At 45.0% G+C, this 71,057-nt stretch overlaps 2 protein-coding genes across 5 annotated transcripts; both read left to right on the plus strand.

Moving 5' to 3' along the window:
• Window positions 1-3,037: 3,037 nt before the first annotated feature.
• Window positions 3,038-44,447, plus strand: EFCC1 (EF-hand and coiled-coil domain containing 1). Of its 2 annotated transcripts, none has more exons than XR_010028806.1 (8): window positions 3,038-3,705; window positions 4,985-5,391; window positions 30,305-30,486; window positions 32,553-32,688; window positions 34,436-34,595; window positions 37,039-37,202; window positions 38,581-38,650; window positions 40,718-40,772. XR_010028806.1 is itself a non-coding variant. In XM_063164376.1 (8 exons), the coding sequence occupies exons 1-8, from the start codon at window positions 3,070-3,072 to the stop codon at window positions 40,849-40,851; spliced, it is 1,884 nt and encodes a 627-aa protein (XP_063020446.1). In that variant the 5' UTR covers window positions 3,038-3,069; the 3' UTR covers window positions 40,852-44,447. The 2 variants fall into 2 exon arrangements, 1 of the variants encoding a protein (XP_063020446.1); XM_063164376.1 differs by having other exon boundaries at window positions 37,039-37,197; window positions 40,718-44,447.
• A 12,919-nt stretch (window positions 44,448-57,366) lies between these two features.
• GP9 (glycoprotein IX platelet) lies at window positions 57,367-63,265 on the plus strand. 3 transcript variants are annotated; one of them, XM_063164285.1, is made up of 3 exons: window positions 57,367-57,577; window positions 60,840-61,013; window positions 62,321-63,265. In XM_063164285.1, exon 3 carries the CDS (start codon window positions 62,327-62,329, stop codon window positions 62,921-62,923), a length of 597 nt encoding a protein of 198 aa, XP_063020355.1. In that variant the 5' UTR covers window positions 57,367-57,577; window positions 60,840-61,013; window positions 62,321-62,326; the 3' UTR covers window positions 62,924-63,265. The 3 variants fall into 3 exon arrangements, with proteins under 3 accessions (XP_063020355.1, XP_063020354.1, XP_063020356.1); XM_063164284.1 differs by lacking the exon at window positions 60,840-61,013; XM_063164286.1 differs by lacking the exon at window positions 57,367-57,577 and having other exon boundaries at window positions 60,688-61,013.
• The last annotated feature ends 7,792 nt before the right edge of the window (window positions 63,266-71,057 follow it).

Here is a 71,057-nt window from a genome sequence, read left to right on the forward strand (position 1 = left end):
CTGGCACGAGCCCAGGGCCAGAGCCAGCCTTGGCTCCCGACTGGGCAGGGGCTGCACTGGGTCCTGACAGGGCCTGACTCTGTGCCCTGGGGCTGGGGGAGCTGTCACGGGGCAGGGAGGGCCAGGGCTGGCAGTGGCTGCTCAGGGATGGCTTTGGCCCGTGTCCCTCCAAGCAGCCACTGCCCAAGCAGCTGCGCTGCCCCCGGGCTCTCCTCCCGGCCTGCTGGGCTTTGTTGGGTGGCACAGCTTGTGCCAAGGGGCGGCAAGGTGCCTGCAGGCCCCAGCTCTGGGGGAAACGGAGAACGTCCTGCCCGCATCCACCGTGCTGCCAGCTCAGCAGTGCAGCACAGCACGGGCTGACGCTCCCCATTGCTCCCACAGAAGTGCTTGGCAAGTCAGACACTGACGCCCAGAATCCACGGAAAAACCCAAGAATTATCTGCCCCCAGGACGTGCGCAGGTCCTGCATGATAGGCACGGTAGTGACACTGTTCACTGTGCCAATTTCCATTGTGCTGTGCTATGTTGGGTTCCGGTGGTGGAAGGGAAAGAAACGGTAAGTTGTTGCTCATCTCTACCCACCAGAATCTTTAAAGGTCGCACACAGTCAGAGAACATTCAGGTATCAGAGAAGTTGCAGTGTAGGTGTGGCCAGTCCATGGCTGTTCAAGGAACTCTGCTGAGGGTTCTGCTGCTGCCCAGAGCTTTCATTGCCCTCCTCATTGCTGGGCCTTGTCTTGGGGGGCCCGCTGGGGCTGCAGCCAGTGCTGGCTCCCACTGAGGCTGCCTGGCCAAGAGCAGCCCCAGGGGCACAGGGCAGAGGCAAAGCAGTGTGGGGAGGAGAAAGAGCAGGGATTAGATTGCCCTTGAAAGGCAGAGGCGCTCTGGGGCCCACTCCTGCCCAGGGAGCCTGCCCAGAGCCGTGCCCTGCTCGCCGGGGCCTTGAGGGGCAGCTGTGCAGCTGGGCCAAGCTGTGCCAGCAGCTCCAGCCGTGCTGGGGAGCCTTGCCAGCTCTGGGCCCTGCTGTGCAGGAGGCTCCCTGTGTGCCTCTGGCAGCTGGGGCCTCAGCCGCCTCCTCTCTCCACAGTCGCGCTGCCGCCGCTCCAGCATCTCGGCCGAGAAGGCGTGCCTCTCCCTCGCCCCCAGAGAGCCCAGAGACCGTCGCCTTTGACAGCTCTCACACGAGGCCTCGGCAGCAGCAGTTGCCCAGGAAAGCAGAGCACCAGCCCTTCGTGCCTCCCCCACGGCCCCCCAGCCCGGCCTTGAAGCGGAAGCCTCCCGAGATCCCCCCACCTCCTCCCCTCCCGAGCCCACCGCCCTGGTCCAACTAGGACTGCAACTGGGCCAGCCACGCAGGGCTTGCGCCACCAACAGCTTGGCCATCTGCCCTCCTCTACAATGAGCATGTGTTACCTACGGGCAACAGCCAGAGTCAGTTTTCACACTCTTGGACCTTCAACAGGAAGGGCTGAAGATTCTTCCCATGCCCTTTCTCATCCTTTACCTCTGATTTTTATACAGTTGGGAGCTAGTTGCATCTCTTGAAGACTTTATTAGCAATGCCTCTTTTACCTTACCTGTCAAGGGAAAAAAAATAAAAAAATTCTTCAGTTTTGATTTCATTTTTGGTGTGATTGGGCCACTCACATTTTGAGCAATTAATTTCTCATGGTACTTCTTCCCTTTTTCCTTACTATCCATAAAAAGTTCATCTGGACATAAAAATCACCGGCATTACTGAGATTTACCTCAAAGCCCAAATAGGGAATCTAGCACCAAATATTCTCCCTGTGTACTGCTCAACAAGAAATATTCAGAAGAATATTCACTGGCAGCTGAGGCTCATGGAACTCCCAGAATACTGAGCCTGCAGAGGAGGCAGACAGCCCTGGCAGTGGCTGAGGGGACTTCTCGTCACAGACTCCTCTGAAAGTGTGTCACTCCAGGAGGAGAAAGCATTTAAACCTGTGCCTTACCTTCCTCCTGTGCTAAAATGTAAGGTTCCTCCTGAGCTACAAACAATTCTCCATTCCTCAACAAAGCTACTCATGTTCTTGACTTATCTTAAAGAGCAAAAGCAAATGTGGTCAGAAATTTTGCATCAAAGCCTGTTTGCAGAGAAATGCCACCATATGTGAGAAAATAGTTCTTAGTATCAATTCACTCAAAAGAAAGCCAACCCTGAATTGAGCAGTGCTTTAAATGAACTTGAATTCTCTTTCTTCACCTATCAGCCGGATTGGTTTGCTCCTTTTTTGTCCTAGAGAGAACATTAGAACAATTTGCTCTTGACAAGACTCCTTGTATGGCTCCCAAACTGGTGGCTGCTCACCACGCCTTGCCTGGGCTCTTAATGCAGCCTGTTAGGAGCACCTGACTTTGCCACCCTGTTCAGCCCTTGGGCACAGCTGGTGCCACAGTCCCCTCTGGTGCCACGGTCCCCTCCTGGCTCATGGCATGTCTCTGCTGCTGGAGGAGCTCTGCTGGTGCTGCTGCCTGCGTTCAACAACGCCGATCCTACCCCCCAGCCAAAGACAGACTAAAGTCACTGCTTTGGTCAGCTCGTGTGAACGAGTTTAACACTTACTCACCTCTATCCCAGACCTCTTAAAACCCACCCAGCAAGATCACAAAGTCACCTCACCTACAGAGATGAGCAGGTCTGAGCGAACAGAAGGTCGGCTTTCACGCACATTGGGGTTTTAATTTAGTGGAAGCACTCACTCGGTTCACAAGCCTGACTTGTCAAAGCGGATTGTGCGATGCTATTGCGTTGCTTGTGTTAAAGAGAAACCGGAAGGGAGAAATGAGTTATGAAATGAGAAACACTCTTGGGGCGCAGGCTTGGCAGATAATCGGGTAGCACCCGGCCGCTTTGCCGGAATCCCTGTTCGTGCGGGACAAAGGCGGACACGGCTCCGCTGCGGGGCGAGGCGGGCGCTCGGCGAGCGGCGCTGGAGCGGCGGCGGCCCCGCCCCGCCCGTCCCGCCCCGCCGCGGGCCGGGGCCGAGCGCTCGGCCGGGGGGGAGCTCAGGATGCTCGGGCAGCGCCGCGGGCCGGGCGGGCGCGATGGAGCCGCCTGAGGGCTGGGACCCCTACGGGCGGCCGGCCCGGCGCACGCAGTGGCTGGTCAGCGCCCTCGCCTACCACTACGGGCTGGACCGCGGCGTGGAGAACGAGATCGTCGTGCTGGCCACCGGCCTGGACCAGTACCTGCAGGAGATTTTCCACCACTTGGACTGCGACGGTTCGGGCCGCATCCCCGGCGAGGACTTCCGCACGCTGTGCCAGGTGCTGGGGCTGGAGGAGGCGGCGGAGCCCGAGGAGTGCGCGGGGCTGTGGGACGGGCTCTCGGCCGAGCTCACCTTCCGCCAGTTCCACGCGCGGCTCTGCGGCCACTTCAGCACCCGCGCGGGGCCGCGGCTGCCGCTGGGCCGGGAGAGCGAGCACATCGAGACCCAGATCCGCCTGCGCAGCCCCCGCCGCCGCCGCCGCACCGACCCCGCCGGGCGCGGAGCCGCGGGCAGCGCCGAGCGGCGGCCGCCGGGGCCCTGCTCCCGAGAGGGCTGCGAGGAGATCGCGGCGCTGGAGCAGGCCGAGGACCGCATCGCCAGGCTGGAGGAGGAGAACGGCAGCCTGCGGGAGCTGGTGGAGGACATGCGCGCCGCCCTGCAGAGCAGCGATGCGCGGTGCCTGGCGCTGCAGGTGAGTCCGGGCCGGCCTCTGCACCGGCCTCCCGGGGGCGGCTCGGCTGCCCCGAGTGCTTCAGGAGAGATGCCGCTCCCGGAGAGTCAGTTTATAACCCCTCCACTGCCGCACTGAGACCGAAGCTGCTCCTTCGTCCTCGGCATTACCTTTTTAGCAAAGTTCAGTTACAGAGAGGCCTTAAGGAGAAATATATGGCACCGGTGTACCATTAAATATAGCTGTGAGGAGCACTCTTGTTAAAAGTGTAGCGGAGTTCAGCTTAACAAACCCACGCGTACAATGCTGCTGCTTCTTCTACTGCACGTGCAGTCAGGATGTGCTGATACCATATGCTGGATGTGCACTAGTGCAGGGTTTTCCCTGAAGTGAGAAAGAACTTTTGGATTCCCCCTTGCACAAGCACAAGCAGTGTCTCGGTCAGAAGTGCCTGTAAGAAATATTAGAAGGATGTTTTCCTCAGAGTGTGGTCACGAGGGTTCAGAGTTTGAGCCAGTGCTGCAGGCAGGCTGATGAATAGTCTGGGGCTCCTCTGCACAGCCCCATTAATTCCAGGGCTGGATTCTGCTGGTTCTGCTGGACTGGCTTGAGTGACACACATACATGCTTAACAGCAGTTAAATTCCTCTGGCATGAAATAGCTTGGAACAGGCAGAGCAGGGAAGGGCAGCAGGGACCCATTGTTCTGGCAGGTCTCACCAGGTGTGATTTGATACTAACACAGCACTCCCAGAACTCTGCTCCACCTGTGACACTTCCACTTGCAGTAGATGACTGTTGTCTTCACAATGTCCAGCAAGGCAGGTCAGGGACACTTTTACCATTTTCATCTAAAAAAGGGAAAGGAAATCAGCAGCAAACACGAAGTCACCAGTCAGTAGTCCCAGGAAGAATGAAAATGACAAAGAGGAGAGCTCCAGAACACCCCCAGCTTCTCCCTGCTCTCTTCTTCTGCACAAAACTTCATTGGAAATATCTTTTTCAGCAGACTGCCTCACTCCTGAGTATAGACATAGTAACGACATGAAAGCTACACAGAAACTTGTGCAATAACATGATAAGTGTGTAGTTTGAAAATTAAATGCATAGCTAGGTATTAAAAATTACTTTCCAGAGATTGTTTCCTTGTCTCTGTATTTGGCAAAGGTCAAGTAGCTTTAGCTGCTGATCGACTCTGTGTGATTGAAAAAAACCAAACCAACAAAGCACAATCCAGCCACTTTCAGTCTTCATTAAAACACATCAATTTCTCCCTGCTTTGTGCTCCTGGTCATTACAGGTGGGACTGCGGAAGAGCCATGCCAGCCATACAGGAGGAGGACCCTGCTTCATAGGGAGGAAGAGACCATTAACACAGAAGCACTCCCAGACCAAGTGCCTCCAAAATGTCCTGGAGGAAATGGAGCTCATGCGGAGCTCCAGGGATGGGCAGATTGAAGAAGCCATCAGGTTCAGTCAGGAGCTGGAGAAGGAGCTGAAGAGCTCTCAGGAAGCTCTGGTCAGCCTGGAAGATTGCAACCGTAACCTGAGGAGGGAGCAGGCAGAGATGAGGAGGAAGGTGGAAGAGGCCAGACACGCTGTCCTCAACAGTCTTGGCAAAGTGAAGGAGCTGGAAGTGAGAGCTAAGGAGGTGCCACATCTGCAAATACACGTCCAGCAGCTGGAATCACAACTGCAGCACTACAGGTAGGTTGGAGTCTGACAAAAAGTGCCTATAAAATCACAGTGTTGGGGCACAAGTGAGTTGGAGAATCTCTGGTGAGGGCTTATTAGATGTCTCCAAAACACCTTGTAAAATCTGGCCAGAGGGAAATTAAAAGCTGCTCATCCATTTTCCTTCTGGGGGTCTTTAGGAGATCTGGGAGTCTTCCAGGCCAAAGTCAGGGTGCGGATCTACAGAGAGCTGAAGTTACTCCCCAGACACACAACAACAGAACTCAGCATGGTAGTGCTTCAGGAAAGCCCCAGCACAAACTGCTGACAGTCCTTCAGAAACCATTTCCAACACACTTACTTTTCTTGCTGCCTTTCCTGGTCCTTAGGTGCCATCCCAAGCCAGCTGTAATCAGATGGCTGACTCTACATTCTGTATAAAAGCTCTTCAGCCTGTCCTAGGAACTGGGGAAAAGCACACCAGGACAACTTCTGGCCAGTAGTTTGAAACTTGCTGTGACTTCATTGCTTCTCCACTGAGAGAACAGGTAATAGAGGAGAGAAGCTGAAACGTTCCTAAACCCACAAAGTAACAGAGTGGGAGTCTCAAACAAAAAACACCAGCCAACTGAACCCCACTTTTGTAATAGCATAAACAAACCCTTCCAGAAGTCAGAAAGTTGGTCACAAATTTAATAGTCCACTGCTTCTGTTGCTTTTTATCTCAGACCAAACTTGGGTGGGTATTAAGTGTTAGTCATTTCTGCCCAAGTTTCAGATTGACCTATGGAATAAAATCTAGTTTATATTTTCACTGACCCAAAGCAAAACCAGTATTTCTAGACATATTTTTGCTTACACTACTAAATCTAGTATTTTAATAAATTGCATCTTGTGAAGTCCTTGCCTCTTCCTAAACTCACACTTCCTCTGTTTGCTTATAAGAAGAATTCATCGTGAGCTATTTGTGGCATCCTAGATATTGTAGTGTTTTATGAAGTGAGGAAATTCTAAAAATAACCATTTTTACCCAGTGTCTTTCTGCCAGCATTGTGTATAGTAATACAGGCATGGTTGCAGAAGATCAAAGAAAATAGAAGCATTTCTTTAAACATCTATAGGATTTAAAAACCACTGCAAGGGCACGTAACATTCAAGGTGACTGTCAGGGGTCTCTGGATGAATGACACAACTCCTGGTGCTAAAAGGGATCACACAGCTTGTCAGGGCTCTCACCTTCTCCTTGGCATGAGCACCAAAGTTTTAAGATGAGTTCTTGTCCTGTGGAATTGCTTTTCCAAAGTACAATGAAGAATAAAAAAGATCACCTTGAAACAGATGAAAGGCAATAAACAATGTCCACTGGCCTTGCAGAGCAGGAACTGCATGGGTTACATCAAAACAAAGACTGTGAGTTTAGAAATGTAAATTATATGTTCCTTGTAAGATAACCTTCATTTGTAATACTTATTTTTAAATTGCATGCTAATTTAAAGTGAGTGTCAAGCTCAGGAATGGTGCTGGACTGACCATTTGGGAACTACACCCCTTTTTTAGCCCTGTAGCACATCTAGCAGAGGCCCAGGCCAGCTTCCACCCTTTGAGATTCTCTGTTGGCCACAAAGCACCTGCACCTCCCCATCCAGTGAAACAGCTCTCAGTGTAAACAGTTTAACTTACAGGTGCATCATGATAATTGGGACTTGCATGCCTGGGCTCATATTCCATAACCCATGGAATCCCATCACTCCACGTGTTCCCAGAGTGGCACAGAGGTGGTGAATAAGCAGTGCAGAGCTGTGTGTTAGGCTGGGGAAAGGGTTCAGCAGCAGCTCTGCCCCACACAGCCTTGGCTGTCCCAGCTTGTCCCACTCCCTCTGCTCGCTCACACTGGTGCTCAGGCAGCCCAAACACCTCCTGCTCCGAGAGAATCACCTTCTCCTGACGTGCAGGAGTCCACATCCATGGGTGTGGCTCGGGTGAGCTGCTGGGAGTGCTTGGTGAGGGGAAGAGATGGGTTGGCTGAGGCGTGGAGAGGGAGGGACAGCTGGGAATCCACAGGGTTCTGTCTGTCACTTGGCAAGAGTGTCACTTGTCCCGTTGGTTTAAGTCAGGTTGTGTTTCAGTTTGTGTCACTCGTCCTGTTGGTTAAGTCAGGTTGTGTTTCATTTGCTGTTACCTGTGCTGTTAAAGTCTGCCTGTGTTTCAGTCACCTTTCCAGTGAGCAGTTTTCTCCCCTGCCAGCTGCCACAGAGTTTGTGAGCAGGGTCTGGATTTGGCAAGAGCTAATGCTACAGGGTAGGGCTGGAGAGGAATGGGGGGGATTTGGGTGTTCTGCAGAAGGCACTGACAATTGCAGATATCTCTCCTGAGAATTCACCATTACTGGCTTGCTGAGCCACAGGTTTCCTCCAGCTCAAGTCCCATTTCTTCCAGAGAGGATCATATTCAAGAATGAGTCCAATCTATGAGCTTTACACACTGCCCCTGTTTATAGATTCATATTGATCAAGGAAATGCTTTCTTCTTTTAGGTTCAGATTTTAAAAGCTCTTTTAGCATCTAAATCCCTCTTCTAGACCTTCATCTGAGACCTACTTGCAATCACTTAGATCTGAAATCCCAACCGTGACCTTAAGTTATAATCCCTAATGCAGGAAACAACAGTTTGCATTTAGTCAAGAAAGTGTTAAGTACCTGCAAGTGATTAAATGTTGTCCTAAACGGGAGTGTGTAATTCTAATCACCTATTCTTGATTTCATATTCCAGATTCATATTCCTGCGATCTGTATGACTTAAACATGAACTTTTTCTGAGTGCACAGGTTCCTGTGCCAGGGTTTGAACTGCCCCTGTCACATCACTGCCTTCCTAAACCAGCCTAGTTGGCCAAATTCTTTTCTTCAGGTGCCCATCCTGATCTTCCTCCTCTGATGAATGTCTCAGGTTTCTGTCTGGACTATCTTTCAGCTTTTCTTTTCAAAGCCCTGTCAAGTTAGTGTGTCAGCTCAACTTTAAAGGTAGATCTCAATAAATTCCTTCCTGAAGAGCTTGAGTTCAGTTCATTTCAGAGCAAAAAGACATCACAAGAAATTGTCTACTTACCATGGATATTGTATCAAAAGGGTGTAATTGCCAGTGCCTGATGACAGGAGAGTTTAGGAAGTCAGGCAACTCCCATTTTTATGCAGTGCCCAGGGAGTTATTCCCAGAGGACAAATCATTAACCACTATTGCCTAAACTCCCTTTTTGTCCCCCACTAAGTTCTGCTGCAGCACAAGGTGACACCATCCATGAATTGTAATAAAATCTCATTATTTCTAAGCATTATTTCTAAAAATACCACACATTAAAATATTACTACAGTAAAAAAAATCACATCTGCAGCTTCTTTCACTCATTGAGCCATTTGCCCTGTCAGAAAAGGAAATTGGATTGGTTTGACATGAATTGTTCCTGCCAAATATGAGTTGGCTTTGTTTTCTCTTCTAGATTGGAGGTGGCTTAGAAATTGATTACCTAATAAAGTGTTCATATTCTTTTTTCTCTTTAGGAGCACTGGAGGGAATAGAATGATTTAACAAACATTGTTTTGATCCCAGTGTAAGGAATAAAAGGAAAGGTCATTTAGAATTGAAATAAACTTCGTAATATAGATGTTGACAGATGGTTTATGTTGCTGCATTTGTCAGCAGCACAGTAATTACATAGGTCAGTGAAAGAGGTCATAAAATACCAAAAATGCTTCCCATATGCATGGTCTGTCTCCCAAATTACTTAATTATCCATCAGCATTTCTATGAGTGTTAATGAGTAGGAATCCTTTTGGCATGGAATGCAGAGAAGTTTGTTTCAGCCTTTCATATTTTCCTGTAAATATGATGACTGAGGCCTCTAGTATAATTTTCTCCATTTATTTCATCAGTGTCAATTTTTCAAAAAAGTTATGCTTTAGGTTATTTTATACTGGAAGCAGTTCAGTTTTTTTTCTCTTTCAGGAGGCAGTGCCTTGATCTTTTCAATAATTTCTCAGGTTATCATTCACTCTGTAAAATATAACAAGATGGACCAAACAAGTCCAAATCAATAATCCAAGAACAGGAGAGAAATAGGGACATATTCCATGCAGGATCAGCTCAATTAAGTGTAGGGGAAAAAGAAGCCATAGGAAGGAAACATTCATACACAATAAAAGCTGTCTATAGTAGGTTATTTCCAGTCAGAATGATAATGGTTTCTATTTAGGCAGCCTAGAACTGTTCTTCTATTAAAAAAATAGACAGTAAAGAAAATTAGGACAATTTTTGATTGACTATTGTCATCAATACCAGCTCCTTGCTGTTGGCATGTGAGGGACATCTTGGCAATTTGTTCCAGGTGGCACCAAATTTGAGAGGAGGCTGTGGTGTGCATGTGCTGGACAGATGTGCAGGTGAGAAAGAAATCCTTGGACAGGAGCAGGGAGCAGGGACTGATGGCACTCAGGAAGTGAGCTCAGAGAGTGAAATGAAATGTTAAATTTGCAGAGCCTCATCTGTGAAAACACTCAGATTCTTCTGGATGAACTGATGTAATTTTATTTTCTAACTTTGCCTGGAGCTGATATTGTTTTCTACTAAAGAGTGTAAGAAGTTTTGTATTTCAGAGAAGTCTGCCAAAAACCACAGAGCTTCAAGGTTTGGAAGAAGTTAGCTGTAGCAGGTGAATATATTCCCATCACACAAAGCTTAGACTACTTGTCATCGAAGAATCATAAGCTAAGTAAGCAAACCAGATTACTCTCATTGGGGACACTTTAAAGCAGCATTTTGATTTCACAAAAGAGGATAATGGAAGGTATTGTTATTTATGGTAGAGAGAACTGTGCAGAGCAATTTATATAGATTAATTTGGCAGTGTAGAAAATGTATAACATCTCTTTCTGTGGAAGGGCTACTTTTATTTCAAATGCAAGAGTCTTTCAAAGCTTTCCACAATAATAACAGCAAAGCCTTGACTTCAGATCCAGTCACATAATTGCAAGTTGATTTATCCCGAAGGAGCTGCAACATTTACCCTCAGTGTGCTGAAACACTGGAAGTGCAGCCACTTCCCTGCCTTTTTCCATGCTGGGTTCTTGTTTACAGTGTTTATTCTGGGGAGGCTTTCCCTGGCTTCTCCCTAAATCCTCCTTTTATCTGCCTGGCCGTGTTTCTGTGTGGCAGTGAATGGGTGGCAGCTCAGTGGCAGTGCCACACAGGGACACCCGCCTGTCCCCTTGTGATGGTGCTCACAGGGGTCCCAGGATGAGGGAAGAGATGAGGATCTGACTCCATGTTTCAGAAGGCTGATTTATTATTTTATGATATATATTATCTTAAAACTATACTAAAAGAATAGAAGAAAGGATTTCATCAGAAGGCTGGCTAAGAATAGAAAAAGAATGATAACAAAGGCTTCTGTCTCAGACTCTCTGTCCAAGCCATCTGACTGTGATTGGCCATTAATTAGAAACAACCATGAGACCAATCACAGATCCACCTGTTGCATTCCACAGCAGCAGATAATCATTGCTTACATTTTGTTCCTGAGGCCTCCCAGCTTCTCAGGAAAAAAAAAAAATCCTAAGGAAAGGATTTTTCATAAAATATGTCTGCAACATCCCCTCCTGGCTCTGTTTGCTGGCCCTGCTGGAGCTGGAGCTGTCCCCCAGCTCATCCCTTCCTGGGGATGGAGGGGTGGCAGTGCCCTGCCAGCCCTGCTGCAGCACAGGGACAGAGCCACAGCCCAGCTGATTTTGTCACCTGTCCCCAGCTGCCTTGCACAGCTGCCTCCCCCTCCCACCCTTCTGTGCGTGATTTGCATCATGCTCACCCCTCCCACACCAGAGGGATTTGTTTTTGCCAAGGGGATGAGCAGTCAGTGTTTCTGCAGCTTTTCTTCCCTGAATTAGTGCCTGGAAGTTCAGGCAGAGTTTGGTGACGGGTGTGCATATCCCTCCTTCACTTGCCACCCTGACTTTGTCCAGTCCCCCCAGTGCTCCGCTCACAGCACCAACTTTCTGGGTGGTCAACAGATTACCCATCTTGTCCCATCCCCTCCCAAAAAAAGGACTGATTTCACACAGAATCATCACTTTAAAGAAAAACCTTCCTCCCCTACCCCTTTCAAACCCAACCCCTGGAGTCCCCATGAGAGGCTGTGACCGTCAGAAAGCAGAGCTCCCAGTCCAGAGTCACTGGTTTGGGGTTACAGCAAGAACCAGCACCAGCCATGTCCTGGATCCTAACCAGCCCCGCTGTAAATCCCCTTGTGTTCCTCAGCACGCTGCCAGGAGCAGAGGCACCCAGGGGTGGCCTGTCAAGCAGCATTTAAACCTGCCTGGACTGCCAGGAGGCTGGGGCTGAGCTAATAAATGTCACTGATGTGAGGAAATACAGGGCAGGCAGCTCCTGCACTCCAGTGACACAAAGCAGTTACTCAGCAGCCCTGCAAATATTTGTTCTGTTTGGGACTCCTGCTCAATCACTGCCCATGTTTGCTGTGCTGTCCCCTTCCCTTCACCCTCCTGGGTGTCCTTTCAACTTTGTCAGTGTCTCATCTGCCTGCTTAGCAGCATGATTAAAATCCAGACTGATATTTGCCTCTCTCATGCCTCGCTGGGGTTATCCTCTTTGTGGTACTCAGCACGTTTCCCTGGACCTGCCTGAGAATCTGAACCTCAGCTATTCAGAACTGCAGCCCGTGAAAAAACCTAGGGAAAACTGCAGTCACATCCCAAGGAAAGTGAAAAAAAAAAAAAAAAAACCAAACCAGAAAAAAAAGATAGAAAAGGATGTCCTGCATTATAAGTAAAACTTGGGTTAAATGGATCTTACTGATTCGTGTCCTGAGATAATCCCAGACTGGCAATTCAAAGACTGAGGTTGCAGTGGGGAGAAGGAGCTGGTTAGTGTATCTGCTTCAGTCTTTTATTACAGAAAAGAGATATCCAGGTATACCTAATTCCACCGCCCCTCTGGCGGGGAATCTTTAAGACCACCTAAAGATCTAAAGATTAACTTTAAGGTCCCTTCCAACCCAAAGCACTCTCTAATTCTATGCTACTTTCACAATTCCAGATGTGAAACCTGATCTGTGTGCTCAAGTCAAGCAACCTGAAAGTTGTAAAATGCATCAAGAGGCTGGCTTTAGCTCAGAGACCATTCCTGGTCTCTGAAAAAAGGAATTTTTATACATTTTTATAACTTTTTAGAATACCATCTGAAAATTTGGCAAATTCTGATAAAAATGAATAGGTATGTGTGGCCTTAAGGGATCACAGAGATAATGCTCAGTGTCAGAGACTAAAAACATAAAGCATGGGCTGAAGCTCAAGCATTATTGCAGATATCTGTAATCCAGGATTTGCCTGTGTTCTCTGCACCATTCCACAGAGGAATGTACTTCATAAAAAAAGAAATGGTTGGCCAATAAATGCCAGATGTAATCTTTGAGCATGAGTGTTGTGGTGGTGTTGGGGGGTTCCCAGGACGAGGTGAGAGATGAGAATTTGACTCAAGGTTTTTAGAAGGTTTATATTATATTATATTATATTATATTATATTATATTATATTATATTATATTATATTATATTATATTATATTATATTATATTATATTATATTATATTATATTATATTATATTATATTATATTATATTATATTATATTATATTATATTATATTATATTATATTATATTATATATACTAAAACTATGCTAAAGAAAAAGAAAGGATACAGACAGAAGGCTGGAAAAGAAGGAATAATAAAAACCCATTATAGACTCAGAGACTCCAACACAGCTGGCTGTGATTGGCCATTAATTAAAAACAATTCACATGCTGGGTAAACAATTCTGCAAATCACATTCCAAAGCAACAGAACATGGAGAAGCTGAGGCTTCTCATCTTGCCAGGAGAAGAAATCCTGGCGAAGGGATTTTTCAGAAAATATCACAGTGACACATTAGGAAGTTACTTCTGTGGAACAACTTCACAGCATCGTTCCTAAACCACTTGAAAAAGGAGCTGCAGAGGCTGTGACTGACTGTGTGCTGCAGTCCCTCCTTGTTTGAGGAGAAGGCTATTCCCTGAAGGCTGCCTGAGCCTGGAGTGCTAATTGCCATCCCAGCCGCCATCACCCCTTGCAGGAGCCAAGTGTTGGGAGTCACATTTCAGTGGAAAGACCCCAAGCCTTTCAATAAATCTCCAGAATCAAAATCAGGGCCTGTGCTTAGTTCTGTGCAGAACGTTTCAGGGAGGGTTCATGGTGTCCCATTAATCACAGCACTGACAGATCTGGTGCTCCCTGCATGTCTGCTCTGCTTTCACTCCCTGTCCTGACCCCATGCCTGTCCCTCACCCAGCACCAGGCTCAGCACAGGCTCAGCTCAGCCAAGATTAAAGCACAGCTTTGGAGGTTCAAGCCAAGCTCTGAGTGCAGCATTTTCACTCTGCTGGAGCTGCTAGACCTAAGGAGCACTGCTTGGCACAAAGTTACACAAGGCAGAAATAGGAGCAGTCAGAGCAAAGCCAATGCTTGTGAAAATTGCAGAGGAGGTCGGTTTGCTACCCATTTCTGTGCCAGCAAACAGGCAAGGGTGGCATTTCCTACGAGGGTACACGTGTGGTTTGTGGGGCACCGCTGTTGTCACCCATGAGCAGCCCTGTCACTATGTGAATGACATTAATAAATCAAATTTCAAAGTACCACTTTAAGATACAAAGAAGGAATAAAATTAAATACTTCACTTTGGTTTCATGTTGAAGAGAGAATTTCCTTGGCTGCAAAATACTTTTTGCTCAGACTTCTAACTCAGCCAAATTAAAAAAAAAAAAGAAAATATTCAAACTGTTATAAGCAAAAGTTGCGAGAGAGGCTGGTCCTCAGTCTGAAAGGTCTGTGTTTCCATTAATGAATGTACATGGGTCTGCTTAACTTCCAGTGCTGCTGCCCAGGGACAGTTCCTTCAGCAGGGAAAAAAGAACAAGAAAACCAAGAATAAGGATGTTGTCTGTTTGTTTGGTCAGTAAAACTGTGTCTGTGCTTCTGGAGCCCTGGCTGGGATGTGACAGGTTTTTCAGAAACTTTCCAGCTGTGAAATATTCCCACCACTGGCAGGATGTTCCTGGGTAAATGCACTGACTTGGAACAAAAGACCTTTCAGTGTAGCCAGGGGTTTGGATCTCTCAGAAAAGCTGTGATTAATCTCTCTACAGTAGAATTATACACCAGGTTTATTCCTGTGCTGGCAATCTTACACTGTGCTGCTTTCCTCCCTCTCCCCTTGTTCCTGCCTGCTTTGCTCTCTTTGGCTTGGGGGTTTTTGTTCATCATAATTTACAGTTTCCAAAGGATGCTTCAAATGCATTTAAAAATAGGAAACTTGAAAATTAAATAAGTATAAAGCTTTTGAGGTAAATACTGTGCAGGATGTGAATGATCTAAGCTTTGATTTCACATCAAAACCCCATCATTAAGGATCTAAGATCCTTAGAGTTTAGACCTGTACTGTTTATAAAATTGAGGAACTGTCAATCCCTAAGGCTTGGCACTTGTTCTGAAGTATTCAAAGTCATTTATGCTTAAATTGCAGTTCTCCAGCCTTACCAGTTAAGGCCCTGCTTCTGCAAGCAGCAATATCTTGCATCAAACAAGTGTTTTCTCCTAGATAGGGTGCACCTTGCTTGACTACTTCACTTGGGTTTCATGTTGAAGAGGCAGTTTCGTTAGTTGCAAAATATTTTTTCCTCAGATTTCTAATCTAACCAAACAAAAAAATAAAGAAAAATATTCAAACTGTTACAAGGAAAAGTTGGGAGAGAAGCTGGTCCTTAGTTTGAAAGGTCTGTGTTTCCATTAATGAATGTACATGGCTCTGCTTAATATCCAGTGCTTGCTTATAATCCTTGTTTATAATCCAAATTACCTCTGTATCAAATGATGTTGTTTTTAGAGCAGAAAATTATTAATGCTGGAAAGGCAGCATTCATTGCTTCCCCTTCCAAGCAGAGGGAGCTTTCCTGTGGCAGGTTCCCATGGAGCAGCTAAATTAATGGATCTCTGTTTCCTGAGGGAATGTGACTCACAGAGCAGAAATCACCAGGAAGCAATTGATGCTTTGCTACCTCATGTCCTCCAGCCAAGCCTTTAATTCTATTAATCCACATTTACCTGTCATTATATGCAGGAAACAAACAGCAAATAACCCCTAAACAGAGCAGTGACTCCATGGGCAGAGCCCACAAAGCATCCTGAGCCCTCCAGTTTGTCTGCCCAGTGCCTGGAAGGCACAGCTGGATTCTTCCTTCTCTGCAGAAAGAAAAGAGAGCACAGGGGGGAGAAGGAGCAGCTCTGCTCGTTACCATGAGAAAGGGAGCTGTCAAAGCATCTCCTCCTTTCATCCTCCCTCCCTCCACAGCCTTTTTCTGACCCGAATGGAGCTGGATCAGAGCCTGGGGTGAGGGACTGAGCTGCAGGGACACAGTGGGCTGGGGTGTCATTGGCACCCTTAGATGTGAAGGGGTGGGACTATTTTCAAGCTAAGAAGGATTTATTGCTCAGTCAGACACCAGTCTCAGAGGCCAGGAGAGGAGCAAGCACTGGGCCATAGCTCAAGAGCAGTCACAAATTCTTTGTTCCAAGGCAATACAGGACTTTCTAACCCAATGACAGCTGCCACAGGGTTTATTTTGCTTTTCTAACCCATCACCTTTACTCACTTCTGCTGCACTCTGGATATTTTGTCCAATGGCTTCTGTCTCACATGCACACAAATGCTTCTGTTATAATTCTGAGCTCACAGCTCACTCCACACAACCCCAGCCCTACACTACAAACCCTTCACCATCTCAGCAGTACAGCTGCTCACTAACTTAAGGCACATTCTTACAACTAGAGAACCACAAGTTTACGATTTTTCTGTCTAATATCTGTGTATTGTATTTTTACATCAATCCAAGCTTCTCCCAAGGCTGCAGCTCAAACCCTTCAGTGTCTGTGGAAGTTTCTGTTTTTCCAATTCCCACAAGTAGGGATGGGCAGGGCAAGCAGCACAGCTCCTCTCTGGGCTCCTCCACTTCATGGGGCACAGGCTGCTGCACGGTGGGCAGAGAAATCCCCTTTTTCCAGGGGGGAAAAATCCCCTTTTTCCAGGAGGGGAGGCTCCTGTGTGGAGAGCACCACCAGCCAGGTGTGCATGTCACCTGTGCTCCAGCTGTCCTTGTCATGGGCACCTGAATCTCCTCAGACAGCCTGCAGAAAGGCTCAAAATAAAATTTAAATGGCTCGTTCGAATTGAGTTCTGTGTTATAACAGCTCACAATGGGCAAGATGAATGTGGGCTGGGAGAGCTGCTGAAGTACAGAAGAAAACCAGGAACTGCATTGTTTTTAGGGCAGGTTTATGAACCATCCATCAGCTCAACATGCCGAGACCCGAGTTCACTTTCAGTGGTTTATTATTTTTAGTGAAGTTAAGCAATCCAATGCTTTTGGATTTTGGTTTGCATTTTAACCAAGTTTAGAATGAAGGAACTTTTCAGTGACAAAAGTGCTCCCAGGACTCTGGGAACATATGCTGCCATGCCAAGCTTTACAAAAATGCTTTATTTTTTCCATTACTTTATAAGTGAAACTGTAAACCCATGATCTGGCCCAGATATAATATATAAAGTGCCAGGTCAGAGGTGAGTGCTATAAAACAGGTGTAAAAAACCTTATGTGGCTTAGATTGTGTATCCTTAAAATTAAAGGACTTCCCCTCCTTCCTTGACTAAACAAATTCATCTGCACACACTGGTAATGCACTTAGTGGATGAATTTGTGTACTGTAAATGCATTCCATATTTTATATTTTAGAAGATTATTTTGTGCTTAAAAAGGTGTATCCTGTCTGTTGTTAAACCACAGGATATTTCAGATTGCTTCTCTCTCATTAAACCCTGCAGAAGAGAGCATCCTTCAGAGATGAGTCTGCACCAATCTCTGCAGCTGAAAGCAGTGAAGTTCCAGCTCAGTAATTTGATTCAAGTCTCCACTAAAAGTGCATTTGAATGACAAAGCTTGGATTCAGATCAGAATATCCACTGGGAGGGAGATGGATACCTAACTTTGGCTTTATCCTAATTTCAACCACAGCTGGCAGCCTGGAAATGTGTTTAGTTTGGAGATTTCTGTATTTTAGTTGGAAAAATCTGCTTTATATCCCATGGTAAGGAAAGCTATAATATTGTGATTATCATTTGATTTTTAAGTGAAATAATACTGGAAATAAAGATTTTTAAATTGCTCAGTTAGTCAAGATATGAAAAACCAGGATCAACTCTGAAGAATTGCAGGATGATCCTGGGACACTGAGTGAGGGAGGGTGGCAGGTACCAAATAAATGAAATTAAATTCATTTGGGGGGCTAAAAAACAAAACCAACCCCAAACAATACTCTCAGCTTCAGTGAAACAGACACAGTAATGAGAGTTTATTACAGATGCTGAAAAATTACAGCTTTGAGCTTTATAACTCTAGGAATGTATCTGTTCGGTTATTAAGCTGCAGGAAGGAAAGCAAATAAGATATTAAAATATATTACAAAGGGAACAGAGAACAGTACAAAGAAAATAATTATGCACATTCACAGAACACCTGTATCAGAACAAGGAAATTCATGATCTTCCACCAAAACAAATTAAACTGGAAGAGGCCTAGAAAAGGCAAAGAGTGTGAAAAAAAGGCATGGAAATTATTTTAGCCACATGCAGATGTGGAAGAGAGATAGCTTTGGAGATTTGCATCCAGAAGATGAATAGGGAGAATTATTCAGTCTCTCAGCACAGGAGCTGTGAGTCAGCTCATGAAAGCAGAGGAAGGTTCAAAGCAGACAGAAAACAAAATTCTTCTCACCCAGTGGGTGCCACAAGCTTGGAGCACCTTCCTGCACAGTGCTGAGCTTGAGGAAATGTTACACAGATTAAACAAGCAACTAAAATATCAATTTAAAAAAACCCCAACTACTTAGCAGGTGTTAAATAGAAAGATGACTCCACCTGAGTCACTGTGGGAATGACTGAAATACTGCAGTGGAAGGCCAGGGGAGGACTAAGGATGCCCCAGATCCATGAAGAGCAGGGGAAGTGCATCTCTAGTATTGTCTTTGAGCCTTTAATGCACATGAAATGACAAAATAAGAGTTTGGGTTTCTGACATCACCTTGGCTTCATCTGCAGGAGTCCAAGGTCACAGCTCTGGGAGTGAAGCTCATCTCCATCTGTCACCTCCGAGCTCCCATGCTCTGAGCCCTGACTCACCCCAGACCACAGCTTTGGATGTTGTCCCTTCACATCAATTTCCCCTTCTAAAAAGTGATTTTAATCCACAGGAAAAGGCAGCTATTACCCACAGCAGCCCCTGCTCCCACCATCACCTTTAAGATGACCTCCAGCTTAGAGACGCTGTTTCATTCTTCTGTAACACCCTCCTCTCATTCGGGTGCACAAATATCTCTGATAGCAGGAGATTAGCAGGATTTAAAATGGATTAACCGTTCCTCTGGCGAGGAGAATTTCTGAGCTACAGTGATAAATATTAGCTCCAGTTTGGGAAAATCTCTGACTCGCAGCTTTAGCCCAAACTTCCCCATTAGCAATCTCTGTCAGATTTCTTGCACACCCCTCCCAAGCTTCTCCTTGTGGGACATAATGAGTAGGATACAGGATTAGGTGGCTGAAGAGCCCAGCGCAAATCTGGTGTGACAAAACCCTGCACAAGTCCCTGCCTTTAGGTCAGGCTTTCCCTTTCTGGCATTGTCCTGGCTGCAATCGCTGGTTTAATCTCCTTTCAGAGCCCAGGAGCTCCTGCTGGGCTGGGGACCAGCACGGGCCATTCAATGGAGATGTCAGCCTTTGTGTGACAGACTGCCACACCAATATTGCGAGGAGCCTTTTCAGCCCTTCGTGCCAACAGCAAAATCTCATCTGAAAAGCCAGGCTTAGTGTTTCTGACATGCTGGCACAGCAAATATTTCCCCACATAATTGAAAAACATCATTTGTAAGAGTGTTGGCCCAGGGGTTCTCAACACAGGCTGGGATCTGAGGGCAAGCAGAGCATTCTCAGAATACTGTGTTTATCAGAAATAGATAATATTAAAATTTTATATTTCATTTTAAATAAAAATTCTAAAATGTAAGAAAATTAAATAAATTTAAATAAAAATATTTTAATTTATATTTTAATATATATTTATATATTATAATTTTATATTTAAATATATATTTATGTATTATATAATAGAATAAATATATTAATATATTAATTAATTTCTATATTTATAATAAGTACATTAATAATTTATAATAACTATTTTATATTAACTATATTATATATTACAATTATTAATTTATAACTATTATATAATAGTTATAATTATACTATAACTATATTAATATTTGTATTATATATTGTAATGAATATTTTTATATTTACAATAAATATATTAATCAATATATTTATTGCTATCTTACAATATTTCTAATATTTCCATTCACCTGCCCTTAGTGCTGTTTGCAGCTGGCTGACACAGACATGCACTGGTACTTCTCTGTGCACATTTGCTCACTTCACTCCAAGCTGCTTGGTATGTGCGTGTATAACCAATATTAAAGCTTCTGTTCAATATTCTGTGTGATATCATTCACATCCAAGTGCCTCACCTCTCTCTGCCCATAAAGGCAGCTCTAACTTGATTTCTCACACCCTGTTGGGACTGTAAGGGAGAGAAAATGGTGTTTTATAACCCTGGAAAGAGGGATTTTTCTTATTTCCAGTCCAGGTAGTCCTGAGATAGAAATACAACATTTTATCTCATTGGAAAAAGGAGTGAAGGATTAACGGTGAGCCCTCTCTTCCTTTAAAACCCCTCTGAGGATGTAAGAATAACCTGACTCCACAAATGGGGAAGAACAGACAGGGCAGCTGTGCTGTAAAACACAAAGCTGAAGCAGATGGCACAGAAGGAGTTATCACTGCAGGGCACACTCTGCATTATTCACTTCAACAGGAGCAAATCATCCCAAACTCATCACTGCTGAGGAACACAAGCAGCTGGATTTTCAGCAGCATGGCTTTTATTGATACATATTGATCACCACTCAAACTACACTATCGGATTATTTCAGTTATTGTAACAGCTCATGTCACCAGAAAAATAACTGCTGGTTGAAGTGGCAAAATGAGAAAGTAACTTTGTGTAATAGATCTTATTACTTTGTATGTGTAATAGATCTTATTACTTTGTACTGTCCTACCCAGACCAGGGATTTAGGAATATTTTGAATCTGACATCCACATTTGTTATTTCAGAAATCTGTTTTTGTAGAGGTTACACTGTCCTTGCCAGAACTAGAGATATAAAATACATGCTGTATCCTGAATATTTTAGTGCTAGAGAAATTCCTGTATGATAAAGGAGCATGATGAAATTATCTGGTTAGATTATTCAGGAAAATCTCATTTAAAATCTCTTCGCATCAATGCATGACTTGGGGAAGGCTGAGTGCTATGAATTCTAGAGAACTCCACCATGAATATCAAATAGAGATAATTTAAAAAGCAAACACTGATTTAGAAGAGCTACACTTGGACTAGCTGATGGCTGTCCGTCCCTTCCCACTGAACTGTTCCATTCTACAAGAAGAATTCATCAGGTTTTTAAACATGGCATTGTAATTTTCCTCTTCAGGAAATTCATTTTATAAAAATAAACCACGTTCTATCAGATTTCAAAGTTGCAGGTCTAATCCTCACCAGGGGACAGGAGAATTTTTTTCTTTATGGGCTGTTTTGAGATATTAATTTAAGGACCTTTTTTCCATTGTTATTGATGCCATGCTGGCAAGTAAGTACAAATACATAACTGCACATGCTGCTCTAGTAAAATTTATGTGTTTTTTGTATCAATCCTTAGAGCACTTTCCAAGTGGTCACAGACCCACAGAGAATGAAAAATAATTTGATTAAGGCAGCCTAAATGTGGATTCCAGAGTGATTGCTCAGGAAATGACCCCCTGCACCAGCTGAGATGGGTCTGAAGGCAGGCTGGGGTCTGCACTGCAACATTTCATTTGGGTTTTATTCATCTTGTAGAGGGAAAGTCCAATGTGTTGCCTCAAAATGATGTTACTCTGATTTCAGCAGCTTTTATAGAGTTGAGGGAATCTCTGGGGAGCATCAGGGGTAGTTTGGAGAGGTGTCTGCCATCCTCAGTTCCTGCTGGCTCCTGCAGCCTTGGGCACAAGAACAAGGAGGTCTCAGATCTCCATCAGCCTTGGAAGGTGAAGAAATCCAGAGGGTCCATGGAAGATGCACCTGCCAGAGGCAATTAAATAATAATTACAATGATTACAATAATTGCAGTTATTATTTAAAACTAAACAGGCAAAACCTAACAACCATGAAGAGTTGCAGACCCTTGGAAGGCTTGCAGTGATTACCTAGTAAATGTCTTTGGAGCTGGCATCTCAGGGATGTTGAGATTTTTCTACATTTTCTTCTGCAGTAATGTAGGGACATGAGGAGTCAACGAGAGCAGCACCAGCACTGTGGACTCTCTTGCCTGGTTTTGGAAACAAAAGCAGTTCTTGCAGAAGTAACAGGCCCCAGATGTGACTGCTCTGCTGGGGTACCAAGGGAGGGAAGGCTCAGGGAACAATCCTGCAATTGTCTCCATCTGCAGCCATGGGTTAGCAGCACAGAGCAGACACAGGAGAGAAGCAGCTCTTGTTTAACAGCAATTGCATCAGGAAATTTAGAATATTCAACTGAATAAGAGCAGACCGTCCGTGGCAAATTGCATAAGGCCAGAAAAAAGAATTTCCTAGAATCATGCTCAGTGTTGGTGGGAAAGCACAGCCACTGAAAGATCTCCACAGAATCCCATTGTCTGGGGCTGACAAAGGGCTGGATACAAGGACCTCCTTTGGAATAAAGGCAGGCCTGGAAGCTCTGCTGCAGGCCAGGGTTTTGTTCAACCCTCTCCCAAACATCAGTGATACACTCCAGAGCCACCTTTGATCCTGCATGGCCTTTCCAGGAACTGAATAAACAGGAGTTTGAAGGGAACTGTTTTGGAATATTGGGAACTTACATTGTGTCTCTCCTGCTCTGCCGTGGATCCAAGGGCTGAATTCCCCTGATTCTGATGAATGTGTTTGAATGACAATTCCTGAAGCAGGTGCCAGCACTGTCACCACGAGGTGCTCACACCTGGAGGCTGCCTGGGCTGTGAGTGGTGAAAGTCATCTCAAACAGGCTGCATGTGGAATAGCCTTGATTTCTGTTCCTAATGATGTGTTTGGGTTTTAACTGGAGATCTGGGAATGATCTCACATGTTAAACAAATGTTTCTGCTAGAAAATCAAATTTATGCACCAGTTGGGTTTTTTCCCTGGCTTTGGCCCTTCATCAGATCTGGAGCCTGTTACTTCTCAAAGCAGCATTAATAGTGGCCCTCACATCTGAAAGTAAGGTTCTTTCTGCTCCCAGAGGGGTGAGAGCCCTGAAAACAAGCAGGATTTTTCCTGACTCGCCCAGCTCTGAGCAGGATCAATGCAGTTCAGTGGGCCTTTGCTAATGCAAAGCAGCCTCGTGCAGGCTCCAGGGATGCAGTCATTAATCCTTGGAGGACACAAACCTACAGCTGGCTGCCTTTACTGCCAGCAGCTTTCCTTAACAACCCTCCAGAAATACCATGTTTCATGTACTCTGCCCTGCTGGAGGAATGTCCAGCCCAAAAGGCAGGCAGGGCATGGTCAGTGCCACCTTCAGCTGTTCTTGCCAGGCTGGTTTGAAAATGCAGCTCTGAAAATGCTCTCCCAGGGCCCCTCTCAGATCCTGAACCCCAGGGCACATCACAGGGAGCAGCCATTCATTCCTGCAGTGAAAAACTGCACTGAGTGCACCCACAGCAATCAGGAGCACTTTGAAGAACCATCAGTGATGGTTTGGAGGGAGATTGGGTGCTCTGCTGATAAATCTCAGGCTGAACAATATTGCACTTTGCACGTACTATATTGATTTTTTTTTCCCCATTTAGGGGCATCTACAGAAACCAAAACCAAGAAATATCTACATTCCAAAGCCCTGCTGCTGTTTTTTTAAGTCTCTCTCATACGAAACAGCCTCTTGGCAAACACCAGTGCTTCCAGCAGTTCCAGCTGGAGCAGCAAAGCAAAGCCAGCAAGGCTTTCTTGTGGCACTGAGCTGAAAGGAGCCCAGAACTGAGCAGCACAATCCCTGCTGGTTGTGCTCTGGCCTCAAAGGGACCCTCTCACATCTCCAAAGCCTTCTGTGCTCGCTCTGATGCAAACTTCAAAAAGTACAATATGAAATGTTCCCCTGTTCTGGGGTGTTGCCTTTAAAAATCCAACCAGCAGCATTTGCCAGCTGAGTGGAGTGGATAAAACAGATTTTTGTTTCAGATGCTTTTGCATTGTGAGGATTTTGAGCTTTTATTTCATGTATCTCTTGAAATACAATGTGTCTAATTACTAAAGCCTAGCTGTGGAACTCAGAGACATCCTCTGCTTTCATTTTTTGCCATTTTCTGTATCAGAAATGAGCACAGAATGTATTATCCCTAAGTTCTCAAATGCAAACAACACACTGTGAAGGCCAAATCCATCTTCTCCTTTCTGATAGTTTGGCTTTATGAAATGAAGCAAGTAACAGTAAAAGCAAGTCAAATTTCCTTTGAAGGATTTACAAATGTAAGAGTTTCTCCCCTCAGAATTGTCATTGCACATGCTGTATCTCCATTTTTGATGGGCCTCTGTCACCTTCCTTACACTCCACAGCCCAAAATTCCCAATGCAGCCATGTTATGGTTTAGGGCAAATTTGGGAGAAACCTGGAACATTTTCCTCGTGTGACTAGAGTTGCTCTTAAGGTGGAGAGTTACAAATTCCCCCTCCCTTTTCAGTGCTCACAGTAAATTCTGTAACAATTCCATCACATCTAGAACTTTGTGGGAGTTTGAAGATGGATCAGAAAGGATCATTGCAAAACCTCTAGAAGGTTTTAATTAACAACTATTTCTGTATGTCAGATTTTATCCTGAGCTGTCTTCCCTTCTAATGCATAAATCTCAGGATTTGAAACTGAATTATAGAAGGTCAAAAAGCCAAGGGAAAAGATGAAGTCTTATACTGGGGGCAAGAGGAACAGAATCAGCATGAGAAAGTTTGGGATCCCATCCAAGACTAAGAGAGATGGGAAGTTTTCCAAAAGGGTTGCCCAGGGCAGTAAAGTGAAAATAGAAAATATGGTGTAATAGAAAATAGAAAATATCATGTAAAAAACAGGTTACAGAAGTTTCAAGTGCTGGTCACCTACTGTCAACTACAATGAAAAGCTAAATATATAAACACCTGAGGTTTTTAATCCTGCTGCAGCCCTGTGATGTTATTAATCACTGTTTTTACATAAGATAACACCACTGGTATCACCTACTGCTTCAAACAACCACATTTATTTTAAGTCTTCCTCCTAGTGCTGATCACAGAAAGCTTCTGAGGACTGCTTCCTGTTTTTCATACAGATTTCCCTCTCTTCCTGTGGAAATCTATTGAGGAAGCTCTCTGACAACAAGAGGAAGTATCTGTTTCTAAATACCTGTGAGAGTGTCCAAGGGAAGGGTCTTTGCCCTCTGTGGGGCTCCTGGGGCTGCTCGTGATGGGAAGCACGATGTGTCTCCCCAAAAAAGCTCCAACCCCTCACACACAGCTGGGATCCCCCATGGAGAGGCTCCAGTAATTAGGGGAAAACTGCAATTAAGCATTGGCTTAATTTTTAATTTTTTTTTTAAGAGGGAGAAGCAAAGAACCAAAGCCTTTTGTTAAAATATTACTGACTTTGAAAACAGGAATCCTGTTTGCCCAACTTCCCCATGAGGAATTTTCCTGTACTATGACCAACTCTCTCCTTCACCTCATTTCGGAGCTCCGCACTGCAGCCTGTGGTGGCCGCATAATTAGAGCTAAACTCTAATTAAACTGAGTTCATGTCAATGAGATGTCATAATTGGCTAAAATGATGCACCTAAGTGTTCTGCTAGGAAAGAGTCTATGTAAATTTAAACTCAGATCTAAGTTTAAGTGACTTTGTTGATTAATGCAGTGCAAACCTGCTTGGGCTGGGGCTCATCAAAGAAATGGGAGGTGCTGCTGAGACAGGCAGAGGTGCAGCATGGAGAAGGGAAACGAGCCAGAGTGCTGAACACTGGCAGAAATCAGTTCTTACACCCAGGGAGCAGCTAAAATGGTCACATTACACTCCTGCCAGTGGCTTTTGACCTCCCAGTAATGTTTGTTATTCAACAATATCAGCAACAAAAGACAAAATAGAAGCTGCTATAACTGCTGCCAAAGCACAGGATCCTAATGCAGAATCCTAATAAATGCAGAATCACTAGGCAGCATTTTCTGGTCTTTAGGAACTGGCAAATAGCTTATAAATATTTGCAAAGGAACACAATTGACCCTGAGATTGGCTCAATTGCTCAGAGCATGGTGTTGGTAATGGCAAGATTGTGGATTTGATCCAGCCATGGGCCATTCACTTACGATTGTGCCTTGGGAGTTCAGAACATTCTGAGTTCTGTCAGTCAATTCAGGAGTTACTTTTCAGTCACCTACCAGAACAATATTTCAAGAAAGCAAGGGACAGGCTGCTCTCAGAAAACTTGAAAACTTTCTAAAGGCACCAAGCTACTAGGCACAGAGGTGGGATTGAAGGAACATGCAGGATTCCAGAGTCTCTGGTGGAGAGCAGCTCTCTGAAGCTCTGAGGATGTTTTTGCAAAGCAGCAAACAGGGTGAGGTAATTGCTGTTGCTTCCTGATGCAGGATCTGAGGAGTGGAAGCTGCTGGCTCTGACACCTCAGCTCAGCTCTCCTGGGGAACCTGCAGGCACCAAAACCCCTTTGCACAGCTCCTAAGACACACCCAGCTTGGGTGCAGAGCTGCTCACAGCCCCTCCCTCACACATCCCTGTCGGGTTTTCCCAAACTCAGGAAGACCCTGTCAGAAATAACTCACAGCCAGCTGAGGGCACAGTGTTTGCTGTTAAACGAGCCATCTTCTCTCCTGTCACTCCAGATCCACGAGGCTCTAAATCTGGGAGGTGCTGAAATAAATCCTGAAGGAATTTACGTGCCAGTAAGCAGGAGCTCTCAGTCTGTGCCACACTCAGGCATAGCTGCAGTTTTACAGACATCAGAAAGAGCTCTGAGTGGAATTCTGCAGGATCTTCACCCAGCTGTTAAATAGTGTGTTAGGAAGAACACTTCTGAAGACATTAAAAGGTTCCCTGGACGTTTGATTCTTACTGCCATACACTGCAGCACCCAGGAGATAAGGGAAGGATTCCTGGGGATTAAACAGCACAGGTCTACGTGAAGGAACACACGAGGTGAGGGCTGTTACACAAGGAAATGCTCACAGGAGCACAGCTCTGCTTCCCCTGGCCTCAATGATTTATGTCAAGTGCCTTGGTTAGAACTCTCAGTGCTCAGAACACCACAGGATTTTAGTTATTAATTTTTTTCATTGTAGGCTTTCAATCATCTTTCTGTAAAATCCAAGTCAGGAAAGACAGAATTCTCGAAATGTGAGTTTGAAAAGCAGGGAGGACAAACAGAATGTATCCAGGCAATTCTGGCACGGGCGTGTGGGGTGAGGCTGTGTTTGCTGCCACATGCCTCTGTTGCTGTTCCTTGTGGGTGGGCTCAAAGCACACCTCAAACAATCATTGTGCACCCTCAGTTCCATCCTGGGTGTGCAAAGGTTGGGGCTGCCTCCAGAGTGCTCAAAGCCACCACAGGAGGGACAGCAAGGCACAGCCCTGCTGCGTGTGACAGCACCACCCCAGCATGCAGGGAGATGGAAAGGTTTGCAAGAAAACACTAATGGTTTTTTCTAGAGGCTGGTGATTTTGGCAAGAAAATGAAAATAGTCAGCCAAGAAACTGGAAACCTCCCAGAACTGTAACCATTAGAGCTGAAGTTATAACTGTGCTTTAGAACTGCCCATATAAAGCCAGGATATTTAGTGATCTTTATTATAGCCACTAAAAATTAATGTTTTTAAACATTTATCTTTAATACCTGACAGATATTTAAAGCTATTTAAAAGCTGAGATGAAGCATCTGGAATGATCACAGAACATTCATTCATTGGATTTCTGTTGGGGAGGAGCTCACAGCTCCAGCCAGAGAGGGATGAATTCAGAAAACCCACACAGACACTCAGCTCCAGCATGAAAACAAAATCTCAGCTCTAAATGAATAGTCATAAATAATTCCAAAATGTGCACACCTGAAGTCTCTAATTCCCACAGGGAGTAAGCCAAATCTGAAACCATTCTGAGTTCACTGAACTCTGACAGCTTAGGTAAAATAGTACAAAAATAAAAATCACACCTCATTTTGGTTAAAAAACACAAATCCTACGCTTTGAAAATAAAGCATAGCTCTGAGTATAACTACACTCAGGGCAATGTACACACACAGCTGTTTGATCTGCTCCAAGGAAGTCTCTAAAAAAGACCAGTTAAAGCTCTGTGAATGACAAGTTAATAATTCCTCAGAGTTATTTTCTGACCAGTCAGGAATTATTCAAGCCCAAGATTTGCTCAGCACCAGAAGCAGGTGGGTTTTCCAGCAGCTCCATGTTTCCATAACAATACAGCAGAGCCAATTAAAAGCCAATTAGTCATGGGCATTACTTTGAGGTCCAGTGCTTTGCAAACTCTCCCCTCGGCAGTGCTGCTGCCCATTGTGCTGGGGACAAAGGCTCTGCCATGAATGGGGGCTGTTTCCCTGTCTCCATGGAAGCCTTGCCACGCTCACCCCACACAAACCTTCCCCCTCTGATCTTTGCCCCAAACAAATGTGCTGTTTATTCACTCTGCTTCTCATTTATGGAGACCCATTTGATGCTGTATGAATAGCAATGAGGAGAGAATTAAACCTGTGTTTGAGAAGCAGTGAGGATCCCTGCTTCCAGCTCCTCCTCCACACCTGCTGGAAAAGATTTCCATGATACTTTAAAAATTCTCCATTAAAATCTTAACCACTGCAATAAATATTCACTGAAATATCAGCATCTGTGTTATGTGAACTAACTCTAGAATCTGAAACCCGAGCAGTCTGAATTATACTGCAGCTCAAAACTGAGAGCAATCTGCTCAGACACCAACTGTGGTGCTCAAGAAATTGTAAAGGATTCCTGTAGAGTACCAGAAAATGAGCACATTGCAGGAAGGTAAAATGCAGTATCCCTGTGCAGGGGAATATCCCCCAGCTGCTCTCCAGAACTGAAGCTCTGTGATGCTTCTCAGAGCCCCCACTCTGAATGTCCAGGCTTTACAGTGCATTTTATTTGTGCACCACTCCAGAATTATTTTTTCCAGAACTGATGATGGGGATTGCTGTTGCCCTTGGCTTTCAGGAAATCCAGTTGTTGCTGAGCTGAACAGCACCATAAATTGCAAATGAAGTAAGTCATTAGTTTTTAATGCAGTCAGCCCTACTCAAGGGGGTAAAGCAAGTGCTGGCTTCTCAGCAAGGCTGAGCTCAGCTTCCCCCCTACAGATGTTTTCAAATAGTGACTTCTGTGGTTAAATTCATCATCTTGTTTACTCCTTACAGTTTCACAGGCAATAAGGGAGCTACCATTGGTGTGGCTCCTTAGGAGCAGCTGAGTTAAACAAAAGCTCTGCAATTCTGGTCATGGCCTCAGCTGCTCTGTCCCTGCAGCCAAAGTCCCCTCCCAGCTGCAGCTGGAGCTCCAGGCAGGAAGCACAGGATTTGTACAGAAAGCTTACATGATACAAGTTGTATCAGCAGAGCCCACCTGCTAAGTGGTTTAGCTCTCATTTTTGCTATTTAATGTGTTAAATAAAGGAAATATTCAATATTCACCAGACCAAAACTAACCTACAGAAGAATCTGGAGGGAATTTGGCGCCTTTGAGGACTCCTTTTCCTCAGTGACATTATTTGATCTGTGTCCCATCCCTTGGAAGCCATTCCCTTAAAACACATAAGTGTGATGTCCTGCCATTGACCTCAGACAAAGACAATCCCAAAGGAGGCTGTCAGCAATGACACCCATTAGAGACACTCCTCACCTGCAAGCCCCTGGTTTCCAGGTGTGCCACCATTCCTGGATCATTCCTTTTGACTGCTCAGGCTCTGACTCTGCTTCATCCCATCACTCACAAGACCTGGATCCAACTCCCTGCCATGTCTGAGCCCACGGGACTGGGTGCAGGTCCCTGTGGCCACAGTGACCACTCCTCAGATGTTCCCTCGAGGTCTTGGACCTGACCCAAAAGTTACAGGCACTGTTCAGCTCTTCTTATCACAGGACAGCTGAGACCCACCTTCCTTTGGCTGTCAGGGAAGTCACCTCAGGCAGCCCTTGGGGTCGATGGCCCCGTTCTTCAGTGAGTCCCAGCAGCTGCATCCCACCAAAGCCATGCTGGGCACATCTTGGTTTTCACTCTGGTGTGGAAGAGGTTTTACAGCAACTTCTGTGAGTCATTGAGAAGTTTGCTAAGAGGATCCATGTTTACCCCTGAAAGAATTCCCTACCAAGGTTGTTGACATAGAAACCAAGTAAGAAAGAAGGATAAATAAGTGAAACTTGCAACTGCCTATTCCAATAGACTGCCTATTAACTGCCTATTCCAAGAAGCACTTTGCTTCTCTCTTGTGACCAATGAGCAAAGTGTAAAGTTATGAGCTTTGTAAGAATGTAGAATAGGCATGCATGCTAGAATAAAAACAGGGTTTGAAGCCTTCTGGAAACCGAGTGTGTTGCTTTGTCTGTCTCCGTCTCCATCTCAGCTTTGACCCTCTGGCCTCTTTTGCAGGTCGGAACTGGAGCGATGCCAGCTGGCCCAGCAGAGCAGCCCCCAGCAGCAGCAGCAGGAGCAGCAGAGCAGCCCTGAGCAGCAGCAGAAGCATCAGGAGCAGCATCAGGAGCAGGAGGCAGCAGCCGTGCCCGGGGGCACCCGCGGAGCGTCCGTGGCACCGCCGGGCACCACCGACCACGGTACCGACCCCAGCCCCAAACACTGCCTGGCCTCTCTCATCTCCGGTGCCAGCAGCAGCAAAACCACCAGAGAGGTCAAGGCACCACACCACTAACCAGTCCTAGAGAGTCTTGAAATCCCAGACCTAGGCAAAACCTCATCGCCCAGATTTCCGCTCCTCGCTCCCCACATAATTCTGTGTTTAATGAAAGACTGAACTTATCACTTAGAGCTGTGATTTAAAACTGCTTTTTTCCACATGAGTCATCCCACCAAAACTTTTTTTCCTGGCTTAAAAAGTATACAGATTTCATTTCTTTGTAAATAAAAATGCAGAACCTCAGCGAAAATAATTTCCAAGGAAACAATTTGCAGTTAATATTCTGTACAGCCACGTTCCTTGGAAACATCCTGGCTGCTCCAGTGACTCTGGACAAGCCCAAACTGTTTAGCATATGTAGCCCCAACAGCTGCCATAACACTGCACGCTTTGGCTTCCCTGCAGTGATTGATTTTTTTGGGCACATCCAGTTCAAAGACCACAAAAGCACTTGTCTGACAATAATTCTGAATTCCAAGGCACCTTTAGTGCAGGCCAGAGAGCTGTTTGTTGTGACAAAAAAATTGGATTTTAGGTGTGTGTTAAGTGGAGCTGGGAAGCAGCTGCTTGGGAATGTTAAAAACAGTGACAAGTAAATACAATCAACATTGTAGCATGTTCTTCACCTGGCTAGACTTAGAAACCAAACCTGCTTTTACAAATGTTTTTATCAAATCACACACTTTGCCAGCTCAGAGTTTCCACATAACATTACACTGCTGTATTTCAAGAACAAGCAGCTTTTTAGCAAAATGTTTTCTTACTAATAAATCATGGGGTCATAGATTCTAAAATAGGGAGAAATGCTCCATCAAGCAAAATAGGATTAGTTAGGCAGAAAAACTAATCCAGAGAGATGAACAAGTAAAAAAAACTGTGTCCTTGAACAGTAATTGTCCCCCACAACTGATCCTTCACACTTATCCTCACCTTACCTCAAGGAAAGAAGAGAGTTGAGATAAACAGCTCCAAGATACCCACAAGAAAGCAATGTTCAAGACTCTTAAAATAATGATCTTGGCTGCAGCTGCCGGTGGTGGTTTTGTGTCACTTCTGTAAACAGCTCCCATGCAGAGCCAGTACACTGTACACTGCCTCAGCCCCTTCCCAGGCTGCTGGGCACCTGCCATGGGGTTTCTCTGGGGTTTCAGGCCCTCACTTTGTTCTGCCTCAGGCTGGGGGTGTAGCTGGGTATTGGAATTATTTACCAATATAGCCAGATGGGTTGTGCCTGGGCTTGTCTGGCCCTTGCTGCTTAACCAAGGGTGGCAGCTGTGGTGATTTCACCTCAGAAACACCTTTGGCTGGCTGGATGTGTGGTGGTTTCACCTCAGAGACACCTTTGGCTGGCTGGATGCTGCAGCTGAGCACTTGGGACAAGTCCAGGCAAGCAGGAACTCAGGTTTTCCTCTGCTGGAGAAGCTTTAAGGCGGTAGTGAAGGAAAGGAGTCGGTTCTGATGGAGGGTTTTGATCCAGAGCTTTATTCCTGGCACACAGGCCACTGAATCCAGCAACTGCTCCAACAGAACTCCTCCAACCACGAAAATAAAGATAGTGTAAAAAATAATCTCACCCCTAAGAAGTTGCAGCTGGGCCAATTATCAAAGATTGGGAACAGGCCTGACTTTAAGAGGCCACAGCTGTAACCAGTGAGAAGAGTGGTTGCTGTTCCTTTTAACCCCGAGGAGAGGGGCAGGGAAAGAGTTGGGATCCCACCAGGGAGAGTGTCGGGGGACAAATGACACCTGGATGGCCCAGAGTCCCCCAGGGCTGAAAGGCATCTTTTGTGCTTTGCCAATCACTCGATGCCCTTTCTGGAATGCCAGGATTGACAGACAGCACTCAGCAGGGGTCAGGGTGGGGAAAGGAGAGGTAATTGGCATACCTGGGGAAATCTACAGAGAGAAACCCGAGGTATCTGAGGCAAACCGTGAGATCACACTGGGTTGTTGGGGTGCTGCTGAGGGCTGCCTGTCTCCCAGCAGAGGAGCAGCTCTGTCGCTCTGTGGAGGGCCAGGCCGCCTCGGACGAGGAGGAGGAGCAGCAGTGGCCAGGGCACCACACTCCCCAGCTGGGCCACAGGAGGAGGATGCTGGCCAAGCTCCCTTGCTGTGGCAGTGGGTGAGTTTAATTCCTTAATTAGTGCCATTTGAGCCCTTTGCAAAGGTCATTTCACAACCTGTGGCTGCAGTCAGGAGCCTTGTGCCCATCCTGTGTGGCACATGGGGAGCAGCTGGCTAGAGATTGCCCCCAAGCCCTAATTAGCCCCCTTCCTCCATGAAACAGGATCAAATAACCCACCAGGCATCCCCTCAGACTGCGACAAAATCCCCTTCCACCCATACCACACTATCAAAGGCATTCTAGGATTTGTACTAATACTTTCCCTACTCGTCTCCCTGGCCCTATTCTCCCCCAACCTCCTAGGAGACCCAGAAAACTTTACACTGGGTAACCCACTAGTCCCCCCTCCCCACATCAGACCCAAATGATACTTCCTATTCACCTACACCATTCTCCGATCCATCCCAAACAAACCAGGAGGCCTACTAGCCCTATCTGCCTCAATCCTTGTCCTGTTCCTCACTCCATTACTACACACATCAAAACTGTGATCGATAACCTTCTGCCCTCTATCACAAATCTTCTCCTGAGCCCTGGTTGCTAATGTCCTCATTCTAACCTGAGTAGGCAGCCAACCAGCAGAACACCCATTCATCATCACTGGCCAACTAGCCTCATTCACTTACTTCACAATCATCCTGGTTTTATTCCCCCTTGCAGCCGCCCTAGAAAATAAACTACTCAAACTCTAATGAACTCTAATAGTTTATAAAAACATTGGTCTTGTGAGCCAAAGATTGAAAACTAAACCTCTTCTTAGAGTTACCCCATCACCCTATCTCAGGAAGAAAGGATTCAAACCCTCATCTCTAACTCCCAAAGCTGGCATTTTTAACTAAACTACTCCCTGACCCTTTGACTAAACAGCCCGAATCGCCCCCCGAGACAGCCCCTGCATGAGCTCCAACAGCACAAAGTCAACAACAATCCTCACCCTCCAGTCAAAAGCAATCCCACCCCCTCTGAATAAAGCATAGCCACCCCACTAAAATCTGATCAGACTGACAACAGACCCCCACTATTCACTGTCTCTTTGTCCACTAATAACCCCAACACACCCCCCACAGCAAGCCCCACCACCACAACCAACCCCATCCCAAGGCCATAACCAACAACACCCCAATTGGCCCAGGCTTCTGGGTAATGATCTGCCAGCAATGACACTGAATAAACAAACACTACCAACATCCCTCCTAAATAAACCATAACAAGCACCAGAGACACAAAGGAAACCCCCAAGCTTACCAGCCAGCCACACCCTGCAACCGCCGCTACAACCAGCCCCAGCACCCTGTAATAAGGGGAGGGGTTAGACACAACTGCCAACCCCCTAAAACAATGCACAGCCCTAAAAATAAAACAAATTCTATCATAAATTCCTACTTGGCCTCTCTCCAAGATCTATGGCCTGAAAAACTATTGTTACAAAATTTAACTACAGCAACACTTAACTCTACCCTTCCCCCCCCAGCATGTTTTCTTCATGATTTTAGGGTGTATATAGTAATGCATCACACTCTCTGCCCCATCAGACAGTCCGTGAAATGTAGGATAGTCCACATCATATGCTATGCCTCTCCATCAAAAACCCAAACATTATCTCCTAAACAGATGGTATTTGGCCAGTGTCAGACACTCATTTGTGACCTGTGCTGCCAAGAATGCCACAGGAAAACTGGTTTTAACAAACACAGACCTCTATTGTGAGGTCTCACTAACTCTTTTCTCTTAATGATGTGTGTAGATGTGATGAAAAGACGTGGAGAAAGCTGCTGTCCTACCTGGAGACCAGCAGCACTGAGGGGAAGGACCCTGTGGAGCTCTTGGGGACAATCTCCCCCCTCACAGAGCAGCCAGAACTCAAGGGCCACCAAGAGAGAAAACTGGAAACAAGCATGGAAGAGGTAACAGGTGCCAAGCAGAGTGTGAAAGAGCTGTTTATGCATCTTTGGGGAGCTGCATCTGTGTGTGTTTGTGTTTTATTCTGGCCATTCTGCTCTCTGTTCCTGATGTTTCTCATTGTGCTATAGTTTGTCAGCTCTGACATCTCCTGCTCTCCTACAACACCTGCATTTCTACTCTGGTTCCTATCTAAAACTGCCTTTAGAGGATGAGAGGTACCCCAGGCCCTCCAAATACTGTCCTTGATTTACTGAGGTTCTCCAGCTGTGGATGAAGCATTCCCCTTATCCTCAGGCATCCGACGCCTCTGGGAGCAGGATAACTTTTCTATAAATCCCTCAGGCTGGCTGAGACTCCTTGTTTTGGAGTAAATTGTCCCATTTACTCTTTTTATTTGGCTTAGACTGACATATTTATGTCATACATATAATATATAAATCTAATAGAATAAAATATGAATAAAGTTAGTTCTGCAGCATGTCCAGCCCCCCTTGAGCAGAGCAGTCATGTGTGATCTCACTATTTAAATTCTGCAGACTTCAGCCCCTGATGGGCACAGAAGTGCCAGCAATCTTTCTGTGGAACAAAAATAGTGCATTGTCCTGGTCTGCTTTCTCCTGTGCTTGTTCAGTATTTTATACCCCATCCTTAACAAAGCAGAAAGCTTCCAGTAGTTCTGAAAGGATTATGTGAATCAGTGAAATATTTAAAGTGAGGGTAAAGTATTCAGCTTCTATACATGTTGCCATCCTTTGTGTTTTAACAGTGTTTCATATCATTTTCTCCCTTGACTAACTTAAATGAAAGAGTTTACTTGTTAAGGAAAAAAAAATAAAACCAGAATAAAATCCTGTTTCTGCCTTACACAATTTGCATTATTCAGTGGCAATTTATCCTTGCAATATTCTTTAGAGAAACACAAAAGTTCCTTCTCTACTGCTAAGCATCAGTCCACAGGAAAAAAAAGTACCTGCAGGTAGTGCCAGTTTTCTTCTCCTTTCTTCCCCATTCTGAGATGCTCATCTTCTTCTGCAGCATCATACCACCCTCTTTTTCATCTCTGCTGATGGATATTAGTTCTGTGCAGCTTGTCTGGAAAAGCACCATTATCAACAGATTAATACAAAATTCCAGAAGACAAATGGAATCTGTTGTTCTTGATTTAGAGGCAAGCAGGGAGGTGAAGAAGACACAGTGCCAGCTCAATGTGACGTGAATTAAATTGCAGTAGGATGAATCATGTTGAGCCTGTTAGGAAATTTATTCTTAAGCCCTTTTATGTTAGCCAGCAGTTACAGGGGAGGAATTTGCTGCTACAAAACAGACAAGTAATAAAAAATTCCTGTGAAAAATGTGACTCTCCTTGCAATCAACAGAAAGCAAATAGGAAGACTGAGAAATGCTCTCTCGCAAGCATCTTGCAAATAAATATATTAGCGTAATAAATAAACCACCAACACCTTCTCTGAGGCTGACAAAAGTGCCTTACACATGGCTGTATTTGCTTCTGTTTGTACCTGCTCAGTGTGGAAAATCAGAAAATAACAACATGGCTAACAAGCAAGAGCCTTAGCAGGCAAGTGAAGGGCAGCACTCTCAAATAGTGATTAATAATTGCTCCACCTGAGGCTTGTAAAACCAGAGTCTGAGAGAGTTCTGAGATTTGTCATGTCTAGAAAGTTCTACTTTCCAACAGGCAAAAACTTATAAATAGCTCCTTCTGAAGACAGGGTGGCGACCTGGGGGTGATAGATGAGGAGAACATGAGTTCTAAAGTCTAAAAATAAAGAGTTATGCTGCCAAGTGTAGTGTTACAAAGAAATGTCAATTATTTTCTATATGAGCTCACATGCAAGCTGCCAGCTTAATTAAAAAGGCAATTAGTTTATGAAATGCCATGCAGGGTCAAAGGAGAAGTTCATCCCAACATCTGGAGAAAAGCAAGGAGAAACAGGGGAGACGTTGTTACTCTTGGTGTTCCTCACCTGGTCCCCACTTCACCAGGGACAGAGACATCTTCCTGTCTCACTGAGTGTACAGATGGTTGCTAGGAAGGAGCTGCAAGACAAAGAATGATTGTGCTGAGGGCACACAAATTAGTTTTGCTCTATAAAGGACAACGGGAATGCAAAAGGAGAGAAGGCTGACATAGCAATGTTAGTATTTAAGTATAAAATATTTAATAAATGTAATATTTAAAATTCCTGAATGAGCTGCTTGCACCCAGTGATGAATGAACTCCCATTGTGCACAAGAGCAAAGCCCTGATTTCCTAACAACCCCTGATATCTCACTTTATGTAGCACATTAAAGAAATGGACTTCACTTCAAGGGAATCTTCTGGAGTGAGCCCCATTTACCACAAAAGGGGAAAACCTCAGCTTTGCAATGCTTGGGCAAGAAGGGAAAAGCTCCAGTGCCTTCAGTTTGCTGTGTTTTGTGCAGATGAAGGGCCCGTGGCTCGGGGAGCTGCAGCAGAAGGTGGAGGAGACAGAAGTGCTGAAGATGGAGCTGCAGATGCTGGAGACAGAGAGGGTTCGGCTGTCCCTGGTGGAAGAGAAGCTCCTGGATGTTCTGCAGCTTCTCCAACAGCTCCGAGGCTTGGTATGGTGAGAAAGCAGTCCTGGGACTGAAAACTGGGCTTTGGAGTCCCTTCCAAACTGAGAATATGTTCATCCCTTCTAGGAAGTAAAAAATCCTTTACAGCAGGACAGGATTTTAGAGGTGTGTGCCCTGGGAGCTGCCTGGTGGTTGCAGAAAGCTTTCAGACCTCTTTGCTTGCTTTCCAAAAGCCTAGAGGTCTCCTTGGAGCTGAATCTTCAAGCTCATTACCCTCTAAACCAAAATTGAAGGCAAACGAAGAAAACAGAGGAGTGAGCAATCAGGAAGATTCCAGAATATGTATTTTTCCTTCTAGAACAGGACCTTTGTTTAATTGCATGCTAATGTAACTCTGAGTCAGCAGAATCCCCTAAATCCCTGAAGGGATGTACCCAAGGCAAAAGAGACGTTACCCTGTGGGTTTAGGTGTCACTTCCCCGGCACATTCACCCTCATGTCTGAAATCTCATTCCCAACAGAACCTGCCACCAAACAGTGACTGCCCAAAGGCACACACACATCCTGACAGGGCTAATAAAACCTCACACAGTGCTGCTGAGGCCATGTGAAATCCTCCCACTGCTTCCCACTCTGCCCCAGTCCCCACTGGGGGCTCCAGGCAGGGAGCAGGGCCAGCTGTGCCTGGAGGTAGCAGCATCTTCCTCCCAGAATTGCTCCCTTCCATTTGCACTTCTTGAAGTTTTAGCAAGAACAACCTGTGCCTGCAGCTACTCAGGGCTCTCTAAGTGCTAATTAAACTGATTGCCAGACCATCTCCCAGAAAGCACACCAGTGTCTTGACAGCAAATGAGGACAGTTTGCTTTCCCAGGCTCATTATGTAATGTCCCACCAGATTTCATATGTAAAACCACCACTGAGAGAGCCCACCCAGATCCTGAGTAGTTTTTACAGTGCTCTCACTTTGGCTAATGTTTATTACATCTCACATCCAGCCCTGCCACAGGACATTTGTTCTGTCCTTCAGCTGGGTCTGAGAAGACCCTTCCTAAAATAACACCACCAGGTCCAGCTCACCTTCCCACAGACCTGGCAGAGGACTCAAAGAGCTTTTGCTCTGCTTACCCTCCTTGCCACCTACAGTTGTTCAAGCACAAGCTCTAGAAAGTTCTGAATTTCCTGCTGAATAATTGTTATTTCTCTTTCCACAGCCATATTAAGGAATTACAACCCCCTACAAACTGTCTGAGCAGGGTCTTAGATCAAATGCTTGAAAAGACAGCAGATATCAAATCTTGTGTTAATCAGGATTCAGTGGCATTTTGGTTTAGTTTCCATATGCAAATACTCTGCACACAGGTTCTGTTGCATATCTGTAAGCTGCTGAAGGACACATTGGTGCTACAATTTTGTTTTGTTTTTTACAGAACATATCGAAGCGAGCCCTGGGGAAAATCCTGCTGAGCACTTTGGAATCCTGTTGTGATCCTCAGCCTGGTAAGAAAAGAAATCACATCTAAAGAACCATGAAAAGAGTCCTTTGGGGACAAACACTGGGTAGGAAAAGGATATTTCAAATCCTAGGGTACAGGCTGGGGAGAAGGAGGTGGCTTGCAAGACGAATAACTATAGAGAGTGATGCTTTCTAGTCTGTGATGCATCAAAACCACAGTCAGGGTGCTTTTTTAGTGAAAATTTAATTAAAATTTGGCCTTAGGGGGATAATTCAGTGTCCTACAAATATTTTTAGGGTTTCATTGATACGAGACAGTGGAGAAATGACCAAGTATGTAATGCAGCTGTTTTCAGGTTTGCTACCCCAGTGTGTTGGGTTCCTCTCTACAACTCAAGATTAACCCACCAGAGCAGTTCTGTGCAGAAACCAGCTCAAACCTGCACTCCTCTAATAACAGCACTTCATGATCCTGGTGTGAAAATTCAACTTGCAAGCTCCTGTCCTTGCCTGTGGTGTGGAGCTGCCTTTGCAGGAGCTGTGCAGGGATCACAGCCCCCGGGCTTTGCTTTGATTACTTTGTTCCTATCAGCAGAGCATTTGTACTTCTCTCCAAGGAATGGACATCCTGTCCCAGGAATATGTCTTGGAGGGGCTTTAATAGGCAGGCAGCAAAGACTAGATTAGAAAAGACCAGATGTGGCCTGGGGGCTGGGTTTTGGAGACTATTATTTACAGGGATTTAGGGAGAAGAGCATGGGAACCCTTTGGGGTTTGCAGTTTCAAAGGCTGTTTTTCCTTGTGCCCAGCAATCCAGGGCACAGGCAGCCCAGAGCCAAGCTCTGCTCTTCAGCTGCAGAGGAAGCAGAGAAAAGAGGGCAAAGACAGACTTTTGTAGGCTCCAGAACACCAATACAGAGAGAAACCACAGCTGAGCCATGGGTGTGATGTTCTCCTGGGAGAACAGAAGAAGACACTTTTTGGATCCACAGCACAGTGTCCAGAATTATCTGTCAATTATCCAGCACAGGAACAGGGACTCCAGGGTGTGGGAATTGGAAAAACAGAAACTTCCACAGATGCTGAAGGGTTTGAGTTGCAACCTTGGAAAAAGCTTAGATTAATGTAAAAATACAATATACAGATATTAAGCAGAAAAATCATAAACTGATGGTTCTGTAGTTGTAAGAATGTGCCTTAAGTTAGTGAGCAGCTGTACTGCTGAGATGGTGAAGGGTTTGTAGTGTAGGGCTGGGGTTGTGTGGAGTGAGCTGAGAGCTCAGAATTATAACAGAAGCATTTGTGTGCATGTGAGACAGAAGCCATTGGACAAAAGTGTCCAGAGTGCAGCAGAAGTGAGTAAAGGTGATGGGTTAGAAAAGCAAAATAAACCCTGTGGCAGCTGTCATTGGGTTAGAAAGTTCTGTATTGCCTTGGAACAAAGAACTTGTGACTGCTCTTGAGCTATGGCCCAGTGCTTGCTCCTCTGAAACCTCACAGCCCCTGAGACTGATGTTTGTCTGAGCTATAAATAATTTAGCCTGAAATAAGACCCATCCCTTCATTACTAGCAGTGACAATAATACCAAGGAATGCTGCTCAAAGCTCCTCCCTTTGTATGAGCAGCACAGCTCAGCTCCCCTAAACTCCAAGTACTGCTTTTTGTGCATTCTGCATCACCACTGCCATGCACAGCTCACCTTCTCTGCTTCCCACTGTCTGCCTGTGCACCTGGGGAGGCTTCAGCAGCTTTTCCAAGTCTTTGTAATCAAACATTTTTCTTTCTCAGGTCTTGGTAATCAAACCTTTTTTCTCTGACAAGCCAAAGTGGGTGGTTGGGTTGGCAATGGTGATATGAAATAGTCTTTGTTCACACAAGTACATGAGACCTCAGTGGGCAGGGGATGAAGCAAGAGGAAACCAGAGAAGACAGCTGAACCCAGATTTACTCAGTTTTTTTGGACAGGAATTCATTATTTGTTCACAAAATTTAGACATTTAATGCTAACCACTTGAAAGGGCACCTATGAAGAAAAGAGCTTCTTATAATTGTGAAACTGCAACTTGCTGACTTTGTTCAAATGCTCATGTTTGCCATTTGCTTTCCCAAGGCAAAGCCCAGCTGTTGGAAGTGCTGGACACCCTTCAGCAGGAGCTGGCAGCCTGTGAACTCTTGCACAAGCAGCCCTTGGAGCAGGCACAGAGCCCACGGTCCCTGTCCAACCCCCTGGTGATCTCCTGCTGAGCCCAGGCAGCCCCAGGACAGTGGAAGGAGGAAGGAGGGACATTTGGCCAGCTGGAAGGAGGAATGAGGGACATTTGGCCAGCTGGAAGGAGGAAGGAGGGACATTTGTCCAGCTCAGCCACGCCTGCACAGGCCAGGAGCAAGCAGTGACCCAAGGGAGGAGCAGCAGCCCAGGCTGGGCACAGCCCTGCCTTACCTGGGCTGCAGAGCCCAGCCCTGGGGTGCCCGTGGCACTGGGCTGGCACCAAACTGTTCCCACCATCTTCACCTGACCCACAGTGATTTACAGATCTGCAAAAATGGGACTGGACTGGCACCCAAATGTGCCCACCACCCTCACCTGACCCACAGGGATTAACAGCTCTGCAAAATTGGGATTGGACTGGCACCAAACCAAAATGTGCCCACCACCCTCACCTGACCCACAGGGATTTACATCCCTGGCTGTGCAGGGACTGGGCTGGCACCAAACTGTGCCCACCACACTCACCTGACCCACAGGGATTTACAGCTCTGCAAAACTGGAACTGCACTGGCACCAAACTGTGCCCCACCACCTTCATCTGACCCACACAGGGATTTACAGCTCTGGAAAACTGGGATTGGACTGGCACCAAACTGTTCCCACCATCTTCACCTGACCCACAGGGATTTACAGCTCTGCAAAAATGGGACTGGACTGGCACCTAAATGTGCCCCACCACCTTCATCTGACCCACACAGGGATTTACAGCTCTGGAAAACTGGGATTGGACTGGCACCAAACTGTTCCCACCATCTTCACCTGACCCACAGGGATTTACAGCTCTGCAAAAATGGGACTGGACTGGCACCCAAATGTGCCCACCTGACCCACAGGGTCACTGGGACTGGGCTGGCACCAAACTCTGCCCATCACCTTCACCTGACCCACACTGATTTACAGCCCTGGCTATGCAGGGGCTGGGCTGGCACCAAACCAAACTGTGCCTGCCACAACCACCTGACCCACAGGGATTTACAGCTCTGGAAAACTGGGACTGGACTGGTACCAGACTGTGCCCATCACCCTCACCTGACCCACATGGATTTACAGCTCTGGAAAACTGGGACTGGACTGGTACCTGACTGTGCCCATCACCCTCACCTGACCCACATGGATTTACAGCTCTGGATATACAGGTGCTAGGCACAGTTTGCAGCCTTTGTGGAAGCCCCACTCCAAAGCCAAGGCAGCCTGTGTTATCCCTGGATTTGTTATCCCTTCCCCTACAGGTGACAAACTGAATGATAAAGGCACCCAGGAGTGTGTGCCAGCAATGCAGGCATTAAGGGCTCTGTGTTTCTCACTCAATTATTCACCTTATTTAACTCTGAAGCTAGATTTTTTTATTACTCTGATGAATTTTATATTGGCAATTATAGAGATGCCTTAGGAATATGCAGCAGCCTTTCCTGACAACAGTCAGATTTTACATAAGAAGTTAAATTTAAGTGCTTGAAAAAGGTCCAAAGCAATCTTGTTCCCAGGCTCTCAGGGAAAGGAAGGGCTGAAAAATTCACTTTGCTGTCATTCTGTGTTAGCAAACAACTCGTGCAGTGCACAAGTGAGCTCTAAATTTTAATTTCCCTCAGTGCAGCTGCAGACACACAAAATCAGGCCCCACATGGAGGCCAATTAATGTAAAGAGCTGGGTCTAATCATGGTGCTATGGAATGTTTTAATCAGCAATAAAATAATTCCCGGGACAAAAGTAAAAAAAAAAATTAGATTTCTTCCAAGGTGTTTTGCTGTGTCATTTACCTGCCAAACAGGGGCAGAGTTCCTAAAAGAGCCAGCTGAATTTATGTTACTGGAAAGATGCACTGTGGATCTTTGAAGAATGTGATTTGCCTGAGATGAAACAAGATCATTCAACTGTATGTGTATTAATTTTTCCCAGGAAAAAGGTTTTCATACAGGAATAAGGTCCACAATGCAAGCTGGGGAATAAAATTTCCATTCCTTTCCACATTGTGTGGCTCACACACACCTCCACTGAAAACTGTGGCACCTTTGAGCCACATTGGAAACAAAAAATTGTATTATTTTAATTTCATTTTAAAGGAGGGAACAAAAGGTGTTATGCAAACAACGAAACAAACTCTGTTCAATCGTGTTTTACCTCATTGGGGTTTTTTTGTATTTTGGGGTTTTTTGTGGTTTAGCAGATGAAGATTGTAAGAATAGATATATATTGTTAAGTTACATTTTTCTTAAAGATACATTAGACAGGACATATATACATAGAATAATATTCACCCTCTAAGAAAGAAAACTATCTCTTAATGCTAAATATATTGCTAACAAAATACCAGAGCATAATATACTGTTAGTGAGTATATACTGAGGGACATGCTAGGATTATATCCTACATAAACAGCCTCTAGCTGTGCCACAGGCAAAAGTTTAAATGAGCAGAAATCAGATCCCTGCTTGGCTTCATTTGCTAAAAATCCCAACAAGTATCAGCTTTTGTTGTGCGCAGCTCTCTGACTTTCCCAGGAACATGGCAGAGGTGTAAAGAGGGAAAATGCCAGGGAATGATGAAATGAGCCTGATCTGTGTGTTCAGGAGCAGGATTCTAATGCAGGCACACACCTGGCTCTGGGTCCCCATTTACTGCAGGGTTCTTGCAGCATTTGGGTTTGTCACCATCTGGACCCTTTCTCCTGTTCCCATGTCCCCAAACCTGGCAGTCTATTTCTCACAGACTTTGCATTTCCTTAGATCCCCACAAACTCTGTTTTAGTTTATTAATTTCCTATTAAACCTGCAAACTGGCCCTTAAAGGAAGCTTGGGTATTTTCTCCCCTGACCTCCACCATGAAGCTTTTGGGTTTTTTCCACAAATTATTTTACTTCATCCTCAATGTCCCTTCCCCTCCCAACACCCTCCTCAGTTCCCATTTGGCAAATTTCTCCCTGGGGTAACCTCTGAGGGGTTCCCACTTCTAGCACAAATGGCATTTTTCAAGAAGAGTTTCCTCCTCCCATGATTTTTTTATTTATAGGAGGCATTAACTATTAGTAAAGTAAAGCCCACCTGATCTGTAAAATTGTTTAATAGTTGTCCTATTTATTTTTTATGCTCTCTCTGGAGTATTTGGCAGTGAGGACTCATCCCAGATGTTACTCTGAGTCACAGAATTTCTGCAGCAGATCAGAGTGGCCTTGTCCAGCCAGAGCTGCTCTGAGGGGTTCAGTGCATCTGTGCTCACTTTGGGAGGAAAAAACCCTGCAATTCAAACTCCTCCCTTCCATGATGCTGTCCTTAATCCGTACATGGGGATGGAAGGAGCTGGGACTAGGAGGAAAGGAGCACTTTTAACATAAAAATGGAATAAAATGGAATTGCTCAGTGTGAGAGTGACACTAAACCTTTACAGGGTGCATGTGACATGTGGCATTACCAGCCACAGGGCCTCTCTCAGATTTATAATTTCATGGAGTTAAAGACACAATACTTTGGTATTTACACTGTCTTATTTTCTTAATAACTTTATGTATAATTCCCCCAAATACAAAAGCTATAGAGTGTGTTTCCTAGTGTGAAATTAAATTAAAATCATTCTTATGTCCTTAATTACACTTTACTTTCAAAGGACTGGGATTTTCAGAGGTCTTGGGTTTCTATTCTGCTTTTCTGTCTCTTCTTTCTGCCTCAGCATACCAAAATAGCTCAACTGCATTTTGCCTCCCCAACTTCTTTCAGATTACCTCGAGGCTGAAATCATCACAGCCCAAACCTGGACTGAGGTACCCACAGAAGAACTCAGCTTAGCAAAGCAAAACCTCCTTGTTTTATGCAGCTCACTCACTTCTTCACTTAGAAGGGGAGTCTGAATTACAGTAAACTTCCCTGAAATGAGACTCACTCCTTAAATGACATTATTTCCCAAAATGTTTATATTCTTCTGAACTGTGACAATTTCAGACTCTGTCTGGAGAATTGCCTGCTCCTACACTTGATCCCCCACCCATTTCCAGACTGTAGAACAAAAGAAGAGAAAGAAAAGGCTCAAAGGAATTCTAAAATTCCCAAACTGGCATTTTAGACCCAGTCACCAGCTGGACAGCAAATCCAATTCATGGCCATTTTTACTCCTGCCAATACAACTGTAGTTTTGTCTCATGAAACTCCCAAAACTCCATCCAACAGCAGAGTGTCAGAATCAGGAGGAAAAGGTCTTAAAATTCCCACCTCTGCCAAAACCTGCAGCACAGAACACAAACGGTGTGGTATTGCACGACAGCTGTTTGCTTTAAGTTCAATAATAAATAAATAATATGAAAATAGGAAATAAATAATAGGAAATAAACCAGAATTAACTCTGCATGAGGAGAAGGGTCTGGGGAAAGCTGAGAGCTCACAGGGAGGCTGGAGAGGCTTTCCATGATGTTTTGGGCTCAGAGGCAAGGGGGTGGCTTTAAGCTGAGAGTGGGGTTGGATGGGACCATGGGAGGAAATCCTTCACTCTGAGGGTGGTGGGACACTGGGACAGGCTGTGGATTCCCCTGGGAGTGTTCCAGGCTGGGCTTGCAGCAGCCTGGCCTAGTGCAAGGGGCTCCTGCCATGGCAGGGCCTGGAGTGAATGAAGAGAGCTGTGAGGGCCCTTAACCCAAACCAGCCTGGGATGCCATGAATGTCCCACAAAGTGTCCTGAACTGCTCCTGTGAGCTCTGCTCCTCCTCAGGGTGACTCCTCTTCATCCTCACTGCTCCTCCTCAGGGTGTGACTCCTCCTCATCCTCACTGCTCCTGTGAGCACTGCAACTCCTCACCCTCACTGCTCCTCCTCAGGCTGTGACTCCTCTTCATCCTCCTTACTGCTCCTCCTCATCTTCCCTGCTCCTCCTCAGCCTCACTGCTCCTACTTGGGGTGTGACTCCTCCTCATCCTCACTGCTCCTCCTTAGCCTCACTGCTTTTACTCAGGGTGTAACTCCACCTCATCCTCGCTGCTCCTCCTCAGGGGGTAACTGCACCTCATCCTCACTCTTCCTACTCAGGGTGTGACTCCTCCTCATCCTCCCTGCTCCTCCTCATCCTCACTGCTTCTCCTCATCCTCACTGATCCTCCTCACGGTGTAACTCCTCCTGACCCTCACTGCTCTTGCCCAGGGTGTGACTCCTCCTCATCCTCCCTGCTCCTCCTCAGGGTGTAACTCCTCCTCATCCTCCCTGCTCCTCCTCAGGGTGTAACTCCTCCTGATCCTCACTTTTCCTCCTCATGCTGTAACTCCTCCTCATCCTCAGTGCAGGGATGGGCAGCCCAAGTCCCTCCCTCCAGGCAGCTTCTCCTGGCTCACAGTGGGCAGGAGTCAAACCCCATGTTGCTCCCTGTGTTCCCTGTGGTGCACAAAGCTAATTACATTCTTAATTACTGATTCTGCCTCAGAGAGTTGTGAGGTAACTTATCTCTGCCAGGGAGTAAACAAGGGCTGTGGGATGACATTGAAAAATTATCAGTATTCAAGTGGTTTCACCCACGTGCACCCTGCAAAGCTGAAAGGTCATGAGAGCTGAGGGTTTTGGGTGGTAGAGTTTGAGATAATTGCTGTACTTCAAGGTTTTATTGTTCGATAGCCTTGGTTTTGCTGATTGCTTCTCATTGGTGGTTTTTTTTTCACAATGACAAGTGGAAAAATGGTCTCTAACAAAGGCAAGGTCCAGTCTTTTGTGAGGAATTTTCTACCTCTTAAGGTTGCCAAAAACAGATCAAGAAAAAAAGAGAGAAAATATGTGGAGGCTGATACAATTTGACTTAAAATACCATTTAGATAAAAAAAGTTATTTTGAAATAAAGAACCTGCAATACCCATGGGAGGATTTTTTTTTTTTTAAATTTTTTTTTTTTTTTTTTTTTTTTTTTTTTTTTTTTTGTTTCTGGGCTGATTGTGGGAGTTAAATCCATTGCCCAGGCAGTGCCAGTCCAGCACACAGCAGCAGGAGCTGCTGCCCTGTCAGGCTCTGCAGCTCCAGCAGCACAGGGGACAGCAGGAGCCACAACAGGCTCTGATTGCTTCTGAGCCAACATCTGTCGTGCCCAGGGCTCAGACACACCAGGACTCATCCACCCAGGGACTGATGGGCCCCAAAAACGTCCCCAGCTCTCAGGTTTGTTGTTGCTGAAATGGCTCCCGAGGTATTAAAGAATAAAAAAAAATTATTACAAAAAATTGTATTATTAAAAAAAAAAATTCTTAGCCCAGCAACTGAAGAAGAAGTTGAGATTCCTCAGCTCTGGTTCTCAAGGTTGTTAATTTTCCCTTATCCATTACATTCTTTTTCTGACCTGCTGAGGTATGTCCAGCAGGTCGGGTTGAGGCATTGCTGTCCAGTGCTATCTTTTTATACTAAAAACTATGTGTACTTTATGTACAATAATTTTCCAATACCTATCACCTCTGTTGGACAGTTTGTTTCTACTCTAAACCAATCCAGAAGTGCCAACATCACAGCAGAAGATGAAGAAGAAGAAGGAGGAGAAGGAGAAGGAGAAGGAGAATACATGCCATGCCCAGATTCCTCCATCTTGCCTCTTGAACCCCATTCTAAATCCCCACAATTCTACATTTTCACCCTGTGACAAATTCACTATCATTCTACTCAAATTCCTGTAGCTTTAAACTCCTCACACAAAGTTGGTAATTGTTTCCATGGGCTAAGACTCTCTGTTTTTGACTCTCTGCCACGGTCTCAAGTCCTCCAGGGCAGCCAGAGGGATGTCCTGGGTTCCCACACCCAGCTTTGTAGAGCATTTGAAAGTCACTCACAGATGGGCTCAGGTTTTCAGCATCATTTTCTTCTGCCCTGCCATGGGCAGCACAGAGCACATCCCACTGCCATGGAAACCATCCCTGGTCATCTTCACATGCCAGAGCGGGGAAAGCTCTGTTTTCATGAGGGTTTTTTCATGAGGAAGGGTTTTCATGAGGACTGCAGCAACAACTCCTATTCTTTATTTCCTATTTTCATATTATTTATTTATTATTGAACCTAAACAGCTGTCTGTGCTCTGTGCTGGCAGAGGTGGGAATTTAAGGAGACCTTTTCCTCCTGATTCTGACACTCTGCTGCTGGAGTTTTGGGAGTTTCATGAGACAAAACTACAGTTGTATTGGCAGGTGTAAAAATGGCCATGAATTGGATTTGCTGTCCAGCTGGTGACTGGGTCTAAAATGCCAGTTTAGGAATTTTAGAACTCCTCTGAGCCTTTTCTTTCTCTTCTTTTGTTCTACAGTCTGGAAATGGGTGGGGGATCAAATCTAGGAGCAGGCAATTCTCCAGACAGAGTCTGAAATTGTCACAGTTCAGAAGAATATAAACATTTTGGGAAATAATGTAATTTAAGGAGTGAGTCTCATTCATTGAGACCATTACCATTATGATGCCATTTTTTCATGGACTGCACAAGTGATTCCCAATCTCCTGAGAGCTGAGCATGGCCAAGATCACAAACCATTGAAAAGGACAGGAGAGAAGAAAACAGTGGGGCTGAGACTAAAATAAATCATACTTGGCAATTCAGAGTCTACAGGAAAGGAGATTCTACTGACAAGAACTGTAAGAGGAAAAACTCTCCTGAATAAGGAGAAATCTGCATCCCTGCCTCACCAGAAACTCCACCTTTGACAAAACATCTCTTTCGGTTCACTTAAACTCTTCCACTTCCATTGAATCCTGTTGTGTGGTGGGAAAAACCCCCAATGTCAAGAGAATCTAACCTGGTTTATAATGCAGAGGCCTTTAAATCTTGGTTTCCTTTATTCCTTTGCTCACGCAAGAAAACAGCAACTCCAAACTTGCCAATCTGCTCCTATTTTTAAAGCAAAAGGGAACTTAAAACTAAAAAGTAGGAAGGCTTTTCAAATCTTACAGGACATTTGACATTGCCTTATAAGCAGAAACAGACTTAATGACAAAAATCAGCACACAGGTCCAGAACTACTGGGACTAAAAGTGGAAAGAACTAATTCCAGCAACGGGGATGAAATCTCTGGAAATTCCTCACTGCAGATTCACTTCATTCCTGCACAGATGAATAAACACCAGGAATAGTTTTAAAGCTGCATCTGCTGTTGAATGATAACATTTTGGAGACCTGGTCCTCACTCCTGCTGAAAATAAACAGTTGGAGATCTCTGAAGGACAGTGGAATTGGAGTTTAGGCTATGGCTGACTCATAAATTGTCACACAAGCAAACAGCAAATATAAATCACATTTTTCTTTCTTTCTTCCCCATCACTCCTTATCCAGCCACTGCCAAATAAAAATTTCCACACAAGTAACAGCAGGTTTGGACACAGAAATGCTGATTAGTCACATTATGGCTCCTCTATGACCATGTTACAGTGCAAGGGTGCCAAATAAACCCCCCAAAAAAGACTTGGAAGTATTTTACACAAATATGAGAAGAGAATTACCTCAGTGCAGAGGGATTAATCCCTGCCCACCTCAGAGCAGGGAGGTTGTGAGTGCACAGTGTGTACATGGCCAGGGGCTTTGGGGGCACCCCAAACCAGGGCCAGCAGAAAGCCAGGGCACCCTAAAAGTTGCCTCAGCTTGTGTGAAGAAAAATATTATTTGTTTGCAATTTAAAAAAAAAATCTGGCTTGAATAATAAGGAGGGAAAATTTTATTTCTGTTCAGAAAGTTTAAAGAAAACAAAAAAGAAACAAATCAAGAAGAGAAAAAAAATCAAAGTTGCCAGACAATAGGGGAGAAAATGATGTCACCATTCCAACAGAGCTGACACCAATGGGAATCCAGTCTGGCAGGAGAGTGTGCCCTTCCCAAAGTGTGAAATGAGTCCTGCACATGGAACCATTGCTAAGCACATCGTGATGGAAATTGGGAGTCTGGAAGAGGTGGGAAATCAATGAAATCAGTGCAATCTGGGGTAAGGAATGATCCCAGCAGAGTGACCTTAAACAGGGGATGGCTGGGGACAGCAAGGGGGCACAGGGGGCACCAGGGACATGGTGGGAGCAGGACAGCCCAGCCACACTGTCCCTTGCACCTGGCACCCCCAAAATGCAGCCTGGCCGTGGTTCTGAGGGATAAAAGCAAGAGTTATTTAGGTAGCTATTTACTCACTAACACAGGTATATATATATATATATATATATATATATATATATATATATATATATATATATATATATATATTTTTTTTTTTTTTTTTTTTTTTTTTTTTTTTTTTTTTTGCTATTGAAGCTATTTTTGTTGATTTGAGAGGAGAAATGGAGACCAAGGAAAGCAGCAGCAGCACCACAGAGAAGAAGAGCAGTGCTGGGTGTGCAAGAGCCTGGGCTGTGGCTCTGGACAGTGCCAAGGACCTGGCAGGGCAGGTCCTGGGGGCACAGGAGAGCAGAGATGCATCAATCCCCCCTCACAGCTGAAGCAGGGACAAACTTGGCAAGCAGAACAGGAATTTTCCTACAGTGAAACCCTTTGGCCAGAAAAAAGTACAATTAATCAAAGTGGAATTTGTTTTTTTGCTGTAAATTGCTCCAGGAGCTCTGCAGCCCAGGGCCTGGGGCTCACCCAGGAGGGGTGTAGGAGCGTCGGGGGGTAGGACAGTCCATGGACAGGGAGCAGAGACCTCTGCAGCCAGGTCGTGGAATCTGTGGTTTATTGCACAGGGCCTGGGTGCAGGGCCCTGCTGGGATTTGGGGTTTATTGCACAGGGCCTGGGTGCAGGGCCCTGCTGGGATTTGGGGTTTATTGCACAGGGCCTGGGTGCAGGGCCCTGCTGGGATTTGGCGTTTATTGCACAGGGCCTGGGTGCAGGGCCCTGCTGGGATTTGGCGTTTATTGCAAAGGGCCTGGGTGCAGGGCCCTGCTGGGATTTGGGGTTTATTGCACAGGGCCTGGGTGCAGGGCCCTGCTGGGATTTGGGGTTTATTGCACAGGGCCTGGGTGCAGGGCCCTGCTGGGATTTGGGGTTTATTGCAAAGGGCCTGGGTGCAGGGCCCTGCTGGGATTTGGGGTTTATTGCACAGGGCCTGGGTGCAGGGCCCTGCTGAGAGCTGCCAGACACAGCTCAGAGGAGGCCTGAGAGAAGAGAGGGGGAGAGAGGGTGAGAGAGTAAAAGCATAAAAGAGTAAATGAGGGGTAAGAGCGTAAAAGGCAAGAGCTAAGAGATGAGGTAAGAAGTGCGAAGTTCCCGTTCCAGTACCATAAATCATCTTCTGTGTTGAATATTCTGATTCTCACTAACCAATCCAGTATGATATACAAATCCTACAGCATTTCCATACAGCCTCTAAGAATCATTACATTATCATACTGTGTTACATTTTAAACCCTAAAACTCCTCTTTGGCCCCTTATGCCAAGCTGTAGGGTCTGCTCTGACCCTTGGGCCTGTCTGCAGGCAGAGGGTGTTGTTTCATCAGAAGGGGATCACCTTCAGCAGCCACACCATTGTTTTTCAGTTGTTCAGTAACTGAGGTATCTCAAAGCTTGCTTTCATTTCAATCTCGCTTATAGTTTCTATATTCTCAAAATCTTTTGCCAGACAATCATATTTGTAAGGCTTTCCTGTTTCATCTTCCCCAACAGAGGGGAACATTGGGCAGCACTGAGGAGGGACTCTGGCCTCCCATCCATCCCAAATTCCCTGCCCTGCACTGCTCACCTCCTGGCTCTCTTCAGCCTTCCCCACTGCAGCTGCTCCACTCTGCATCAGTAACTGCATTGGATGGGATTAAAGCCAGTGCTGCCACATCCTGGGTGAAACCCTGACCTATGGGGCCACCTCAGCTTTAAAGCTGCTTTGGAATAAAGAATAAGTGATCTATATCAGATCAAACAACTCAAATCTGAAATAATCAGATGGTCAAAATTATCTTCCTATTGTTTCTGATATTTTAGATACTTCTACCTGTCACTCATCACTGCCAGTCTGGTTTAGATTTCCTTTTACCTATGGTTTACATGGGGTGCTTCAGGGTCAAAGCACAGTAAACATCCCTCAAAGTAGCTATCCATAAAGAAATGCAATTTATTTAGACAGGTTTTTCCTTCTCATCAAGAACTCCATACCTACAGAATTATAATAAATGCTACAATCATTTAAAAATTCCTAATGTTTAGTATTTCCCTTTTGCTTTAAATACAGTCTCCCAGTAAGAACATAGACCTTCACCTCATTTAATAAATGCAAATCTCCAGCAGTTCTGATCCAAAGAAAGTTGGATAGATTCTTATATATTAACATATATATATAGTAAAAAAAAAAAAGTAGCAGAGAAGCTGTAATTTAAAATCAACCTAAGAAACTTTCCACAGGGTTAATGAAAGATTCAAACTCTTTAGTTTGCCTTTCTAACCAAAGGAAGCAAAATCAATGTTATATAGTTACATATACTTGTATATATAATTATATTTTTTTCTAATATATTTTCACCCAGAGAGAGCTTAAGCTGACCTTGAGTTGAAAGGGGGGTCAGGCAGAATTTCCTGCAAATTAGGGCTGGTAGGAATTTCTCATTTTAGACACAAAAGTTTTTCTTTTTGAAAAGAGTGTTCTGAATTATTTTTGAGAGAGATGTCAGCCAATGCCAGTACAAGCATACCTATGCTGAAACATTTGAGAATTTATATTCTACAGCTGCAAAGCAGCAAAAGGGAGTAAACCCCCCCATTTTCTCTGCTACTTTACTGAAAATGGCTTTAGAAAAAAGCATCAACAATGTGGGTGTTCTTTGGGAATGTGGTTCTTAAGTACCTTGAACAAAAAGGAAAAGCCAAGTAGGTAAATTCAGCCAGGCACAATGTAAGGCACTAAGAAACACCAAAATTGTCAAAGTCTTGGGTCACTAAGAAAGTAATGGGGGAAAAAAGAGGTGATGGGGAAGGGTCTTGTATTTCTCACCCAAATAATCTGGTTTTCAATGAAAAAAATAACAAATTACAGATCCATTAAATGATCCCTGAGAATTTTTAGATGACAGAAGTAAGCACACACTTCTATTTCCCCTGCTGGCACAATCTGATCAAACAGTTTTCCTTCTTTACCCACTGTCTGCACTGCAGGGCTATTGTGTCAGAATAATTTGATATTATTCTCTTCCAGGCGAATTTTCCTCCTCCTTTCTCCAGTTTTACCCCAGGATCTGGAAATTATAAAATATCTTTATTTCCTTTGTTTTTTACCTTACTGCTTACACATAAAGAAGAATCACCTCTTGCCTGAAACCAATATTATGTGAGATATTTAAGGAGTTGAAAGGAACTTGCTTGAGGCTTGGAACATCAGCACCAATGGTTTAAAACAGCAAAAGGGAATGAGCCCTTGTCACAGATTTTGCCTGAAAAGATGGGTGATAAACTTAGGTTGGTGTTTTTTGGTTGTTGGTTTTTTTGTTTTTTTTTTTGGCAGAGGTATTGCCAAAATCAAAGTGTGGGGGAGAGTTAATTTTGTTTGCTTTTCAGACAGATGATGTTGTTGCTGCTCATATTCTGTGCACTTATTTCAGCAGTCTGGTGGGTGAAATACCAGAGACCACAAGATTTATACCTACTTCAAAAGTGCAGTGCCAAACACACTCGTGCTCAGAGAGCTGTGCTCAGTTTAGTGGCAGAAAAATCCCCAAAATGAGCACCTCAAATAATCCCTGTGCCAGTGAAACCCTCCAGCACAGCTCCATTCACAGTGGAACACTCTTTTTCATCCTGTTGAATTTCAGAGCAAGCTTAAGGAAGAATTGATGGGATTTGGGTGTGTTTTTCCCATGTGCCAGACCTGCAAACTGAGCAGAAGCTGAGGTTTCTAAAAGCTCTGTTCAGCTGCACAGTGCTGGAAATGGAGGCAGCACAGAGAACTGGCCCTGTGCTCTGGAAATACTGTGCTCTAAACTGAGCTTTATTCACAGAGATTCATCAGAAATGCCACAGAGTTTGAAGGGCAGGAAAGGGAAAAAGAATTGTGTTCACTAGGAAACAAACTGGAACAACACAAAGAATGGAGATGGTGAGTAAAGGCAAAAAGCAAAGCATGGAAGCAAAACCTCAGGCCAAGAACTCTGCTCTCACAAACATGAAAGGGCCTTAAACCAGCATCCAGTGCCACTGAAGGGGGCAGTGAGCAGCACTTATGGGAATCCCAGGGGTTTCTCTTTCCTCTTCCCTTTCCTCATTTCTCTTTCCTCATCCTCGTCTGAATTATGAGGTGTCAGCTGAAGATGCCTCATAATTCAGAGCAGCTCATGGGATGACTCCTCATTACAAAAAAAAAAAAAAAAAAAAAAAAAAAATAAGTAAAGCTGGCCGATGTTCTGTAGCCACAGAACCTGAGCAGTGCCCTTTATCCTTTAGCTGGAGCAGCTGCAGGTGCAGAAACAGCCAAGGCACGAGGCAAACCCTGAGGGATTTCAGAGCTGCTGATGAGAGAGCACAGGGAGCTCTGCTCCCATCCCAGGCTCTGCTTCCCCATGAGAGGCAGAGGAGCTGTGGCTGAGCTGTGCCTGTCAGCATGGGGAGGATGGCACCACCAGTGGTACTGCAGGACAGCATCAAACCACCAGGATTTATCAAAACTGATGAGGAAATAAATTGTAAATACCCTCCAACCTGCTCCATTAAATGTTGGAAGTTTCACTGGATGCATCATCAACGCTGGGCTGGAGACACCAAATGAGGGCAAAGAGATAATTACATAATGCAGAAAGAGGCTTGCAGCATCTTTTAATGAATGTACAGCTCTCCTCAGAGGAACTGCTGCTTATTTATACCCTGCTATAAGTGACCATGTGATTAATTCAGCTGCCAGCTTGATCAAACTGACTCTCCAAATTGTTTGTGTATCAGCATTCCGTGATAGGAAATAATAATATTAGCACAGCAGCATTTTCAGCTCTTGAGATTTTATCACAGGTCACACTGTATAAAGGATTTCTTTCAGAACCCAAGGCACTTGATCAGCTTTCATTAGCAACCTGCAGCCTGAAGGACCTGAAGGAGCAGAACTTGCAAAATGTGCACTCTTATGGCTCAAAATATCAAGCCCGTTAAAAAAAAATAAATATTCTACGTGGCTTTGAAATGCAAATATCAGGGTTTAGGGATGCAGTGCTAGAACTGGAAATGGGGGTTGGCAATAAAGTTATCTCACATTCTGCAGCAAACACTGTGGTTGCAGAGCTGGGGATTGCTCAGGACTGGGCTCCCAAGCCCAGGACAGCTCTGCACTCTGACATCTCCTCCTGGGTGAAACATTCCCACCAACCCAGCTGCTGGCAGCAGGAATTCAGCAGAACGGCCTCAGATCCGCCTGCAGTGACTTTCTGGGGCTCTCCACAAGTGCTCAGGAGTCTGGGCAAACTCTCGTGCAGTTCCCTGCACAGCAAACAGCTGGGCACATCTGCAGGGGTGGGCCCACAGTCAGAGTGGGGCAGCAACACTGGGACTGGAGCTGCTCTCACTGGGGAAAAGTAATTTATCACTAGTTCATAAACCAGAGCTGATTGCTTTATTTCAAAACCCAGGAAGCCATAGCTTTGTAAAGGACATTATAAAAATAACCATTTTATCAGTTATGGGCAGAGAGTGAAATTCCACAGTGAGTTCCCATCACCAGGACCTTCCCAATGCAGTCTTTTATATCATACACTAATTAATAGCTAATTGATCTCACCAAGAACAACTGCTCAGTGTGGCCATAAAGTTCAATGCCCTGCCTTCTACATTTCCAACTCTTCAAGTAGAAAATAGCAGGGTTTAGTTGGAAAATGCAAGATGTGCTGGGGGTGTTTATTCTATTGCCAGCTCTTAGACCCAGCTGGGGCAGGTATCTTCTGTTCATTGGGCAGTTCTCTTTATCTCTCCCACAAACCCATCCTCCTTCCAGGAGATATTTTCTGTTAATGGGCCAGTGAGTGTCCCTGCAGGGCTGATAAAATTCCATCATCCCATGGGGAGAAGCTCCGCCCAGGGGAGGAGCCGAGCATTCCAAACCAGATGGAATCAGAGATTAGGAACACCTCAGCCTCCTTTGCCCCCTGCACTGCCAGAGGAGCAGCTTTCTGCTGCCCTGCATGGCCAGAGGGAGCCCAGGCCCATCTGCAGCAGCCCTGGAGCTGCAGAGGAAAACTCCCCCCTTGTGCAGGATCCCTGCTGCAGCAGAGCCACAGCTGGCACTGCAGGAGGGCTGAGCCCCCCTGGGATGGGGCTGGGACACCGCCCTGGCACACAGGGGGCAGGGCATGCTCTGACTCTGGCACTGGGTTTGGGTTTTTATAATGTACTATTACATTTGAATTTTTGGTTTTCCTAGTAAAGAACTGTTATTCCTATTCCCATACCTTTGCCTGAAAGCCTTTTAATTTCCAAATTATAATAATTCAAAGGGAGGGAGTTTACATTTTCCATTTCAAGGGAGGCTCCTGCCTTCCTTAGCAGACACCTGTCCTTTCAAACCAGGACAGTTTAGCTGATGATTGAGCTGATTTTGTTTGTCACCACTCTCCTCAAACAAGGACCACACCACAACACTCAGAGTGCTGAACAGTCTCATGCATTTCCCAGCCCTGCTCCAGCTGTTTCTCAATAAATTGGTAAAGATGCTTAAACACCTTTATCAGACTTGCTTGAAGAGTTAGCAGAGTGTTTGAACAAGGTACATTCATGGATAGCTCTCTGTCACACTGAGAATTCAGCAACCAATGGCCCAAACAGCTCGAACAGAGCAGTGAAATCATCTGAAACTGAGGACACCACATGCAACCATTTATTCCAGGAGAAGAGGGGTTGCTGTGGACTCTCTTTAGTCTGGTCCAAGCACTGAACCTCCATTAGCACCAATCCCAGGGATTTCCAGAGGGAATATTGCCATTTAATTTAATATAAAGGCACACACGGAAAATAGAGAGCCGGAGATCTGCTCTGACAGCCCAATCCCAATCCTAAATAAAACATTCCCATAAATGCAATGTGGTGTTGTGCCTGCCTGGAACACTGCATTGTATTTATAATGACAGTGACTGTGCATAAAGAGCTAGAGAAAAACCTGCTTTTCATTAGAGCCAGGCAAGCAAGGCAGAGAGGGGCACAGAGCCTCCAGCTTGCCCAGCCCAGGGCTGTGCAAATCCAAATTGACCATGAATATTTTCATTAACAGGCTCAAAACCCCCTGAGTTCCACAAAACACAAATGTGCTTTTAGCCCTCTGATGTAGATAAATCACTTAATACAAACAGTTTGTACCTTGGATTTATTTGTATCTTGGAGATAATGGAAAACAATATCTTAAAAAAGAACACAATATTTCGTTCTTTCAGGCAATTCTTTTGAACTGAGAAATTATAGCTAAAGGGCCGACTGGGGGGAATGCTCAGAATTTGAGAACAAAATAACTTGGATGACATCTAGTGGGAAAATCAGCAATTACTGGTGAAATTGTGAATGAGGAAAACGGCAAAGAGGGAGGTTCTCAATGAGAACAGGCGGGAGGAGAGAGAATTTCTTGATAACATGGGTGGAGTACCATTTAGGAGAAGAATTTCCTAAATGACAAGACTTTATCTGCCTGTGGAATAATCTGAGGAAATGAGATTTTGGATTTGACAGAGGCAAAACCCCATTAGCAGAACCACAATAAATGTGCAGCAGGAAAAAAATGTGGACAGGAGGAAACTCCGAGCCTCCTATGTGGAAACACTCAGAAGGCTTTGGCAGCCAGTTCTGCAGAGTGAAGGAGGTAAGAGGAATATTTTGGCCTTCAGGCAATAATAGCTCTTGCTTTGAGAGAAACCTGTTTTTCTTTAACTCATTTCAGCCAACAATATTCCTTGATGTGAGAATGAATTTTGTGATTGATTTGTTTTTATCCTTCTCCTTGCTTATTTGTAGAATTCATTAATTACCAGTGACTCAGATCCAGTTACAAAAATCTATTTTGGTTTGTCTGCTCTCACCAAAACCTATTTGAAAGTACAGAAGAGCAGAATTAATCAAGGTGAGGGACTTTAAATGAGAAGCTGTGCATTGGCAGTGTGAGGTAGGCACTTTTTTCAGCTCTGGGAATGGAAACAGTGCTTGAGAAAACTTCTGCCTCCCTTGGTCAAGAACAGGTCACTGTCAGCAATAAATGCCTGGAACTCCTTAAAAGGGACTAGAAAAGATAATGGCATCTTGTGGCTGAGTTTGCTCCCAGCAGGTCACACGTTTGATCTGCTCATTTATCTCCAGCTTGCAGCTTTTATTCTGAACCAGGAGGAGAGCAGTAATCTCCCTCAGGCCTTTTCCTCCCTGAATGATCACACACAGCCCCACAGAGCTCACTGCAGGAGCCAAGGCCACCAAAGAAAGCTGATCCAGAGAAAAGGGCTTCAAGGGAGTGGTGAGGAGAGAGGGGTTGTTTGGGACATGAGGGTGTCCAGAAATCCCTCTCCACTGAGAGGAGACAGAGCCTCTCTCGCTCACAAAAACTTCACATGGATTCTCTCTGTGGAAAAAAAAAAAAAAACTACTTTCATACCCTAACAAGATTATAGCAGATTATAACTTTTTTTGATTTTTTTTTTTCCAAATTGGCTCTTAATAAATCCTCTTAAATGAAGAATCCTCATTCGGCCTACAAAAAGCCCTAAAATCAGAAATGCAAATGCCTGGTGCTTCTGGCAGCCACTCCCTGCACACCCCAAGCTCCACAGGGAGCTGGAGCACTGGGCAGGAGACAGGGCTGGGGACTCAGCAGGAACAGCTGGGCACATCTGGGCACCTCTGCCACCCCCAGGACACCTGGAGGAACACAGGACTAACTGAGAATATATCTTGGTTTGGAAAGACAGGAGTCTGCTAAGGAAGGCAGGAGCCTCCCCTGAAATGGAGAATGTAACCCCCCACCTTCAGAATTGTTATAATTGTTATAAATTTTAAATTAAGGGGCTCTCAGGCAAAAAATATGGGAGCAGGAAATAACAGTTCTTTAATAGGGAAGAAAATAAAAGGATAAAATAAGCAATGCAGTAAATTAAAACAACACTGACAGAGTGAGAACACAACCTGGCACCCTGTGGGTCAGGGTGTTGGTGGCAGTCCCATTGGAATTGTGGCTCAGCCCTCCTGCAGTGTCAGGTGTTGTTCTGCTGGAGCAGGAATCCTGTAGAAAGGTTCAGTCTTCCTCCGAAAATCCAGGGGAAGAGAGCTGCTGTTCCTCTGGGAAAGCCAGTGGAGAAGCCGTGCAGTTATTCTAGAATCTCCAGATTATAGCCAGGTTGGAATGCCTGGCTCCTCCCTCTGGGCTCACATCTCCCAATGGGATGTTATAGTTCTTATCAGCCATGCAGCAACATTCAAGAGCTGTTATCAGCAAATGTCTCCCCGATTGTGGAAGAGATAAGGAAAATTGCCCACTGAACAGAAGACAACTGCCATAGCCATACAGATGGTAAATAAAATACAGTTTGCTTGACAATCCAGGACAGGATAGCACAGAATGGGTGTGTGGAGTCCAGCCACCCAGATATTGTCAGTGCAGAAGGACACAGCATTTAATTTCTCTGTGTGACAGAAGGTTTTGATCCTGTGGCAGCACTCCTGAAGGCACAGAGGCACAGCCTGTGCGGGCACAGGACACACAGACATCCATGGAATCATGGATGTGCTCCCCACGGACAGGGGAAGCACAGAGGCACAGGCTGTGCGGGCACAGGACACACAGACATCCATGGAATCATGGATGTGCTCCCCACGGACAGGGGAAGCACCCTGAGGATGGCAGCACCATGAGCAGTGCACTCACAGCCATCCCCACCTGACAGGAGTGATGAACTGCTCACCTCAGCACAGGAGGAATCATCTCCTCATCTCATTGAAAAGATCAAAATTCTGACAGGCTCTGAAGTGTTTTTGTCTTTTCCCCCTGGCACTGTCTGGATTGCCTTTTCAAATGCTAAAGAGCAGAGATACACAGTAAAGCATTTTCTTAAGCAAATTCTTAACAAAGTTCCAGCTCCTGGTAACTCATTAGACCTAATGAAGAAAAGTCCTTTAAAAATAAGTAAAAATTAGTCATGAAGAATTGCTGCCAGGATAATTTATACACCAGAAATTTCCTTTCCTCCCAGGAGCAGCCAGTTATAAAGAAAGGACAGCTCAAAACCACAGGTCTGCTGCACATCTGCAGCATGAAACCCTCACCTGGGCCTCGTTTCCAAAAGCAGAACAGAGCTCCAAGCCTGTCCCCGAACCAACACTGCCCAGAACTGCCTGAATGGAACAGCAGACCCACAACCAGCTGGGTTTCCAAGTGCCAGCTGCCATCAGAATTCTTGTGGGCTCATGGCTGGTACCTAAAGCAAAGGAAAACTTACATCCAAAACTTTGCACACACAATGAAATTGAAAAGTAAATTCTGTTTTTGCTTCCCCTTCACACAGACATGGCATTCTGTGTTCAGATGAACAGATACATGTGTATTACAAACTTGTGTCACCCTAATTTACTGGCTTTGCAGGGAAATACACACAGGTATTTCAGAAACCTTCCTTTCACTAGTTTGAGTTATCATTTTTGAACATGAGTTACCCAAAATAAACACTATATTTTGGGTGACTTCAACACAACTTCATCTCTTTCAATTCCATGTCATTAATATTTCCTTTCTCTGTTCCTGTCTTTCTCTATCCCTTAATGATGTCACCTGCCTACCATGGTTATTTTGATGTTATGGTGTCCTTTTATAAGTTTTATTGAATGGTGAAAAGGCAGATATTAAACAAACTTGGCTGAATAATAGAGAAAAACTCAATTTCACAGGCAAACTTCATTTCCTTCATCTGCTGGGGCTTGTGTGTCTCAGCAGCTCAGGCCCAAAATAACTTTTATACCTGGAGATTTTCTGGAGATAAAAAAACCCCACAAATTTCAAGATGAGTTTTTCCAGATTCTGTCAGATGCAATAGGAAAAATACATTAGGAACAAAACAAGAATCCCAAACATTTCCTCTTGCCTGCAGCAAGCACCAGACCCACCCCAAGCACTTGATGCCACAGCACAACCATAAATAGCAGCTCTGGGCTGCTGCCCCATCCTGCACAGGAAAAGCTGCCCTGCCACACTTCCCTGGGACTCTGAGCACTCAGCCTGCCCTGCCAGCCCCACTGCAGCACAGGGACAGGGGCCAGACAGGGTAAGTGTCAGCCAGCACCTCCCCAGCTCTCCCTTCTGCATTTCTGACACAGTTCTGGTTTCTCTTTGAGTTTGGGTTTCTTGCTGCTTCTATATTTAATCAGAAGAGATCATCTTCTTTTCCATAAATAACAATTAACTTCTTTTAGCCAGCTGTCATAGTCTGTCCTTCTGAGACGTTTACTTTGGGAAAAAGAGCTCTGGTAGTTTTCTTGAAAAATCACAGATGAGTATCTGGGTTCAGAGCAAAAATACCCAGTCCTAGATTTCAGTTTATCTTAATGGCTGCAATAGGCTTTAAGGGTGAACAAACCAAAATGTAGTGTATGTACCAATGTCAAAACTGGTTGATGAACCATCCTAGCAAAAAAAAACCTGGGGGTGGGGAGGTGGGTGGAAGCACAATATAGAAGGTAAACGATGACTATCAAGAGCAGAGTTAAGTCTGGGCAGTGATAGAGGAACATGTGGAAAAGAGAATAAGCAACAGGTGGCACAGGACACAAAGAGGAACCACAGGGTATTTGTCAACTCACTGACAAATACACAGGAGATGGGTAAGATAAGTATTTCAGCTTCAGAAAGAAAGAAGATTTTCAGACATTTACAATTATTCAATCCCTTAAGCTTCAGTTTGAAAACTGGTTTAAACACACAATTGTAACTCTAGATCTATGACAATATGAAAGCAGAATAGAAACCTTTACCTAAAACTAAACTGGTTTTCCCCATCAACTCCTGGTGATGTTCTGGCCCAGAATTTCGATCAATAATATTTTTTGTACAATTATGAAGGGAAACCAATGAACCAGAGAGGAAAAGGAAGAACTGTGCTCTGTCTTCAGTGTTTGTGCTGAAGTTGGGGAGAGTGATTCTGTGGGACGTACAGAAAGCTAAACATTTGTCATAGTTGAGACAGAGACAATACAAAGCAACACACTCCATTTCCAGAAGGCTTCAAACCCTGTTTTAATTCTAGCATGCAGGCTTGTTCTACATTCTTACAAAGCTCATAAGTTTACACTTCACTCACTGGTCATGAGAGACAAGCCAAGTGTTTATTGGAATAACCAGTTACAGGTTTCACTTATCTTTCTTTCTTTCTTTCTTGGCTTCTATGACAACAACCTTGGTAGGGAATTCTTTCAGGGGTAAACATGGATCCTCTCGTCAAACTTTTCTCGATGGCTCACAGAGGTCACTGTAAAACCTCTTCCACAAAGATTTTATTCCAGAAACCTAAACCTGGGCGACTAATAACCGCTATAGAACCACGCTAACAAACCTCACTTCTTGTTGTTTGTGCAGCTGGAGATGGAGCTGCTGGCCGTGCTGGGCTGTGCCCTGCTGCTCCCCACGGTGCTGGGGGAGGATTGTCCATCCCAGTGCAGCTGCTGGTCCCTGGGGGAGCCCTGGGGGACAGGGGTGGACTGCAGCTCTCGGGGGCTGCGCACCCTGCCCGCCCTGCCCCGCCTGACCCGCATCCTGCACCTGCACAACAACAGCCTGGCCTCCATCCCCGCCGGGGCCCTGGACAGCCTGGGCCACCTGCAGGAGCTGCGGCTGTGGGACAACCCCTGGCACTGTGACTGTCACATCCTGTACCTGAAGCTGTGGCTGCAGGATTTCTCCGCGCCCGCGCTCGCCCGGCTGCACTGCGCCAGCCCCGCTCCGCTCAGGATGAAGCCCCTGGGGCAGCTGACTGGGAATGACCTGGGTGTCTGCACCAGGCTTCTCCCGACCAAGTGTCTCCAGTTCTTCTGGAGAGACCTCATTTTAATTGCTGGGGCAGTAATTACCCTCCTTCTAGTGGCGTGGGCTCTGAAGTTCTCCAAAAAGCTGGTGTGCCAGCTCCACCTCAGGAGCCGGCGGCTGAGGAGGAGCATCCTCAAAACCCACAAGGTACTGTGAGCTCTTCCCTGCCCTGGGAAAGAAACTCCAAACTCCTCCACAACAAAAAAGCACTGGCAGCACTGGTTTGAATAGTCAGTGTTAAAAAAGCCCAAAGTCTGGGTTCTCAGGAGAGCTGGATTTAATTTTTGTCCAAAAAGAAGCTTGGTGAAGTTTGGACAGACAACTTCTGTTGCAGACATCTTTCAGGAAAAATCCTTTCCTTAGGATTTTTCCTCCTGAGAAGCTGGGAGGCCTCAGGAACAAAATGTAAACAATTGTTATCTGCTGCTGTGGAATGCAACAGGTGCATCTGGGATTGGTCTCATGTGGTTGTTTGTAATTAATGGCCAATCACAGTGAGCTGGCTCAGACTCTCTGTCCAAGCCACAAACCTTTGTTATCATTCCTTTCTATTCTTAGCTTGGCTAGCCTTCTGATGAAACCTTTTCTTCTATTCTTTTAGTATAGTTTTAATGTAATATATATAATAAAATATAAATCAGCCTTCTGAAACACGGAGTCAGATCCTCGTGTCTTCCTTCATCCAAGAACCCCTGTGAACCCTGTCACAAACTTCCACCCTGCCGCCATCTGCTCATGTGAAGAGCAGATTCCACATTTTTAAAAATCATTTAACTTTCTGTTTTCCCACTGAATTCTCAGTTCTTATAGAAAGAAGATTTACGCCCCTACATTTGTTAATAAATGGAGATGAACACCAATTGTATTATTTTAACAACTCTTTTCTCACTGTGAGTTTACAACCCATCAGTGTCTCTCGGTGTCCCAGGGGGCTTGGCAGGACCGTTCCTGTGTGCAGGAAAACTCACCCCTCTTCCTCAGGTTCAGGAGCTTCAAAAGCACCCAGATTACACAGAACAGACACTGAATGCATCCCTGATTGAATGCAGTTAAAGACGGACTGGGAATGACAATATAATCAGCAAAAAATTTAAATCTTTTGGAATTTCCTGGAGGGTGAACAATAATAAAGCATTCTGTGTGGAACTGAAATAATGGATGCTTATTGAACATTCATATTGACCCAAATTTGATCTCTTTCATGATTCTAAATATTTCTGATTAAATTTCTAACATATTTCCAGAACTTGTCCTTTCAAAATAATTTTAGAATATTTCCCCTGTACTGAGCTTTTCAGTGTTTCAAAAGACAACAAGCACTCTGTACAAATGCAGAATATTACAGAAGAAATGCACTCTGCCATCTCTCATGGAATTTCCTACATCACATTTTTTGTTTCCCCAAAATGAAATAAATCATCCACACTAAAAGCTTATCACTCCCTTCTGTGCCTATAAACTAGATATGCGTGGAATAGTGAACTGCTTTACCACATGGCTTCAATAGTACAAATATTTTTAAAATGAGCAATTAGTGAACATTTCTGCTTACACCAACCAACACATCAAATAAGGTGCACAGAATACACAGGATGAACAGGAAAAGAATAATTGAGAGAACTTTTCTGTCCTTCTAAGAGGAAAGAGGAGGGAATCTCTTCCATGGCAGTAGTTCACATTCTACCAAAACAGCCTTGCATTTATAACTTTTCATCCATTTGGGGTTTATCTGGGAAAAGAACCCTCTGCAAAGGGGACAGCTGGAACTAACTGAGGGTCAAAAGCAACACTCAGTGTTTATCTGGCAGGGCCACTGTGTCATGCTTAGCCACAAACTCCATCAAACTGCATAAATAACAACACAGCTGCTAACAACGTGCAAAGGCAGGAAAATATGTCAGCTATCAAAATGAAACATGCAGGCAGCACTCCCAAAATGGGTTTGGGACACCCCAGAAACTGTCACTGCATCCTGCCTGCAAGGGGCAAACTGGTGGTGGCTGTATCTGGTGGCACAGTCTGGGAACACAGGTGTGACTGCTGGGATGATTAAAATAAAATAAAATAAAATAAAATAAAATAAAATAAAATAAAATAAAATAAAATAAAATAAAATAAAATAAAATAAAATAAAATAAAATAAAATAAAATAAAATAAAATAAAATAAAATAAAATAAAATAAAATAAAATAAAATAAAATAAAATAAAATGAGGTTTGCTTCCACGGTGGGCAGGACAAGTCATCAGAGTCCGCATTATTGACCAAAACCTCACAGTAGCACACAGAGAAGGTTTGTGTGAACAGCAATTCTGGATGAACAGCAATTCTGTGTAGACTGAAACTCAGTTAAGGTATTTAATTGAGGAATATTTGCAGGTTTCATTTATTAAATAGCACAGTATGTGAATCACCTTTTTGCCTATAAATTCTCTATATTTTGTTAACACTGGAGCAAACAGCATTGCTCAAGCTGAACTTGCTTGCCTTCTGCCAGGCTTTAGTTAGAGTTTATTCCAGGTTTTTGCTCATGCACCAGGGCAGTTTGCAAGGCTCCATCATCACAAAACACTGCTCTCCTTTGTGCTACAGGGCCACTATCCTGACAGAACGTGGCTATTATGATTAATATGATAATGAATGTGTTAACAGCCAGCTCTGGAGCTCCCTGGAACACAAGGCAGCTCATTCCCTAAGAACCACCCTGCCTCAGCTCAGAGCAGGCTGAATAAAACTGCCCCAGCTCTGCACAATGGAATAAACCAGCCCAGCTCTGCCCAATGAAATAAACCAGCCCAGCCAATGGAATAAAACAGCCCCAGCTCTGCCCAGTGGAATAAACCAGCCCAGCCAATAGAATAAAACATCCCAGCTCTGCCCAATATAAAAAAAACAGCCCAGCTCTGCCCAATGGAATAAAAGTGGCTCTGCCCAATGAAATAAAACATCCCAGCTCTGCCCCATGGAATAAACCAGCCAAGCTCTGCCCAGTTAAATAAAACAGCTCAGCTCTGCCCAATGGGATAAAAGTGGCTCTGCCCCATGGAATAAAACATCCCAGCTCTGCCCAGTGATATAAAAGTGGCTTTGCCCAGTGAAATAAACCAGCCCAGGTCTGCTCTATGGAATTATGCCCAATAAATTAAAACATCCCAACTCTGCCCAATGCAATAAACCAGCCCAGCTCAGCCCCATGGAATAGAAGTGTCTCTGCCCTGTGGAGCTCTCTGGTTTGCAGCACTGATGTTGCTCCTCTGGGTGCAGCCACTCTGGGGCTGCCTGCTGCAGTCAGCTACAAACACTCTTTTCTGCACCAGAACTGAAAGAATTGAAGCACTTCTGCTTGTTTATAGGACAGAAGGATTTCCAAATCCAGAAAGAAAGCAGCAGCAGCTGCTGCTGGGGCCACTGGAGCTCCTGGGAGAGCACAGCAGGAGCAGGGGAGCCTGGGGAGGAGCAGCCCAAAAGGTACCAAGGGTGGAGCTGAGCAAGTGGGAAAAACAGTGGCATTGCCATGGACACCTGATACGCCTGCTTTTATATATATATTTTTATTTTATTTTCATTTTTAGTAGGAAATACCTTCCTCTTGCCTGTGCAGGGCAGTGACAACTGCCAGCAGCTCCAATCCAGGTGGCAGTGCCAGGGAGGGCTGGGCACCTGGACAGTGCAGGAGGTGTCATGGCTTGGGGAATGCAGCCAGCTCGAACCCTCCTGCCCTGGCAGGAGCAGCTGCTTGTACAGAGGAGCAAAAGTGCATGCTTGTTATTTTAGAAGAGATGCTTCTTCAGAGTAAAATTGCAATATTTTCACTAAAACATACCTGCCACTGGTGTGGGGTCACTGAATTTGCATGATTTCTGCCCCGTCCCATGCTCTAAGGATGTTGGTATTTTAAGAACATGCATTTCTCATGTGTTTCAAATCCCACTTCCTGCAAGTGAAGGTTAAATGATGAATGAGATCTAAGTGCACTTGACAGCTTTTCTTTTTCAGGAAGAAATTTGAAAACAGCTTTTTGTTTCACCCATGCTTTGAGAATCAGCCCAGCCTTTCCCAGCAGCTCTGGGCAGCTCCATGATGTGGATATGTGGCATTTTTCTGTTCTGACACTCTTCTCTTACATGTCAGTGAGTGTAGGAAGTGATTTGAATTTACACATCTCCATGGGCTCACACTCATCTAACCTGAGAAGATTTTGACTGTAAACCTGTCCTAAGGTTTGCTCAGCAACCTCGGTAAAATCAATTCTCACTAAATTCAGACGAGAGACCAAGCACAGCTCTGCTCTCAGGAACAAAATGCATTCCAAAGTTAAACAGCTTGTTCTGTATTTATCACTTGGTTAAGTGGCTGGGAATTGAAGGATTCAGATTTAGTGTTCCCTTTCAAAGAATTTAACTACACAGAAAATTAGTAATTCAAAGTAAAATATTTTTTTCTGTTCAGTTAAACCCCAGCTAAGCCATAAGAGAGATGTTACATAATGACAGTAATTTTTCATTTTATTTGCACACCTTCTGCTTGCACTGGCTGCATTAAAAACTACTAGAATAACTTGTCCAATAAAAAGAGAAAAACTCACCCAAGAAAAGGTTTCAAACAGCAGAAAACCAAGACTTTTCCTAGCCTAATAGGACAAGAAAAAAATAGGGATTCCCTCAGGTGAGCAGGAAATTTCTTCTATTTTTGAACTAGAAAACAAACTGTAAGAACTAAACACTAATTCAATGTACAAAACACACACCAAATGCAGTGAAACAGACTCTTGGCTGGTATGTGCTGCCACTCTTGTGTTCTAAATTAATTAGCCAATACATATTTATTCTCATGCTGATTTATGTTTAAATGCACTGTTTGGGGAATTATTAAAATAGAATTTGAGGCTTCATAAAACCGCTGTTCTTCCTGGATTCTTAAGGCCCACACACTTGCATGTTATGATTTATACCTGAATTACACAACTTTAGTTTCATTGCCAACAGATGAAATATTAACAATTCCTACCTAATGACTCCTTTGAAGGTGCTAAGTTTACTGTAATACTTAGCAATGCTCAGTTTATTTATCTTAACGCCTTTTCTGTCCAGAGCACAAAACCATTTCCCAAAGTGCTGCAGCTCTGTTGCTGGGACCCACGTAAATATTTTGCCATTAGATTGACTCCACTGAAATTCAGATTGCACTCAATAATGGGTGTGTGACAACAAATTGCTCCAGTTGTATAATGGCCACATGGCTGTTGTTTATATTTATATTTATATTGAGCTCTTTCCCAGGGGCACTTTGCTCCTGATGTGGCCTCTCCTGTGCCTTCCCCAATGTCCATCCCATTGATGTCACAGCCACTGCCTGACCTGGCATCTTCATTTCAGCCAAAAGAAATGTTAGAGTTTAGAATTTTGCTCAGATATCATTTGGCTTGGCTTGTCTGACCAGCATCCATCCAGTTCTCTAGCAATGCAGAGTTATTAAAATTGAACGGTGCTGTTCTGCATCAAAACATTGCCTGGGAAAAGTGGACTGAAACCTCTTCCCTCAGAATACTATTAAGGAATAGGGCTACAGAAATACAGAGCATTCATCTTAGTCCAAGGGGAAAAATTCAAATGAGGCCTTTTCTAAAATGACCTTGATCCCTAGAGAAGGGAGTGTCAGCAGGGATGGATTGCAGCCTCCTTTTTCTCCTTGGATCATCTCTCTTGTCTCCTCTTTAGGGGTCAGAAGGGCTATACATCCTAACAAATAATTTATTTTTTGACAAGGATTTATAGATTCCCTCTTATGGCCACGGAGAAGGACTCTGGAACCTGAACCATCCAAATAAAATCAACCTTTACAGCCTTCTGCCATCAGCAGCAGGGCAAAGCACAGGAAGGTCTGGCATGGGCCACAACACCCAAAGCTCCCTCACGACAGCAGAGCATTTAGAACTGAGGGTATTCTTGATTATCTTGAGTTTGCAAGTACACTTCAAAACCCAGTAATGCAATGTTCAGGTGCACTTATCAAAAGCTGGATTAGGGAAAGACAAAAACTAAACCAGCAGCAATTACAGCCTGAAGGGACGGTGTGGCTGGACAGTGCTCAGGCAAAAGGGACATGGGGGTGCTTGTAAGAGCTGAAATGAGGGACGTGAGACTCCAGGGGCTCTCCAGAATGCAGTTTATTCCATCCAAAATGCAGTTTATTGTATCCAAAATGCAGTTTATTGTATCCAAAATACAGTTAATTCCATCCAAGAGATTACAGCACTCCAGGGTTGTGGGTGACAGAGCTGTGCCCAAAGCTGTCAGCTCCAGCTGCAGCCAGGCCTGGAGACCCTTTGGTTTTGGTTACAATGCATTACACACTTTTCTTTGCTGACCATCTTCATACAGCAGAACCAATCTATACCTTAACTTTTATCTATAGCCTAACATAACTACTATAATTACCATATTCATGTTACTGTTCTCCAATCACTAAAATTCAGTACATTACAGTTTAAGCTAGAAGTTGTTTTTCAGTTTTTTTGCAGTGGAAAATTCTGAGACCTTTTTTCTACTTGCAACATTTGCTGACTTGTTTGCCTGTGCTATCCTTCTGCTTGGTAAAAACATCTTGTTTGAGGTGGCTTTATCCTTTGGTCTAAGCCATAAAAACCCCTTCTAATAACACACCCTTTACTTCCTTGGTTATCCAGTAAGACTGGCTCAGCAATTCTTTTCTCCTATATCAAGACTTGCTTCCATCTCTATTCCTCCATCAGAATCGACATGCAAAATCTTTCTGCCAAGCACTCATATCTGTGAGACTTTCTTGTCACACTTTCATCCTTCCCAGCAGGTACTGGTGACAGCAGGCTGGACATGAGCCAGCAGAGTGCCCTGGTGGCCAAGGAGGCCAATGGCTCCTGGCCTGCATCAGGAATGGCGAGGCCAGCAGGAGCAGGGAGGTCGTTCTGCCCCTGCACTGGGCACTGCTGAGGGCACACCCTGAGTGCTGTGCCCAGCTCTGGCCCCTCAGTTTGGGAAGGACCTTGGCACACTGAGCACATCCAGAGGGGACAACGAGGCTGGAGAGGGGCTGGGAACACAAACCCTGTGAGGAACCCCGGAGGGAGCTGGGGGTGCTGAGCCTGGAGAAAAGGATGCTCAGGGCTGCCCTCATCTCGCTGCACAGCTCCTGAAAGGTGCCTGTGCTCAGCTGGGGCTGGGCTCTTCTCAGGGTCATTCGCTGCCCAGAATGACCCTGAGATGTGTTAGAAAGTCTCTTTTCCCAGCCTGGTGCTCAAAGAAGGAGTCAGAACGCTTCAGTTCTCATTCTCAAGGTTGTTTATTGTATCTTATCTATAAAATTCTTTCTTCTGACCTGCTGAGGTCTGCTCAGCAGGACAGTCAGAGGCATTCTGCCTGCCCCAACGTGGTATTATGTCTTTATTCTAAAAGCTATGTATACAATATTTACAGTTACTTCCCAATACCTATCACCCATGTCAGATAGTGAGCTTCTACTCTAAACCAATCTGTAAGTGCCAACATCACAGCAGAAGATGGAGGCCAAGGAGAAGAAGGAGCAAGGCTGGACAAGCCCAGATTCCTCCATCTTGCCCCCTTTTAGAACCCCCATTCTAAACCCAGCAAAAATCTATTTCTCCACTCTGGGATAGATTCACTATCCTTCTACTTAAACTTCTGTGGCTTGTTATTCTTCATACAAGGTTGATAATTGTTTTTTCCAAGGGCTGAATCAAAGGCACAGGAGTCCTGGGCTCTGTGCCAAGGTCTCTGAGCCCCTGACAGTGTCTTGAGTCCTCCAGGGCAACCAGATGAATTTCCTGGGTTTCCGCAGGCTCTTTCTCCTGGCAGCACTGACAGAACCAGAGCACACAGCCTCAATCTGCATCAAGGGAAACAAAGGTTGGATATCAGGAAAAAGTTTTTACAGAAAGGTGATCAAGTTCTGGAATGGCTGCCCAGAGAGGTGGTGGAGTCCCCATCCCTGGGTGTGTTTAACAAAGCCTGGATGTGGCACTGGGTGCCAGGGTTTAGTTGAGCTGTTGGGACTGGGTTCAACTCGAGGAACTTGAAGGTCTCTTCCAACCTGGTCATTCTGTGAATTCTGAGAATTCTGTGAATTCTGTGAAAGGGGCATTGTAAATACAAAATGTTGCAATTTCTTGGAAAATTTCTCTTGGAACAATGTGCCCACCAAGCCAGATAAACGTGAGTTGAATTTTGGACTTGACGTTGCAGTTCTATGCCGAACCACAAAAAGTCTCACTTCTCCAATATCATATATCACTCTTC

The sequence above is a fragment of the Melospiza melodia genome, chromosome 10 (assembly GCF_035770615.1).
Source record: "Melospiza melodia melodia isolate bMelMel2 chromosome 10, bMelMel2.pri, whole genome shotgun sequence".
In the NCBI taxonomy this organism is placed as follows: domain Eukaryota; kingdom Metazoa; phylum Chordata; class Aves; order Passeriformes; family Passerellidae; genus Melospiza; species Melospiza melodia.

What these genes read in the sequence shown, in the direction of transcription:
- GP9 (XM_063164284.1), top strand. Translation starts at nt 57,479, where the DNA reads ATGTGCAGCAGGAAAAAAATGTGGACAGGAGGAAACTCCGAGCCTCCT. An exon ending in AGTTCTGCAGAGTGAAGGAG is followed by an intron (nt 57,578 to 62,320) that starts GTAAGAGGAATA and finishes TTGTTTGTGCAG; the next exon opens with CTGGAGATGGAGCTGCTGGC.
- EFCC1 (XM_063164376.1), top strand. Translation starts at nt 3,070, where the DNA reads ATGGAGCCGCCTGAGGGCTGGGACCCCTACGGGCGGCCGGCCCGGCGC. An exon ending in TCACAACTGCAGCACTACAG is followed by an intron (nt 5,392 to 30,304) that starts GTAGGTTGGAGT and finishes CCTCTTTTGCAG; the next exon opens with GTCGGAACTGGAGCGATGCC. An exon ending in CTCCCTTGCTGTGGCAGTGG is followed by an intron (nt 32,689 to 34,435) that starts GTGAGTTTAATT and finishes TGATGTGTGTAG; the next exon opens with ATGTGATGAAAAGACGTGGA.